The sequence below is a fragment of the Vigna unguiculata genome, chromosome 1, assembly GCF_037176805.1.
Source record: "Vigna unguiculata cultivar grain cowpea cultivar isolate G323 ecotype 2 chromosome 1, ASM3717680v1, whole genome shotgun sequence".
Classification (NCBI taxonomy): Eukaryota; Viridiplantae; Streptophyta; class Magnoliopsida; order Fabales; family Fabaceae; genus Vigna; species Vigna unguiculata.
Window position 1 is genome coordinate 40,508,542 of NC_140792.1, and position 72,089 is coordinate 40,580,630.

The 72,089-nt window shown below is 28.1% G+C and overlaps 6 protein-coding genes and 4 non-coding genes across 12 annotated transcripts; 6 read left to right on the plus strand and 4 right to left on the minus strand.

Annotated features, from left to right (window-relative positions):
• The first annotated feature begins 16,105 nt into the window (after nt 1–16,105).
• On the plus strand, nt 16,106–20,795 carry LOC114190850 (uncharacterized). Of its 2 annotated transcripts, XM_085665348.1 has the most exons (4): nt 16,112–16,747; nt 18,597–18,764; nt 18,857–19,535; nt 19,855–19,985. In XM_085665348.1, exons 1-4 carry the CDS (start codon nt 16,133–16,135, stop codon nt 19,905–19,907), a joined length of 1,515 nt encoding a protein of 504 aa, XP_085521474.1. In that variant the 5' UTR covers nt 16,112–16,132; the 3' UTR covers nt 19,908–19,985. The 2 variants fall into 2 exon arrangements, with proteins under 2 accessions (XP_027935704.2, XP_085521474.1); XM_028079903.2 differs by having other exon boundaries at nt 16,106–16,747; nt 18,857–20,795.
• Nucleotides 20,796–26,802: 6,007 nt separating this feature from the next.
• LOC114175935 (histone H4) lies at nt 26,803–27,349 on the plus strand. Its single transcript, XM_028060790.2, has one exon. It carries the CDS (start codon nt 26,864–26,866, stop codon nt 27,173–27,175), a length of 312 nt encoding a protein of 103 aa, XP_027916591.1. The 5' UTR covers nt 26,803–26,863; the 3' UTR covers nt 27,176–27,349.
• Nucleotides 27,350–29,422: 2,073 nt separating this feature from the next.
• TRNAV-AAC (transfer RNA valine (anticodon AAC)) lies at nt 29,423–29,496 on the plus strand. Its single transcript has one exon. It is a non-coding gene; the product is annotated as a tRNA-Val (tRNA).
• Nucleotides 29,497–41,621: 12,125 nt separating this feature from the next.
• CHX20 (cation/H+ exchanger 20) lies at nt 41,622–45,974 on the plus strand. Its single transcript, XM_028085938.2, has 4 exons — nt 41,622–41,906; nt 42,017–43,033; nt 44,455–45,408; nt 45,507–45,974. The coding sequence occupies exons 1-4, from the start codon at nt 41,727–41,729 to the stop codon at nt 45,903–45,905; spliced, it is 2,550 nt and encodes an 849-aa protein (XP_027941739.2). The 5' UTR covers nt 41,622–41,726; the 3' UTR covers nt 45,906–45,974.
• A 4,784-nt stretch (nt 45,975–50,758) lies between these two features.
• Nucleotides 50,759–55,669, minus strand: LOC114184864 (putative ADP-ribosylation factor GTPase-activating protein AGD6). Of its 2 annotated transcripts, none has more exons than XM_028072235.2 (4): nt 54,643–55,669; nt 54,440–54,529; nt 51,628–52,231; nt 50,759–51,210 (listed from the first exon to the last, which is right to left on the minus strand). In XM_028072235.2, exons 1-3 carry the CDS (start codon nt 55,414–55,416, stop codon nt 51,629–51,631), a joined length of 1,467 nt encoding a protein of 488 aa, XP_027928036.1. In that variant the 5' UTR covers nt 55,417–55,669; the 3' UTR covers nt 50,759–51,210; nt 51,628. The 2 variants fall into 2 exon arrangements, with proteins under 2 accessions (XP_027928036.1, XP_027928030.1); XM_028072229.2 differs by having other exon boundaries at nt 51,594–52,231; nt 54,643–55,667.
• Nucleotides 55,670–60,049: 4,380 nt separating this feature from the next.
• Nucleotides 60,050–65,810, plus strand: LOC146888981 (uncharacterized). The gene is made up of 6 exons (XM_028063303.2): nt 60,050–60,121; nt 61,056–61,097; nt 61,322–61,888; nt 63,634–63,748; nt 65,394–65,462; nt 65,542–65,810. Exons 1-3 carry the CDS (start codon nt 60,050–60,052, stop codon nt 61,724–61,726), a joined length of 519 nt encoding a protein of 172 aa, XP_027919104.2. The 3' UTR covers nt 61,727–61,888; nt 63,634–63,748; nt 65,394–65,462; nt 65,542–65,810.
• On the minus strand, nt 60,161–60,232 carry TRNAC-GCA (transfer RNA cysteine (anticodon GCA)). Its single transcript has one exon. It is a non-coding gene; the product is annotated as a tRNA-Cys (tRNA).
• Nucleotides 60,317–60,388, minus strand: TRNAC-GCA (transfer RNA cysteine (anticodon GCA)). The gene has a single exon. It is a non-coding gene; the product is annotated as a tRNA-Cys (tRNA).
• Nucleotides 60,480–60,551, minus strand: TRNAC-GCA (transfer RNA cysteine (anticodon GCA)). The gene has a single exon. It is a non-coding gene; the product is annotated as a tRNA-Cys (tRNA).
• On the plus strand, nt 61,765–65,901 carry LOC114177768 (organelle RRM domain-containing protein 2, mitochondrial-like). The gene is made up of 5 exons (XM_028063294.2): nt 61,765–61,888; nt 62,091–62,132; nt 63,634–63,748; nt 65,394–65,462; nt 65,536–65,901. The coding sequence occupies exons 3-5, from the start codon at nt 63,634–63,636 to the stop codon at nt 65,769–65,771; spliced, it is 420 nt and encodes a 139-aa protein (XP_027919095.1). The 5' UTR covers nt 61,765–61,888; nt 62,091–62,132; the 3' UTR covers nt 65,772–65,901.
• The last annotated feature ends 6,188 nt before the right edge of the window (nt 65,902–72,089 follow it).

A 72,089-nucleotide genomic window follows, 5' to 3' on the forward strand; every position in this document is an offset into this window, starting at 1 on the left:
CATGAACCACAAAATATTGTCGTTGGAAAACCTCCACTGTCACCGAACACGTGTCATCGGAGAACTCACAACACACAAACCCAAATTCATAAGCTACATTACGCGAACACATGAGTTGATTTTTAAACCGTATACCACTTCCTCCACACACAGACCGCAAATCGTGAGTCATACAAATCATATCTCCATTGTGCATCACTCACTAAGACATGTAATCACCAACTATGACCTCCTTTGCAGATCCAATGCGACTCATAGTCCTTGAACCTCCACAAATCCGATTGTAGATTCACCATGCTAACATGGCGTTGACAATCATTCATCCATTAAATTTTTCATTGCAACTTCAACAAATAATGGTGATTCTTCAATGACAAAGAATTAATCTTTTATGATGTAATAAGCTGCAACCACAAAACATGCTAAAAAAAATCATACCAAACCATAACTCTTGATAACACTTGTTGGGGAAAACATATCATCAATGAAGATCATTATCGTCTTTACCCTCAGTAATTACCCTATTAATAGAGAAATAAGATCAACTCAAGGAACACAAAAACATAATATGGAAACACCAAAATTAGAAAAAAAAAATCACAACCTCGTTGCCTAAAGACAATTAGAGAATAACACTATATGAAAAATTGTACAACACATGGACTACCCAGTCATGTTCTTCGACTCCAAGTAGAATCACACTCTCTAAATCAATAATTACACTCAAATCTCACAACACTATCTTACAATAGTATATAAAAAGTCAAATACAAGCTTAAAATGTGTTTGACTGGAGCGCTAAAACCATGAACTTAGAGTTCATTATATAGTCATTAACACATATGTCATTGTATATTTTAGGTAATGTGAAACTTTCCAATAAGTATTATTTTCATCAACTCAACAATTGTTTAAATGAACAATGCTTTGTGCATAGAGAGAACCACGTGTCATGATCTAAGTGACTCATATATATATATATATATATATATATATATATATATATATATATATATATATATATATATATATATATATATATATTACTTCCTATTTTTAGCAAACTATGTTTTTTTTTTTATTTTTTTTCAATTTTTTTAGGTGTGACGTATGGCAAAATAATAATTTTACTTTTCAAATTATATTATTTATAGAGCAATATTTATAACAAAATAATGAAAAAAAAGAGAGTTGAGCTAGATGTACAATCTATTTTGTACAAAAATGGACTAATGGAATAAATACAATATAAATTTTTGGTTAAATTACTTTTTTAGTCTTTCTATTTGTCAAGTAATATCAGTTTGGACCTCAAGTTTTTTTTTTGTCTCAATTTGGTCCCTAGTTTTTTAAAAATGATTCAATTTAGTCATTACTATTAATTTTGACCAAACGATATTAAAGTCAACACCACGTGTCATATTATGGTTTTTTTTGAATTTTTTTTATTTTTTACGCGTGTCACTCCATAGTTGTGTCACTTGTCAAAATGATTCAATTTGGTCCCTATATTTGTTTTTAGTTTCAATTTAGTCTCATTTTTTTGTAAAAGTGAAGCAATATTGTCCCTCATTAAATTGACACTCAATTTAGTTTTTGTATAAATCTTATGATGATATTCTTACTAAAATAGAAATTTTTATTAAATATTTGTAGAAATATTTTTAAACAAGCTTTTTTTTTCTAGTTTTATTATTAAACAGAGTTAAACCCCAAACTTAATTTCAACAATTAACAATTTTGTCATCATATATAAATACATTAAGTGTATCATATTATACAAACTTAGTGAAGATTAAAAATCAAACAACTTGTCACACATAAGTTTAGGAACTAAATTTCAAGTTTAAAACAAAACCAAAGTTTAATGTTTTGTACAAAATTTAAAGTTAATTTAAAATATTTATAGAAATATTTAATAAAAATGTTAATTTTAGTAAGAATATCACCATAAGATTTATAAATAAGTAAATTGAGTGTCGATATAAGGAGGGATAATATTGCTTCATTTTTAAAAAAATTATTACTAAATTGAAACTAAAAACAAATATAGGGACCAAATTGAATTATTTTGACACGTGGCATTAGGGATGGCAACGGGGCGGGGCGGGGACGGGTTTCGCTATCCCATACCCATCCCCGCATAAAAAATTCATCCCATCCCCATACCCAAATCCAACGGGTATCAAACTTTTTTCCCATCCCCATCCCCACCGGGTAACGGGTATAATCTCGTACCCATACCCATACCCGTGTTCTAACTACTTCAATATTAATTTTTATAAAAGAAAAAAAATTACGGTAAAGAAAACATAATATTATGAAATATTCAATATTAGGAGGATTTTCTTCGATGCCAAATACCTTAAAATAAATTATAATTGTTTACATTTTATATTAGAATACCATATAAAATTTCATGTGAACCAAAACATTTATTAAATTTGCAAACTACAACATTGATGAACTTAGTTGATAAAATTAAAAAATATTTCAAAAAAAATATAAAAGGAAAACAAATATTCAAATTAAAATATATTTTAAATGTTTGTTTACTTCAATTTTTTTAAATTCTAATGAATCTCTTTTTTATACACTAATAAAAGTTATAATATATTACTTGATCAAAATGACACAAAGAACAAATAATAAACATAATAATAAAAGAAAAACAAATATTCAAATTAAAATATATTTTAAATGTTTGTTTACTTCAATTTTTTTAAATTATAATAAATCTCTTTTTTATACATTAATAAAAGTTATAATACATCACTTGATCAAAATGACACAAAGAACAAATAATAAACATAATAATAAAATTTTGACATAGATTTTGTATCTTTTGAACTTCAATATATGTTGGATAGTGACGAAAAAATATTCATAGCAATTACATTAAATTTTTATATTGTAGTAAATAAAAGTTATTTATACAATTAAAGTGAAAAAAATTACAGTATGATTAATAGTGAGTTATAAAATAACAAATAATTAGATAGAATATATTGAAATATTATTCTACATGATGAAAATAAACAATAAATAAAAATATTAAAAAACTAACAAATGTGTGTTTTAGAAATAATTTGAGAGACTATCGAAAGAAATCGCACAAAGAAAATCAAATGTATAATTAAGGTATGATAAAATGAAAAATACCTTAGAGAACTAATTATTAAATTACGTTTGAAGTGGTTAAAATTAAATAGAAATATCATTAGTGACCAAAAAATTTGTCATTAAATTACAAATAAATTAGTAATTAAATTGGTCACTAAATCAAGTATCGATTCGATCATTGAATCAGTCACTAATTTAGTCATTGATTCAGACAATAAATCAACTACTACCACCAATGACGAAAAATAATGACTGATATGGGTTACTAACTAAATCAGTCACCATTTCATGTTTTTTTTGTAGTGAATTATCATATATTATTCCTAAATATCATTATATATATGTGTATATATATATATATATATATATATATATATATATATATATAATTTTAACTACTTCAAACAGAATTTAAAGTGAAAAAATTACATTATGATTAATAATGAGTTATAAAATAAAAAATAATTAGATAGAATATATCGAAATATTATTCTACATGATAAAAATAAAAACAATAAATAAAAATATTAAAAAACTAACAAATGTGTGTTTTAAAAATAATTTGAGAGACTATCGAAAAAAATCACACAAAGAAAATCAAATGTATAACTAAGGTATGATAAGACGAAAAATATCTTAGAGAACTAAGAAAACTTTTCAAATATCAACATGTATACTTAATGGTTGAAAAATAACAAAAATTATTTTAATGAAACAAAAGAGTTCTTCAAATTAAATAAAAATTAATAATAATAATAATAATAAGTAAAGAATTTTTTTTATATTACCTTAAATTGAGAGTATAAACATTCTCATGTGAAAGGAAAATTTATAATAAATAAAAATATTAAAAAATAATATAAATATTCAAATGTGAGGCATAATATATTTTTTTTTTATTAACATACATCATTTTAACATAATTACATAAAGGTTATTATAAGATAAAAAATATATTGGAGATGAGAATGACTTTCATGACAAATGAAATAATTAAAAGAAAAAAAAATAGAATATATATATATATATATATATATATATATATAGGAGTTACTTGATTAATTGTGAATATTTTAATAATTTAAACGAGAATGGAGATATGGCGGGGACAGGTATTATGGCGGGTATATGTACATCCCCATACCCATCCCCATACCCAACTGAAAAAGTCGGGGATTCCCCATACCCATACCCATACTCAGTCAATGCGGGGATTCCCCGTCAAAACGGGGACGGGTTCGGGCAATACGCACGGGGACGGGTTTATTTGCCATCTCTACGTGGCATAACTGTGAGGTGACACGTGTAAATTTTTTTAAAAGAATTCAAAAAAACCAGAAATTGACACGTGACGTTTACTTTAACACCGTCTGGTCAAACTAACGGTAAGGACTAAATTGAATCATTTTAAGAAAATGAAGACCAAATTGAGACGAAAAATAACTTGAAGACCAAACTGATATTATTTGATAAATAAAAGGACAAAAATAGTGATTTAACCTTTTTTTTTTTTGTTGATGATGACCTTTTATTTCATTAATCTATAACTATATATAAAGATGATTCCCTCTTTTGTGTTCACATTTCATAATTCTAACTTTACCCTTTACAATGTAATTATTTGTTAAATTTTTAAAAATTAACAGTTACTTTTACAAGTTTTTATAAAACTATTTACTTATTTCCTTCTTCTTTTTTCTCCTATTCATCAAAAATTATTTTTTTCATATTTACTTCATACATTTAACTTTATTTTAGATAAATATAATTTTATTTTTTTTATTAACTTAATAACGTTATAGTATCATCAACTACTAATATCATATCATATATATTTAAAAATGCGTACACATATGCGCTATCGCGCATGTGTATACGCTATTGTATATCAAAAATATGAACGGTTAGCTTCATTACGGAATTTTTCTTGTAACTTTTTTAATATTTAAAAAAAACTTAAATTCGAGACTTTATTTGTGTAGAAAGAGCATAGTATAACTTTTATGAACAATTAATTGATATTTTTGTTAGTTGCTATTATAACAAAGAGCAATTATTACAACTTTAGTTTCAGTTTTATTTTAATATATCACTTGTTATTTGGTTTCAATTTATGAAAAAAAATTATAATAAAACTCTTAAATATTAATCTCAGTGATAAAAAATTATTAATCACTGTAATAACGAATTTAAAAATTATCTTACAAAATAATAAATTATTGATTAAATAACTATAAACTTATAATTGGTCATTAATTAATTATAGACTAATTTAGAAACTAATTCTTTTACTAGTTAAAACCTACATATTTAATGTCTAGTAACAAATTTATAAACTAATTCTTTTGGTAGTCAAAACCTTAATAGCTATATTTTAGAAACCCCAATTTAATAATCAATTATAATTTTTTATTCATAATAACTATTATTTTAATAAAAAAAAATATTTTTCAAATTAGTATAAAAATGTCTCACTATATGATTAATGATTTTTATTATTAAAATTGGTTGTTAATAATAACATACTTTCTGGTGGTGAAATAATAATAAAAAAAAAGTTAAATATGTTCTTGGTCTTTAACTCTTAGTGAAACTTAGAAGTAGTCTCTCTTCAAAACTTTGAACCAATCTAGTTTTTCAACGTTTGAATTTAGTCTTATTTAACAAAAGTTACAAGTTACAAGTTACAAAAGTTTGTAAGTTTATTTGACGTTTCAATTATATTTCGTTGTAATATATTATTTTATTTATACCGTTTGACATATTTTCGTTTTAAAATTATCTGAAAAACACATTTAAAACGCTAAATAAACATAAAAAAATATATTTAAAAAACTAAATACACGCATTTTAATCCTAAAAAAATGTTGAAATCTACTTAGTATTGCTTTTCACATTTAGTTGTATACAAATGGTACTAGTGTTGATAAAATTACTCGGTTGTTCAATGGGAGTGGTCCAAGCTAGTAAAATTTTAAACATTCTTGACGATAGCTACTAGTATTTTTAGTTCATATAATTTTTTAGAAATTTTATCTAGAATAATATATTATAGAGATAGAATAGAATAATGATATTTCTTAACGTATAGACGCAGAACTATTTTTATTGTACTGTTTTTCTTATAATCAATGGTACTCAATTTTGTCATTATTAAGAATGTCTAAAATCAAACTGGTCCAAAAGAAAATGTAAACTAATGAAGAAAAAGTAATTAGGCCTGAAAAGTTTAAAATTGATCAAACAGTTTTTTCTTTGAATTTTTTATTTACCGTTTGCCTAACAACTATCACACATATATAATGTGTCTTAAATATTATTAAAGGCTAATTAGTCTATGTTAGAGATTAATTCATAATATAATAATATAAGTAGCAAAAATTAATCATAGAGAATAATTTAATTTTTGATTAACAAATTAATTATAAATTTTTATTACACATATCAATAATTTTATAAAATACTGTTTAAATAAGTTAATATAATAATTTTTTTCTAAATTAGTTGTTATTTAATGATTTTTTTAATGAAAATTTAATCAAAAATCAAACCATAATGAACCGTTAACACTTTAATTTTATGTTTTATAAATTCTTAAAATATTAATTTTCATATATATTATTGTGACTGGTTATCTTAAAAGTTGTCAAAATCCAACTTAATATATTTCTAAAAATAGGTAAGTATACCCATCAATGTGAATTATGATCATTAAATTCATTTTAAATGTATTTTATCTGTTTATATTTTTTCAAAAATAATTAATCATGTTTTCAATCTGCTTTTTGAATAAATACTAATTATATTAGTATTTAAAAATTAAATAAAATTTGCATATAACTTTATAAACTGCTTTGTCAAATGTAAAATTATTTTGAAATATATATAGTGGTGGATTAATTATTATTATTATTTTTAATTATATATATATATATATATATATATATATATATTTGAAAATTTTTAAATTTTTAAATATAGATAGTATATTTTAAAAATTGATGAAAATTAAATTGTATGTGTTTTTTATTTCTTTTACAAAAGCACAACATTTAATGTTAATAAATAATAAAACATAAAATCAAATATAATAAAAATAAAAATATTTAGACTTACTTATTTTTTTTTGTCTTTTTTTGTCCAAAAATGTCAAATTGTGACAAAAAGAACTAGAGGACCAAATTGACATTTTTAGAAACAGAAACAAAAAAAGTAATTAAACCAAATATTTATTAAAATATTTTTTATTTTCTTTCTCAATGTCCTTTTAGTTTTTTTTACAAAATTGTACTCATGTCTCAATCTTTATGTTTTCGCTTTGTTGTTTGAAGAAAAAAAAAAGTTAGACACAAACTCATTATTTTCATATCATTTGTTATTTATTCTCTATCTTTTTTGAAGAAAAAAAAAAGGAAACTTTCTCTTGTCTCGTTGGATAATAAAATATTAGTTTAATTGTTATTATTATTATTTTTTATCTCATAAGTCTTTGTATATTATTTTTTTATGAATATAAAATATAATATATTATGTATTTTTTCATAACCGATTTTTAATTGTGATTTGACTATAATATATTTTTCTTTTAATACTTACATTTCTCAAATTTTTATTAGATTATGATAAATTATTTTTTTAATATTTTGTATAAATAAAACGTATAATAATGAAGAATAAAATAATAGATTGATTATTTGGAAGTGATAGATAGAGGTGTCAATTTGACTCAGCCCACAGGGCTTGACCCTGACCCATGTGGGCTAGGGCCACACAGGGCTTGACCCTGACCCATGTGGGCTAGGGCCAAAAAAATCCACATTGAAAAAAAAAACCCATAAAAGAAGTCCACAGGGCCAAAAATCCTATAAAAGCCTTGTGAGCCAGGGCCAACCCATGGGCTATATTCCACATGAAAAATATATTATTTTTTAAAATTTATTATTATTTGTGGGACAAGTCGAACGAACCGGACAAGCACGACGTCCCGAAGAGGTCGAACAATCCAGACTTGCCCGATGATCTTGACAAGAACGACGACTCGAACGAGCCCGATGATCCAGACAAACTCAACGACCCGAACTGGCCCCAATGTAGTATTATTTGGGGGTGGGGCGCTAACCCACCTTAGTCCTAGCCCTAACCCACTAGAGAGGGGGGGCTGGGGCTGTTTTTGGCCCCCTCATTTGGGGGCCTCTAAAAAGAGGCTTTATGAATAGTGGATCAGGGTTGGCCCATGGGCTAGGGACCAAATTAAAACATCTAGATTCACATGAAATTTGTTATAACTTTTTAACAAATTAAATTTATTTGCAGACATTAATTTTGCCAAATTAGCTTGAAAGTTACCTATGAAATTAAAATTATAAGTGTTTAGTGTTTCACTTGGATTTAAATTTTGCGGGAATGTGTCTTACAGTTTTTTTTTTTTTTTACATAATTTTTTTAATTCTCTTCCAAGAATTTTTTGTGTTCGAATAGAGAATTTCACAACTTATAACATTAAAATGTATTAAATTTGATGATTCGATTTCTTTTCAAATTGTTTTACAATTTATAACACATTCAAATGTATTGAATTTGAAATTATATCATTTGAAAGTGTTTTATTTTTCAAATCTTTAGTCGTATAAGACAATTCAAATTTAGTAAATTTTAATTTTCTTATTTCTATAAATTATTTCAATTACCATTAAATTTAAACAATTACTTAAATATCAAATAATTGTTAAAAATAAAGTAAAAAACATAAATATTGGTAATCTTTTTATAGTTTGTATTGGTTGATTCTATTTTGTTGTCAAAATTCTTCAAGATTTTTTTTCACTATATTTGCAAAACTTTTTCTCAATTTAAGTTAAACAAAATTATTTTTAAGTTATGAAATGTTGCATCAGGTTAGGCAAATATCACCTCGTTAGACTCAAGCAAGGTTAGGCTAAGTTAGCATGAGTCAGAGTCAAGCCAAGTCAACTGGAACTATAGTCGAGTTGAGTTTGTTTAGGCCTGAGTTGAACCAAAAAGGCTCGAGCCCCAATTGAGCCAAAGGGTTCCAAGCCCAAATCAAGCCATGTTGGTCTAGGTCCAAGTCAAGCTAAGTTAGTCCAAGCTTAAGTCTAGCAAAGTTGGCCTAAATCTAAATCAAGTTGATTAGTCCAAACTCAGGTCATCCTAAGATGGTCCAGACTTAGATTGAGTTGAGTTATGGCAAGCCCACGTCTGGTCGAGTTAAGGCAAGTCCATGTTCATCTGGCTCGAAGTTGACTCATGTTTAGTCGAGTTAGACTAGGCCTAGATGGGTCCTAGTTCGATCAAGCCTTGGTCAAACCAAGTCACCCTAGACCCAGGTCAAGTTGGGTTGGCCTAGACCCCATGTCGAGTTATGTCGACTTGAACTTGATCAAGTCGATTTAGTCTGTGTTGGTCAAGTATAGTCAATTTGGCCTCAGGTATACCTGGGTTTAAGTCAAGTTGAGTTGTGACAAAATCACATTTAGGCGAGTTGGACTATACTCATATTGAGTTAAGTTTGGTACTGTCCACCCTGAGTTAGATTTGGGTAGCCCGTTGTGCCAACTCTAATCAGGATAGCAAGTTCCACCGTTACGAAAATCCATGCTAGCTTTGCCGAAAACCAACAAAGATCACACGCATGTCATAAAAAATCTTAGCTACCAAGCTCTCACTATCACCAGAGAGAATAACCGGTCATCGATAAAAATAACATCCATAACCAAAATAATAAGAATACTTTCATTTCTCCATTATGATACTCAAAACACTTCCCTCAATACACGTTCATGCGACTCCAAGTTATTTTGTGAAATTATGGTGATAATTTTCTAGGATAGAAAGTTATCACTTCTCAGTTATAATATTAAATCCTTAATATTGTTGGACAAAACATGTTAAGAACACAAAATTAAATTGTTTGAGACGTGATTGATCAATGTCATTAAGGATTTATTCGCTTTGTATGCACAAATCTCTCATGATACAATAGAAATATTTTGAGAATTTGAGGAATTCGAAACTTGCGAGCACAACTCTTTAAAGAGTGGTAGAAATAACTCAGGATTTTAGAAGAGGAAGAAAATAGAGTTTGAGAAAAGAATGATAAATGAGATTGTGTTCTCTCTCATGGAAGGAGAGGGAGCATCATTTATAGGAAGATACCCATGGGGTGAAAACCACACCATAACGTGAAAATACTTGTATGTTCAAGAAACCATCCAATATTGAAGGAATTGTCCAATAAAGTCACACTACAAGACGGAAGACACGATTGATTTCAATCCCAGTTTGTTGCGACTTTTGCAATACACATTTCACAACAATATATGGTATCAAATTGATTACGAGATTATGCTTAATGAATTGTGAACTGAATAAAATGTCATTTCACTATTAGTATTGATTTCACTTTGTAATGCTTGATGCATTGTGACAGTGATGTTATGTTAATGTATCAATCACTCTTGTTCATGTATCCATACCTTAACTTTCTCGGCATGGATTCTGAATCCCACCCAATAAGAGAGGAAGGTTCCCTTATTTTTTTTCATCAAGGATCAAAGAGTGAAGCTATATACCTACCCATAAAAGGATTATGAAAATGAATGCGTAGAAAATTTTCAATCTTTTATTATTGTGATGGAATGACACTACTAAGACAGAAGTTCATGCAATGAGAGAAGTGCCTACTTTTTTTTTTAAATGTAGAAATTATATTAAAATAAAAAATATTAAAGAAAAATAAACGCGTTGCAAAAGGATCAACATGCAATTAGAGTGATAGAGTATGATATTAAAGACCAGTCCAGATCTTTTACTAATTTTTTAGATATTGTTCTCTATTAAACATTAATAATACACTGTATTAATATTTTAAATATTTTTTTAATATATTTTAAAATATTTAAATTGGTGGTAATTAATATATTATAGAGATATAATAGACTAACCACACAACAACAAAAAAACATAAGAGAATCCAAATTGGATTAAAGAGACTTCAATTTGATGATTCCATTCTTTTTTTTTAATCATATTAATGTCCCTTACTCTGTAGCGTCTTTTGATGAATTCTTATATATTATATATTATATAATGTTTTCATATTACACCTTGTACATTATATTTTTCGCAAGTTGAGAGGATTGTCCCTATTTAAAATAATCATGAGTTATTTTCAACAACTGATGAGTTCTTTACTAATAGAATACCTATTAGTCATTGTTAGATAACATCTTATTAGAATAAACATTGAATGTTGACAGTACATTAGTTGACTTGAAAATTGTAAAATTACATTATTTCCAAATAGATATTGATGGCCTAATTGAGCCATGATGAAATAAAAATAGGTGGAGTTATCCTACATTTTTATGATAGTTGAATAATTTTGTTTTTTTTATTCAAGAAAATATTTTTAGTTGGAGAAATAAAGTTATGATATCGAATAATTTTCATATTATTCGTGATGATATATAATATTAACTTATCTGTAATATTGTTCATATTAATCTTTCTAATATTATTAAGTACAATACAAGAAAATTAATTCTCGACGTTATTTTTATAAAATAAATATTCAAAGAATATACTTGTCCATAACAACACCAAGTTATTCATAAAGATACTTATATTGTTGTGAATCGGTTTAAAAACTTAAAATGTTAATGATAAATTAATAATAAACATTACTTTATCCCTCACACGAGATGAAAAACATTGTTTTTTTAATTTTAAATTTAGTTATGAAAATTTTTTAACACACTATTTTATTGTCTTTATTATTTTTTATATCAGGTAGAGTAAAGGATTTTTCTGCTCTTATCGACACAAAAGTTGGCAAGAAATATTTACAAGAAACATAATTTTGATTAAAACTAAACCATTAGAGTCTCGTCCATTCCTAAGATCCTAAGGAACAAGATTAGATTAGCAAATGCCTCATTACAGTTACAAAAATCACTCTAATAATGATCTCATCTATTATCTTTATGCATTTTATATCTACTTACAGTGACAAACCTATATATAATTAAATGTTGGTAATGTTTTCTCATTTTATTAAAATCATTATTAAATATTTAGAAAAAAAATATTTTGACTCTCCTAATTTTACTCGTTTATTTCTTTAAAAGATTGATTGATACTTTTATAAAATTGCATGATAATAACTATTATTAATTTATATTATTTGAAAACTAAATTATTACACTGACTTAGATTCTTAAGTTCTCTACTCACTATAGAAGAATGATAGGTCCCAAAAATACCAAGTTGGAAATACTTGTTGGAGATGGTCACTGATTAAGATAGCCACCAATTAATTTTGCCATACACTTGATCATTAAAAACAAATTTATATTAAATGCATTTTAAACATATTTACAAAAAAATAAGAATAAAATTTAAAAAATCACCAAAACATTTTCATATATATTTAAAGTTAACAATACTTATATATACTAATTTTGTTATTTTAAATATATATTATTAATTTAATATTAAAAATGTTGTATGTTCATAATATCTAGAAGATCAAATTTACATAATTGGATATTGTAAGAAAAAAAATTATACAGTACATATGATACCTAGAATGAAATTATATTATGAAAACATATTTTATAGAATATATATACACGAACATCATTAATTATATTAAATATTTAAAAGCTTAAGTTTACTTCAGGTCTTACTATATTTGTTAGTTAATGTAAATTAATAGATTTTGATCCTGGTTCTAAGATTCTTTTAAATTTTTTTATAAAATTTAAAATAATGTTCTAAATTTTACAAAATATGTGATTTTGGTTTTACTTTTTAAAATTTTGATATTCTCTTAAAATTTTAAATAAATAATTTTGATTCGTAATATTTATATTAAGATGTGTGTTTGGTTGTGCGTTAATATATAATTGATTTTTCAATACAAAATCATATATATTCTGTTTTAAAATCAATTTAAAATTAAAAAATTTCCTTACATTGGGAAGCAAATTATATCAGTTCCTGTATTCATGAAATCAATTCAACGTATAATCGATTTTTGAACATGTTAGTTACCATACCAGTATGTATAACTCGGAATGGTTGTTTAAATTTTTTAATAAATATATATAAGTGGCTAATTACTATTTTACGATACTAAGAATAACCTAAATATGTTTTTTTAGCTTATATAAAATTAATAGATTTTGATTCTGTTTTTTTCTTACATGTTCATTTATATCAATATATAAAAAAAAAAAAAACTTTTTGGTGTTTATTTTCTTTTTTCATCTTTATCTTTCAAATCACCATTTCATCTAAATTTAATTGATTTTTAAATTTAACTATTTAAAAAAAACTTTTTTCCTAAATAAAATAAATAAAAATATATATAAATAAATAAAAATTATCTATAACTAAATTGTAAAATGATTTATATTAACTTCTAAATTATAATTTTATTTTATTTTTTATCATAAAAAAGTGGGAAAAAAATGAACACAATGCGTGTCAACGTATTTTCACTAATTTTGTTTTTTATATCTTGTAAAGTGTGTGATTTTTAGTTTAGTCTTTTTTTTATTCCTTTAAATTTTAAATAAATGTTTTTAATTCATAATGTTAATATTAAGATAGATGAATAATATAATCTCAGATGTATTCTTTTAATTAATTATATTATTTACTATATTAGTATGTATCACTTGAAACGTATTGGTTAATTTATTTTGGCTTAAATACATTTTTGTTCTCATTTTCGTAATGTTTGTTGCGGATGGTCCTCATCTTGACAGAATGTTTAAAATGGTCATCTTTTTACTGAATATTTAAAATGGTCATCATTTTCGCAATCCGTGTTTTATTTGGTCATTTTCTGTAACGTCGTTTAAATCATTAACGCAACATTGTACAGGTGGCACAATATGTATTAGGGTGTTTTATTTAACGGCGTTACAGAAAAAGACCAAATAAAACATGAATTGCGAAAATGATGATCATTTTAAATATTCGGTAAGAATGAAGACCATTTTAAACATTCTGTCAACATGAGGACCATCCGCAACCAACACTACGAAAATGAGGATCAATAAGGTATTTAAGCCATTTATTTTTTATTGAGAAAATAAGTAGTTAATTACTACCACATAATTACTACCAATACTGCAAATATATCTAACTCATTAATATTATAACGAAATGTTAGGTAGCTTACATTTAAAAAATAAAGTCAACTGCATTTAATTTTTTAGTTAGTAACTAAGATTACTTTACGTTTAAATCAAGTTGTATAATCTAACTATGTCATCACAAGGGTATCGTACTTGTTAAAATTTATTGTTTTGAAAATTATATAATGTTAACTTCCATATTTAAAAAAAAAATTAAAGTGTTTTCATCAATTATAATAAATATGAACCATAAATATAAACCTACTTTTAGGTGTACTTATTTTGTTAAGTCTCTTATATACATAGTCTATTTGGACATTTAATTTTATTAGGATAGTTCAATTTTTTTAGAAAATACAAAATGTTTTATAACATGTATTTTTTAATAAGAATTTTCGAAAGAAATTAAATTTGTATAACTTCATCGAAAGAAATTGAAATTTTTAATAATTTTATTAAGGTAATTGTATTGTTTAAAATTATAACATTTCATTTGAAAACTAAAATTTTAAAATTCTCTATGTTTCCAAATTCATTTTTTTTCTCAACTCAATTTTGATTTTGAACGTCCACAATTTAACCAATGATTATTTTTTGCTTCACGTCGACTCATGATTTTAACAGAAATTATTTTTGTGGTTCAAGTTGTTTGAATATATTTTTTAGATATTTTTACTTCTTGATCAATATGAACCAGATATGTTTCCAACATTTTTATCACTTTCCCTTGTCTTAATGTTTTAAAAGATTGTCTCAATGTTTTAAAAGATTAGTGTGATTTGTTGTTTGTCACGTTAAAAAATACTTAATATTATTGAATGAGGAGTTGTGCACTCATGCATTTCTCAAATATGAGAACCTAACAGAAACAAAATTTAAAATAGGAATGAAAATCAGAATAACATTATAATTTAGGAACATAAAACATAATTAACCATTTTTTTTATCATCAAAACAAAGATGTTATTTTTGGTCAATAGTTGAGGAACATATTTTTCCTAGTGTTAACTTAAAAACTTTTACCATAATGGACATCCTCGAATTACATCTTTCATTTGTCACCACATAAAAATAATTATTAGAAAATATAAAAAATTAAAGAATATTAAACATGGGTGAGCACACCAAACCTATAATAAAGTAATATCACAATAACAAAAAACATATTTTTCATGACATACCTATTATAAAATAAATTCAAACTAATATATGTAGTGATATTACTCTGTTCCAAAATTCGCTAACTTACACTAATTTAAATGTTGTTGCATGTATGCAAACATCTATATTATCTTCCCTTAAGGAACCAATGAATTGTCCTCTCACAACAAAAAAAAAATAAAAATCACAAACTAAAGAAAAGTCATATTCCAGGCAAAATCTCCTTGAATTAAAACTCAATCAAGCCTTACTTGATAACAAATTTAAAATATTATGTGAAAAAATGTTTGAATAAATAATTAAAAAAATAGAAATTTAAAAAAGTCATTCGTTTTTTTTTAACAATTTAGAAATAATTCAAACTAATATAAATAATGATATTAACAATTTAAATTATATTGTAATTTTTTTAATTTGTCTTATTTTTTATATTTTCCTTTTAGGTTAGTTTTAAGTAGTTGGTTATATTTCAATCGAGTTCCATCGGTTGAAATTTCTTTTACTAATGTTGACTAGGTTAGTTACTAAAATTTTCTTTTTCATCATATAGGTAGTGTGATGAAATAGATGTAATGTGAGAATGAAGAAGGTGATTTTTTTTTTTACTGCTATGTTTGATGTTGAATTATAAGACTATAACATTTATTACAATAGAAAGCTATATATTTAGGAATGCATATATGCACTCACAAATCAACATTCCCATTCATTGGTCAAAAAAACTTGAGTGTGTGTTAGCCATGTCAGAAACATCTTCAATCACTAAGACAAGGTCAGAGGTGTGGAGAACACGTGTAGGGTCTGCACTACGAACCACCTTGGCATGCACCATAGCAGGTTGCACATACCTTTATGGTCCTGCACCACTCCGACGCTACCTTACATACCCAGCTTTCACATATTCAACCACGCTCCTCATAGTGTCTGATGCTACGCTCGGTGACACGCTACGAGGTTGCTGGCACGTGCTTTGCGCCAGCATCCAGGTCATGATACTCTCCCTCCTCGCTCTGCACCTGGTTGGACCCCAAAACTTCACCAGTCTAGTGGCGGCACTCGCCATGGCAGTTTCTGCATTTCTCGTTGCGTTGCCCGTTGAATCCACGCACTTGGTGACGAAGCAGATAGCGTTTGGACAACTGGTGAATGTTTATGTTAGGACTGTCATAGATGGTGCAGAAGAAAAAGTGGCCATGCACACAATTCATGTGGTGTGTTCCACCGCCCTCGGAGCTGTCGCTGCTGTTCTCGCCATGTTGCTTCCTTGCCCTTCCCCTCGCCTAGCCATCTCTCAGGTATTAACATTTCCACCAAGTTTGTATTTTCCCATGTGTTTTCTAATTTTCAAAGGTTATTAATTAGCGCTAAATTTAAATATATAACTTTTTTTATCTAATTCCTTAAAATTACAAGTACGGTCATCATTCCTTATTTTCAAGGAGTAATGTGCTTCATTAGCAAGGGACCAAGATAACTATATATGTAATTCTTAACATTAACTATATTTAATTTTTAACTAAGTTATCATTACAACATATTTTACAGTTTAACATAGTAAGTAAAAATCAGTTAACTAATTAATTGGAGGTTGAAAATCTTGAAAGAAGGAATTAATGTTCCCCGTGTACTTGAGGGCCTCTTTAAGCATTTATTGATACTTTTATTAACATATATACCACAAGTTAGCAAAACTAGAGATGACAATGAGATTTTTATTTACTTTTAAAGAAAAAAAAAATCATTTTTGTCTTTATACTCGTATCCAACTTGGTATAACAATGTTTTATTACTAAAAAAATAAATTAAATAGTAACAAATTTTAGAGAGAAAAAAACTAGTCCCTATAATTAATGTCTAAAATTTGTCATTTTTTTTGGTATCGACATATATAACAAACACCCTTCTTTTTTAATTTCATCATTTAAATGTGACGTTATATATATGTATTTTACTTTTATTGGGACATCTAAAGTTACAAAGTCTGTGACATGATATGGAATTTGCTAGTTAAAAAATAAAATTATTTTATTGTATAATATATAATTTGTTATATTATACTGATTTAATTTTTGAATGACTTCTTTTAAGAATATTAACATAGATAATAGATTCTCCTTGTTGATTGATCAGAAAGAGTATTGAGGAGAAGTTGGATTAGCACCCAAAAAGTCAAACTTGTAATAAATTAAAGAAATCCATATACCAAACTAATCTTAATAGTGAGAATTCTCCAAAAATCTGGCATGGTAAGACTGAGCAATTACCCTACTTGAAAGTAAAAAGGGGAGTGAAAGAACAATGGACCCAACACTCCCCAAACTCATTAAAAATGTTGACAATCCTACAACATAGGAGCATTATTGGTTGTGTGTGCATGTTTCTACATGATATTTATGATTGGAAGAGAAAAATGTAATTTTCTATGAATAATAATAAACCCTCCACATATACAAGTTTAACCACATTATATACATCTAAACGAACAAGAAATAAGTCAACTTTTGTTTTATATAACTTCCTTTTCCCATTTCCATTTGTTTGTTATATATATATATATATATATATATATATATATATATATATATATATATATATATATATATATATATATATATATATATATATATATATATATATATATATATATATATATATATATATATATATATATATATATATATATATATATATATATATATATATATATTACATATTTATTTAGAACAATCTTAATACCACACGCAAAATTTACGATATTTTTGTAAATCATTATTATTATTTTTATTCTTTTAACTTCTCATCAACATTGTCTTGCAACAAATTTGATATAATTTATGAACACAAATATTACTAAGGTCATAAGGTAATCGAACAAAGTATCTTGTTTTCTTGTTTAGATATATTGCACTAACATAGTCACAAATAAGAAACAAAACAAACTCATAAGAGAACACTATTTGTTGGATGAAAACTATTTGGAAGGTAGAGCACATTAAAAAATTAAAAATGAATACTCACAATGCCTAGATAATCCATTTTTCTACATGTATTATATTGACAAATTATAATGTTTTATTCAAGGTGATGTTCTATTTTGTTATAAAACTAAAATAAATAAACAGTTGCAATGGATCTTATTTTCAGAAAAGGAAGTTGTGTAAACTATATATCCATAATATATGTGAGAGGTTAAATTGCAACATGAAGGTGATCTCTTCTTCAAACAACTCAGTTGTTGTTGGTTACGTTACTTTAGCCAAATCTCTCTCTACTACTGGAGTCAAGCTTCTTCACAATATTAGGAGTAAACTAGTGAGTTAACCTAAATCTATCTAAATCATTTCGGACCAAAGAACTAATTTCCTTAGAGTTAAATATTTGGTTTTGATGTTTTTATGAAACAGGACACAATGGATTGGGAACAACCACTAACAAGAATTTTCAACTCTGATAAGATTGATGTACAAGATAAACTACAATACTTCGAGTTACCAATAAGAGCTATGGGCATTGCTCTATCAACATGTACCTTTCCTATAAGAGTCATCGATGAGGATCTCAAAGGTATACTGCTCAAATATAGAGGAGAATTCAACAAAAAATTAAGCCAACAATCCAACTTCTTCGCTCATTTTGATGCAGCTGCAATATCAGAGTTGAAAAAAGACATTTTTACTAAAAATGTGTTGGCCTATAAAGATCTCCCAACCTCGTTCTTTTTATATTGCATGCATTTACTCCTAGACGACACACCCATTGTAAAAAAAATGGATCCCAGGCCGATGAAAACTTCAAAAAAGGGTAATTTTCATTGGAGCACCGACAATATTAAAGAGATAGTGATGAATTTATTTCCCTCAAAAATCAATTTGATTTTTCCACTTAAGGCCTCTCTTTCATTGGGCTTTGCCATGTTTCTGGGTTTAGTATATAACAAGGAAAATGGATATTGGTCAGGACTCATTGTTGCTATCTGCTTTGTGACCGGTCGACATTCAACCTTTTCACTTGCAAATGCACGTGGTCAAGGAACTGCAATGGGATCAATCTACGGAGTCCTTTGTTGCTTCATTTTTCAAAGATGTATGGATATAAGGTTCTTACCTCTTCTACCATGGATATTTTTCTCTTCTTTTCTTATGTATAGTAGAATGTATGGTAAAGCTGGTGGGATTTCAACAGTTACAGGAGCTTTATTAGTTATTGGTATAAACCATGATGAAAATCCTAGTAAATTTGCATTTGTTAGAATTGTTGAGGCCACAATTGGACTTATTTGCTTTGTTATTGTAGAGATACTTTTCAATCCTTTTAGAGCATCAACTTTAGCAAAAGGCAAACTTTCTCAATGCTTGAGATCTCTTCAACATTGCATTGACCAAATTTCTATCATTGTTCCTAGTGAAAAAGAGAAGTCGTCTTCTTACTATCAAACATCACAAGATGGGAATTTGAAGCTGAAATTTGTAGTGGATCAATTAGAAGAGGTCACAATGGAAGCTGAATTAGAGCCTAATTTTTGGTTCATTCCATTTCATAATGGCTGCTATAGAAAGATGTTGGAATCATTATCAACAATGGTGGATCTCTTACTTTTTGTGGCATACTCAATGGAAAAAGTTAAGCTATTGCTGCAGAAAGATGAAACATTTTTTATGGATCTCTGTGATCGAGTTAACGAGAATGTGGAAAATGTCAAGAATAAAGTAGGACTCATATTGAATTGCCTTGATAAGATAACAAGGATACAATCTTCTATGGAACTTGAAAAAGAGTTAAAGAATATAAATCTTTCTATTGATGTTGATATAGAAGAAAACCTCAGGAATGATGCATTTTGGATTTGGAATGGAGATGAAGAGGTCAATAATATTACTTACTCTTTTCTCCACTATTTAGAGAAGATAGCTAATAAGGCTTGCACTAATACAGATGAGGAGATGCTTAAAGGACAAATGCTTTTTCATTATGGTTGTTTGGGATTTTGTTCTACTAGCTTGATGAGAGAAACAATAAAGATTCACAATGAAGTAAAAGAGTTACTTGTATGGGAGAATCCCTCAAGTCAAATAAACCTTAAAGAAATCTTTCTATAAAAACCAAGCTTTGTGGTTCCAAAAAATCTAGCAACATAATAGAAGGTATTGACATGACAGCAAAAAAATATATTTTATGTTGTACTTTAGTATGCTTTTTTCATTAGTTTTTCCATCAAACTTACTTAACTACAAAAAGAAAGGTATTATTTGTGTATAAAAAAAACTATAACCACCGATATTAAAACTAATGGTGAAAAATAAATTGGGGGATGAATCTCTTTGAGAAGAATTAGGAAGGTAAGTAGAGTCGAAATTGAAAAGAATGAGATTATTTTTGGACTTAATGATAATTATTAGTGTCACTTTTTTCTTAGACTAGTGCTATTGCTTCTGTACAATTCCTTTATTCCAAAACAAGACAAGAAACATACATTAGTGTTGATTAACAATTTTGTCCACCACTATTTTCCAAATCCACAAAAATAAATTACAATAATAACATAAAATAAGAATAAAATAAATAATGATTCATTTATATTATATTATTTTTTCAGTTTTTTTAACTATCCATCACTGATAATTTTATAACATTTGAATTAATCATAAAAGGAAAAGACAAATGATAAAAAAAGATAAAAAAAAAGTATCAATTTTTTTCATAAAAAAACTCCTAAAAATGCACTAGTCAAATATTATGTTCGAAAATGTCTAAAATAGATAATATTAAATGTCAACACCCAAATTTGTCCGGATTATTAAAAAATTATTTCTAAAATATTCAAAAAAATAAGTGGTAATAAATTGTCTTAAAAAAATAATAAAATTGATTAAAAAGTTTTTCTTTAAATTTTTATTTTATTTTATTAAATTTTTATTTTTTTATTTTATTTTTAAATAATAATAATAAAAAAAATCAAATTAAAGATTGAATTAAAATAAATTCATTTGTTTTTACGTTTTCTTTATTTAATTAATTGAAATTTAAAAATTAAAAAAAAAAAGGGAAAACGGTTTTGATTAATGAGAGGGAATAATTGATGTTTTGATAGCAGTATAACTTCCATCAGTTTTTAAAGAGCAAGTTAATATAGAGGGAGGACTGCCATTTTGAGGGGGGAGAAAAGTAGAAGATTCACTGTAATAGGATCTTCTCACAATTTTCGTCCAAAAAAGTTCATCATCATATCAACATTAATTTACTCATCTCCATTTCAATTCAATTGAGAGCCATAACCCAGAAAAAAGATTCAAAGGTGTATATCAGACAATTCAGCAGCAACGATAATTAAAGAACAAACACAAGGGAACGAAAAAGATTTGTGCATAGCAGGTTACACAATTTTTGCTCAGTTTCGTTTATTTTGGTAATATTATTTTCATCTCCAACTTTTAAGTTAATAAACCACAATCAAAATTGAAATTGGACCAGAAAGGAAGGGGTTTGAATAGAGAGAAAAAGGGGTCACGGTGATATGTGGTGTTATGGAGTTGATGGTCTTTGGCGGCATGTTCTGATGGTGGATGTCTACGGCAATGGCTTGATAACATCGGAGTAGCACGATGTTGACCAGGCGGAGGAGAGACGCAAACATGGAGGCCATGCTGTGGTGCTCCGCGCATTTGAGAGAGGCGAAGCCGCCGTCACTGGAAGAACGATGATGGAGGTCGGCGCCGTTGTTAGCCGAGTCACCGGCGACTTGGCAGTGAGTAGCGTCTATGGTTGGTGCAGCGTGAGGTAGAAGATGAAGTTGGGGAAGAAGAGTTTTAGGTGATGTGCTTTTTCTGGAAGAATAATTTGATTTAGGTTTAGGGTATCGGGCAGATTCTTTAATTCTTCGTGCACCCCGATAACTTAATTCACACACCTATGCAAATTTGTTTTATAATTGGACCATTTGTTTTTGTTTACTCCAAAATGTAATATTCCCACACCCCGTACATTTAGTTTTATTTCACCTTATGTATTCGCATTTTTACTAAGCACACACCTCACTTCTTTAATTTCCTTGTTTAGATTAGGATGTGTTTACTTTATGCACCATGTATTTCTTCTATGTGCACCTCATTCCTATGTGTGTAGTTTTTCTCATTGCACCCGCATATTTACTTATGCACTTTCATTTTCTATTTCCAATTTTACCCTTTTATTTTATTAAATATCACATCTCAATCATATCATTTTCAAAAATAATAAAAAATATTTTAAATTGAAATAAAAATTAAAATAATATTCAAAATTAATAAAAATAAGAACAAATAAAATTTAAAATTATTTTATTTATTTTTTCTTTTAGTGTCTAATCCACCGCTTGCGTCGCACAACACTCCTTTTTCAAATACAAAATTATTAAGATGATTTTGCTGTCTACTCGACAGCTCGCATCGCACGACACTTCTTTTCAAAATATAAAAATCATAGAAATATTTTGGTGTCAACCTGGCCGCACACGTCGCATGACACTTATTTTCAAAAATGTCAAAAGACAACTTTAAGAATTAAATATTTTAATCAAGTTTTATCAAGAACTACATGATCCTTGATTCTCCATTGTGAATGGAGATACGTAGGAGCAGGGCAAGTCCTTGTCAGGTTCACTTTCCAAAAATCAAAAGGTTTTCCAAATCATTTTCAAATAGTTTTATAAAGAACTAGTAGCCCTTATTTCTCATTTTTAATGAGAATAAGTAGGACCAAGGTTTTAACCCTTGTCGGATCCCTTTCACTCAAAAAATGATTTTGTTCAATATTTTCTTATTTATGGGAAAAATAAATATTTAAATAAACACATATCTTTTGCAAAATTAATTAAAGGTAACGCCTTTGGGTGAGCGTTGTAGGGTGCTAATACCTTCCATACGTGTAACCGACTACCGGACCCTAAATTTGGTTTTCATAGACTTTATTTTATTCTTATGGTTTTTCATAATTTTTCAGAATAAACTATGGTGACGACTTCTAATCTCTTTTTCCAAATCCTTTCTTTTTTTTAGTTCGTCATCCCGTCGCAATTTAGATTGCGACATTAAGAAAGTAATGACTTAACTGCATGTTTAAGGCATGAACGATAATATTTCGGAATAAGACCTTTAATCAAAACAACTAAAACAAAAGTTTTTCATATAGTAACATAATTTTGACAACCTGAAAACAAAATTATCTCAAAATTGAGAAATTAAAAACATTTTATGTGATCGTTGGTACAGGCTATTTATAACTACAAATAATAAATAATATCATTGAAAAACCTTAATCACATACAAAGTGATTTTTTTTCCTTTCAATATAGTTTATCTAAAAACTATCGGAAATTTTAGGAGTTTTTGGAAATATAAGAAATGTTACAGGAGCTTGTGATTTTATATTTTCTTAATTTGTAGCCAATTCTTCCTTTGTCAAATACTAAGCAATTTTTTTTCTTCTCATAAACTCTTAATACTTTTAACTTGTTTGTATCTTAATCACACAAAATTTGTTTTTAAAATGACACTTTGATACATTGTAATTTTTTTTAAACAAGTGAGCAACACTTTTCTCAAAGTAATGGTTCTTTTGTATTTTCTAACGAAAGAATAAATGTTTTGTATTTCTTTAGCATAGTTATAAGAATTTTTTCAATGAGTATTCTTTAGTTGTTTTATATTCTTTCATCATTTGCGATTTAAATTTCCTTATCAAATTTGTAACTTTTATGCATTAACTCTTCTTATTTCCTCATTTTCTCCTTTCAAATAATCCTAAATTCTTTTAGGTGACTTTAGGATCATGATCTTGGTTAAGATCATTTATGAAACACCTATGAGTAAACATAACTTTTTCTTTCTCTTCTTTTTTTTATTTCTATTTTATCTGGATATTGGTGGGATTTTGAGGCAACAAATCATGGATGCCATCTTTGTCCATAACTTCTCATAAATTTAACCCATATGTAGATAAGTTTGCATTCCTACAACCCATATACTACAAGAAAATCTCTTATTAGAAACCAATTTTAGTGACAAAAAATAATTAGTCACTATAATGACCAATTTAGATATCAATTTATAAACTAAATTTTTTTTGTAGATAAAATAGTTCCTAAATTGGTCACTGTAGTGAATTGATATCTAAAATTGGTTACTAACATTAACTATCAAGGTTTTAACTAACAGAAAAATTGATCTTTAATCTTGTATCTAAATCGGTCAATAATGGGGCAAATTTAGAGACAATTTTTTTTGGTAGATAAAATATTGATAACTAATGTTAGTTACTAATTTAGAGACAAATTCAATATATTGACCAATTTAGAAACTATTTAGTTATCAATATTTTTTAGTTTATAAATTGATAACTGAATTAGTCACTATAGTGACTAATTATTTTTATCCCTAAAATTGGTCACTAATAAGAGATTTTCTTGTAATTATATATAATAACTTTGACCATTAAAGAGTGAAATACTTGTGACAAATGTCCTTCCATTGAATAGGTTATCTAGGAACAATAGCTAGGTTCCATAAGAACAATGACTTTTGATATCATTGAAATTCTAAGATTTTTGAAAGAGATACAAGAGATATATTATATGAAGGATCTTATTATTTTATTTTATTCAGATACTTTATATTCAGAGCATGATGTGACAATTAAATATTTACAATATCTCAATCTTGATTTTTTAAATCTAATTAACAACTAAATATATTTTTATCTTTCTATGAAGGATATTTCTAAATACAAAAGAGTTTTGAAAAATTAATTTAAAGAAAAAAGATATCAAATAAATAAATATTTTTAAGAAAAAAATATTCTAACTATATAATATCAACAACAACGATAATTTAAAAGATCAAATATACAATAACAATTCTCTCTAAATACATTGTAAATACAAATATGAAAATAATTATATTTCATATTTTGATTAAGTGCAAATCAATGGTTATTTAATTTATCTAAAGAAAATCTTATCGATATGTAGTTTTTTTTTGTTCGGTTAAATGTGTTTTTAGTCTTTGAATGTTGACATGAAATTAAATTTCGTCTATGTTCGAAATTTTGATACATTGTGGTCACAAACTTAAAAAATAAATAGATATAGTATTTTTAATATAATTACTCTAAAAATTATTTGATGCGTCAAATGTGTTTTCTAACTGATATTAAAGTTGGGACGTCTCAAATGTATTTTTTAATTAATATTAAAGCAAAAACATGTCGAACGGTGTAAATATTTCAAATGTTAGTATATATTTTTCAACTAACATTAAAGTGTGAGAACATGTGAAATAGGTTAAACAACTAAAATGCTTACTTTAAAATTTGTTTGATGCGTCAAACGTGTTTCTTAACTAATATTAAAGTTAGAACGTCTCAAATGTGTTTTTTAACTAATATTTAAATGGAAATATATCAAACAGTGTAAATATTTTAAATGCTAGTATATATTTTTTAACTGACATTAAAGTACAATAACGTGTGGAATAAGTTAAACAAAAATTAAATGTTAGTATGAAACTCGTTTAATACATAAAATTATAATTGGATTAAAATAACTATATTTTTTTTTTTAAATTTAAAATAAAAATAAATTAAAGTTTTAAATATGTACAAATTTTAATTTTACTTCAAAATTTAGAACTAAAAACGTACTTAATTTTTTCTTGGAAAAAGCCATTTCATGCATGAGTTTTGTAACGTTTACAAAAAGTGCTCATTTACGTTTATTTTACATATAATTTTGTTATGATTTATTGGCAATTAAAAGTACAAATTACTTTTAATTATAGCTGCAACAATTATCTTCAAGAAGAATTACCTACGAAATAACAGCTATTTTGTTGAGACAAGTGTGTATATGAAGTTGACATATACAATAAGATTTTCTACTATAGCTTTTCAAGAGCTTAAAATTTATTCTGGATTATTGTTTTCAAAATATTTATAACTGTTTTCGGAATGAACAAATTAAAATAAAATTTATATGACAAGATAAAATTTTGGAAAACTTTTAGAGTAGTTTTGTGATTTTATTTAGACTTGTCGAGAGTGGATAGTTCAGTGAGTTTCCAGTTATAAATTAGTATAGTATATTAACTTTTGCAATTTACTCTAGAGCGAGTCATTAATGGTTAAATAGTTAGCGAATCGAATCCACCCTCGATCTCCCACGATAAACGGTTTGTGGCGAACAAATGGAAATGACACGGATCGCTGTTCCCAACCGTTGATTAGATGATAATGAACGGCCAGCGTGGATTTTCCCATCGCCCAGACGAAAAACACAAATCCCATCCATGGGAAGTTGGCTCTATATAACCCTTGCCTCGCGGCATCACATTTCAATTCGAAACAGTTAGAATCAGAAAAGAGAAGAAAAAAGAAGTGCGAAAATGTCTGGTCGTGGAAAAGGAGGGAAAGGTTTGGGAAAGGGAGGAGCTAAGAGACACAGGAAAGTTCTCCGTGATAACATTCAGGGAATTACCAAACCTGCTATTCGTCGATTGGCTCGCAGAGGTGGTGTGAAGAGAATCAGTGGTCTCATCTACGAGGAAACTCGTGGAGTCCTCAAGATCTTCCTTGAGAATGTTATTCGTGATGCTGTTACCTACACTGAGCATGCTAGGAGGAAGACTGTTACTGCCATGGATGTTGTTTATGCACTCAAGAGGCAGGGCAGAACTCTCTACGGTTTTGGTGGTTAATTTTTTTCTCCTAAATTAGGGTTTTCATGAGAATCAATGTAAATTGTGTTTCTTATGGATTGTTGATTATGTGATATGCTCTTAGGTGTAACTTATGTTTGATTTGTTTCATTAAAACAGAACTGTTGTTCCAGTAAGATTGATGAATGAAATTGCAGTTGATTATGATCTCTATTTTGATGTTTTAAACATGAGATGTAACTCTAACACAGTAGAAGGTGTGGTAATTAGTATTGCGGGACTGGATATTGATTTTCTACAGTAAGTTTCATTTTTGTAGTGATTGCATTGGGATTAAGTCATTTAGTACTAAATAACTTTTATTCTGTGATGACAAGTGAGTTGAAATTAGCTTAAATTAATTAATTATTATATGAAATAATTTGTGTAAATGTTTTCATACGATTTTATCTTTTCATATTTTATTTTGTTTGTAATTTAGTTTTAAATCTTTTATTGAGTATTTAGGCAAAATACGAATCTTGTCTTTTTATTAATTTTGTATTTACAAATTGTTGTCTTTCCTATGGGCTTTTGGGCCCTAATTCTGCGTTCGTGGTCGATTTCTCCGGGCTTTAACTATTTAGGATAGACTTCAAATTCAGCTGACATTCTATTGGGAGCTTCTTCATGCATCCCCAATGATTTTGGCCGTAATTCCCAAAAGTATTTTAATTTGTAGTTTGCCCTCCACGGTAAAAGTAAATAAAAGTAAATAGTAAAGTTTTTCTCTCCTTTTTCCTTTATTTAATACATCAGCCAGCCCTTCATTCTTAATTTTAAATTTGACCTAGTTCCTTTTGTACAATAGCATTCCTCTTGTCTCTACATCCACTATTTTATCTATGTTCTCTTTGCATTTTATCATTTATCCATATCAGCCCACTAAAGCGCCTTAGTGCACGTCCTTTATACTGTTGGGGTAATTTCGGCCCAAGAACTCGGTATGGATTTGAGTTTCTAAGATACATGTAAGCAAAAAAAAAAATGAAAATGACTTGGACTTGATGTAGCCAGTGAAATAATGATGCACTTAATGATAGGAATTATAATATGTTAGTTTAATTTTAGCAACAGAAAAATGCTTTTTAAAGAGTGTTTATGTATGTTTGTATGTATTTTCCCGTTAAATTAACATAATTATTGAAATCTAAATATTTAAAAAGGCTTTGCCCTTTTCAAACGTAATTTAACCATGCAAAAAATATTGTAGATCATCGTTATATTTCATACGTTTAAATACGATTTTATTCATACTTCGACTCAATTTAATTTCTGTTAAACTACTTATTTAAGTAATATAATATTCAATTGTAGTCGTTTTCAATAATAATAGATAATTTACAGCTAAATGAGAATATTAAGTAATATAATAATGTAAGTTTATACGACAACTTTATTTTTATCATTCAATAATTTGCTTTAACATTATACTTTAATTGAAAATAATTACTAATTTTATAGACTTTATAATATATATTTTTATATATTTATTTTCATATTATAGTATTAAAAATATTATAAACTAGCACTTTAATATATTATACACAAGTATTTATTTATTTTAAATAAAAAATAGTTTAAATATTTTAATTTTTATAATTAATAATTATAATACATCATTAAAAGCATAGGTACTGTCACTACACTTTTGTCAAAGACTTTAAAGTTAAGATAAATGAATTATTTAAATATGTTTAAATTCCAAATAATTTTTATTTTAAAAATGCTATAATTTTTTTTAATTACTCTTTTTTTCTTGTCTATCTCATGTTAGTCATGAATGTTTTTCTGTTTTAACATAGTTTTAATTTTTTAAATTGATATAATTTGGTAATTTTTTCGATAAACTTATAAAGATTTTTCTAACACTAAAATAATGTTAATTACATTAACTAAGTGAACCATTTTTATTAATAACTTTAATTTTGAGAATTTTTTTTATCCGTTTCAAAAAAAAAAACAAAAAACTAAATTATATTTAACTTTTAAAAATTGAAACTAATTAGACGAAAGTAAGAATAAAAAAGTAATTAAATCATTTTTTTCAAAAACATACATGTAATAATTATTACAACTTTAATAAATTTTGTCATGTTAAATTTATTTATTCTATCTAAATTGGAATCATTATGGATTCGTAATTTAAACTCTAGCTAATTGAGAGCCTTGAAATAAGAAATGATAAAGGCAGAGACTGTTGTCAAAAATATAAATAATAAATCTTATTTAATCGTTTTCAAGCATGGTGTCGTGGTGTAGTTGGTTATCACGTCAGTCTAACACACTGAAGGTCTCCGGTTCAAGTCCGGGCGACGCCAGTGTATTAATATTTTTATCTGGTTAGCTTTTAACCAAAATAATAATAACAACAATGGCCACATATATAATTACTATGAAATTTAAACAAAAAAGTATATTTTTAACGGAAAAATTACCACTAAATTGTAATATTAAAATGTGTGATTACTGATAAAAAGAATAGAACAAAAAAGTTATTTTGTTATTGTTTTCGTATAACACATCACCATTTTCATGTATTCCATGTTTATATTTTTTATTCGTTGAAGATTTGCACCTTGATCTTTCATAACTGGCTTATCAATTTTTCAATGTATATACTTTTTTAATTTTATTTGTTTAATAATCCTTGTTAGTTAATCGTGCCATATTCTAAAATTTGAGTGAAACATTGAACTTGTAATCGCAGAAATTAATTTAGATAGTCACCATATTTTTATTCTTATACTTTTTGAATATTCATGAAGTAATTGTACTTATTCTAGTTCCCTTATTAAATGCTTTTTTTGAAAATTTATTTTCATTGGATCCCAATTATATGTTAAATCAGGAGTCAAAGTTGGAAACCAAATAGAAAATTATTTGTACAGTGAATTAGGGAAATACCTAATATTTAAATATGTATTTATAGCTGTATTTGAACACTCAATTTGATACATATGTTCAAAAAGTCAATTCTTACAATTCACCATTAAAATTAATGAATTTGGGACCGTACAACGGCTTTGTAATTTAGTTCCTAACACAAAACTAAGAGAGATAGAAAATACCCATCTCTAATTCTTATTTGTTTAATATTTTTTCTAACATTTGGTTTGAATGAAAATTATTTTTATTAAGAAACATTTTATTCTTTCTTTGATCATTGTTCATTTTGTATCAATCCTACAATATTTCTTATTTTTTTCTAAAACTTTATCAACATTTTGTTTTTTCTTTATTAAGTATAGATTTTTTTCTCTACGATAAGATTATTATTGTTAATATCACTAACGAGGGACTCTTGATCAAAACTTTCATATTGAGGATGGGTAAGATCTCTTCTTATAGCAATTTGATTTGTTTAGAATAAAAAATTACTATTCATGATTTAAACTACTAGATTTAATACGAAAAAAATTGAGCGCTTTACCATTACAATAAAAAAAAAAAAATACTTTTTGCTTCAAGTAATCTACCTTAGATTCCTATTTTAAGAGACAAATGTTCTATAGGGTTTTCCCAACCCCATGAAACACTAACTTTGATGGAGGTTTTATATTTTCTGAAATTTTACTATGTTTTCAAAACCTTTTATCTTAGGCGGGTTTAAAATTTTCCTTTAAAGGAGATTTTAAAACCCCATTATCTTATTATTTTATGTGGATTTAAAACTTCTTGAATTGTATATAGAGAATTTAAATAATAAGATTCTTGCGTGATTGCACACTTTTCCAAAGATCCCTTTCAATATATTTTTTAAATGTAATTTTAGTTTGTGAGAGTTTGAATATTATTTTGGATGATAGTAATAGAAGTGATGGTAAAGAATATTGTAGTCACGGGTTTGGTTCCTCCGGAAGATGCAAAGAAAGTTTGAGGAACATGCAAAGCATCTCTCCAAAATCATCACATTTGCATGAAAACATATCTCTCTCTCTCTCTCTCTCTATATATATATATATATATATATATATATATATATATATATATATATATATTATTTAGTTTAAACTATCACCATCGAAACATTATTATCCATTTTTCAATTCTCACTTTATTTTAAGTAATATACGTCTATCAAAACACTTAAGAAAGTTAAAATACGTATATTTATACAAGATAAGATAAAAAAAAAATCAGATCATTTGCAAGTTCTGTAACATTCTTCTCTGATCATTTAATATATATATAAAAATAAAAACAAATTTTAACTAATTTTTTTTTCATTAGTTCATAAAAAAATATATTACTTGTAATTAAAACATTATTATGATAAATTATTAAAAACTGTTACAAAAAGAAAAAAAAGGATAATTTGTAATAAATATTAATATATTTAATTTTTGGTATACTTAAAAAGATTATAATCTTTATGAAAAAAAAATTAGTTTCATTAATTTTATTTGATATTTATTAATGGTTGAAATAATTGAATGAATATTTGATCTTTAATTATTTTCATGTATGTTTATTAAAGAAAATATTGATTGCTTTTATTTTTTGCATTCAATTATTTTAAGATGTTGAATAAAATTAATACTTTATATTAAGATTGTAACTTTTTTATTATATTAAAACTGAAATACATCACTACTAATATTATTTTAAAAATATATAATGTTTTTTGATAAAAAAGAATCTTTATATATTTTTTTAAGTACTACTTATTGAAGAACGTGGAATGTGGTTTTTAACCGATAAAACCTACACTAATATATTTTTAATTCTCTATCATATTTTTTCTATTTTTATTGGATTGAAAACTAACCCTTAGTGCTCTTGATTGACTAACATCAGTTTGACAATTCATATAGGATACAGTGAGGTTCAAAAAATATAATAGTTGACTATATTAAAATATTAATTTACTTAGAGCTCAATAACTTATTCAACATAGATTTATCAAATTGTGCATATTTTCATATACTTACGGTCATAATGAAGACATAACTATGCTTAGATGTAAAGTTTGTATTTTAAGGAATAAGAGTGAAAGGGTGATAAAATATTGCTTATAATATTTAGATATAGTTATTGATTTAGCTTTTTAATTATTTGGTTCGGTTATTATTATTATTTTTAATTATTTAACAAAAAGTTTAATTTGGTCTCTTTTCTTAAGTTGATGTTATGTGTAGGGATGTCAATAATATCTATGTCTGTGGGTATCCGCGAATAAAATCGGTGACGTATAGTTGGTATTCACAAATATTTGTTACCTGCAGGTAGTGGGTATTTTTATACCCGCTTATATACGAGTCGGGTGCAGATATCATACTATCCGTAGCCAAGGATATCTGTTACCCGTACAAAATTAAAATTAAAATTATATTTATATTTATATTTTATTAGATTAAATTTAAATTTAATTTAAATGTAATATAATTTATATTTTATTTTACATATTTTTTGTAATTTTATTTAAATTTAAAGTTAAATATTTATATAATATATATTTTTTAAATATTTGCGAGTGTCCACGGATATCCGCAGATTTTAAAATACCCGCGAGTATTTTTTAAACGGGTACCCGCGCAGGTAGCACATGTGAATTTTTTTTGCTGCGGATCGGGTTGTTGGTAGGCACTATCCGTGCTCGACCCGACCCGTTGCCATCCGTAGTTCCATGTCAGGGTCAAGTTGTTAAATTTTCAATTTTTTTATTTTAAATTTTTTTAAATATTTAAATTGACATGTGTCAGGTTACAATTGTGCCACGTGTCAGGTTATAATCGTGTCACATGACAATGGTGGTGGTTGTTTTCAATTAAGTTCTCTATTTAAATTTTTTATTCAATTTAGTCTCTCTGTTCTTTAAAACGATCTAATTTTGTCCTCTTCAATTTGAGAACAAATTAGTAATTAAGCTTAATTACAACTTATCTATACTTGTTAAATAATTTTTTATAATTTATACATCAAATCACTCCACCTAAATACTCAAATTATTTTATTTTTTTTACATTTTATACCCTTGTAATTTTTTACACTTGTAAAAAGTAAAATAATTTGAATATTTAGGTGTAGTGATTTAACGTTTAAATTCAATAAAATTATTTTAACATGTATATATAAGTTGAAATTAAACTTATTTACTATTTTATTCTCAACTTAGAGAGGATAAAATTCAATCATTTTAAATAATAGGGGACCAAATTGAATAAACAATTTAAATAGAAGACTAAATTGAAAACAACCACTACTAATGTCACGTGACACAACAGTAACCTGACACGTGGTAGTTTATATATTTAAAAAAAATAAAAAAAATAAAAAGTTTCACAAATTGACACATGGCATGTACGAACACGGTGTTAATGTCAACTTAACGAAAATGATCAAATATAACCTTTTTAAATAATTGGAGGACTAAATTGAACAAAAAAGGATCAAAATGAACCAAACAAAAAAATTAGATGACTAAATCAATAATTCATTTGTAGATTTGAGATATGGATGAAAAAGAGTATTTGCTCATATGCTCTGTGATTTATTAACCTACTTATTATCACTGATATGTTTGGGGATGACTGGTGTGGTTATGATAAAACCAATGTTCAACTAAAATTTATGAGAATTTTTCGCTTGATTCAGATTGACCTAGAGATTTAAGCATGCACCACTATTAGATCATACATCTTAATCGATTAAAATGAATAATTAACAAGTTAAAAATATGATAGAATATCTAAATATTTATCACACAACAAGCCTTTGATAGATCCAAGTGATTTGTTATCAAAGATCAATCAAGATGTTATAGCTAGATTAGTTGAATGATTATTTGACCATAATGAATTTACTCACAAAGATACCATTTATCAACTTTCTCGATGAATTGCTTTAAAAATGTAACTTTGAAGAAAAGATAAAATTAGTGCACCAAGAGTTTTTATACCGGTTTACTCACAAGGAGCTATATCCTGTTAGAAAACAACCTGAGCTTGACTTTCCACTATCACAAGAAATTAAAAGATCCTTATAAACAATTTCTTGAAGAAAAATATACCTGAATACAACCTTTTCGACTCACACAAGAAGAACACACAACATAACAAGAACACCTTCTTGCAAACCTGAAACCACACCAGAAACACTAAACAACACAATGAATACATGGATGACAAAACTTGAATGATTAACTCTCCCTATTTAATCAAAGATTTTCTAAGATCAAGATGGAGACAATCACAACTCCAAAACCTCATGAACAATTACACATTTTGCAACATCTTTGATTCTGTTTGAAAAAGTGTGTTGAATAAATTTTCTCAAAGTGTTTTTCTCAATTTCAAAAGTCACACTCCTTAAAGACAAAAAGAGAACATATAGCCTATGTTGACTAACATATTAAGTTGATTAAAAATAATTGTCAATCGATTGATTTTACTTCAAAAGTCACACTCCTTAAAGACAAAAAGAGAACATATAGCCTATGTTGACTGATATATTAAGTTGATTAAAAATAATTGTCAATCGATTGATTTCACTTAAATAAGTGAAATCAGCTGAATCCTTGTCATTTTAGTAGATTTGATATATTGATCACATATCTATATGCAAAAGCATTCAACCTATTTTAATATCCTTTTTTAAAATACTAAAAGACTCCTAAATACAAGCTAGTTCTAGACTAAGCAAGAACATACAAATCTTAAGATTTTAGGATTCATCATATCATCAAGCCCTTTAGAACAACAAATATGAGCTTTTAGGAATGCTTTATATAAATGACGTTCAATATGATTATACAATGGAATGTTTGGATTGGAAGGTTACTATAATTGTGTATTGTATGAATATAGTGTTCCTAAGGATGAATGCTATACTGGTTAATATAATATTATGCATTGAGTATAGATTCATATTGTGAAGTTATCCCATCTCTAACTTAAAGACTCATATACAAAATGAAGTTTAGGTGGTGAGAGTTTATGTAGGTTCATATAACAGAATTTGGAGCGTAGGATCACTGTTTTGACAAGGGATTAATACCTGATAAATTTGAACGAGATGTAATATTTTCTTTCATAATTATATAACATGTGCATGAGTATCCGATTTGATGCTTAAATAATTCAGAATCAAGTCTAAAATAAGTATGTTTGAAGTCTATATGTATTTGATTTGAAATCAGAATGCATGAACAACAGGAATGTTAGTAAATTATATAGTTCATAAATTATAGATTTTGGTTGTTTAGAAATTGTCGCTAGCTTACCCTTAGCAGATGAATGTGCAGGTGACACAGTAAAGCTAGACTTTAGGAAAGCTGGTTTGGAGTTGAAATTCAAGAACAATAGATACTTGTGTATAATGTATATCTTTATATCTTGTGTACAGAGAGTCTTTTATTTTGTAATAATATTCATATGGTCTTTTATTTAGAAAAAAATTAAATTCAAAGTAATGTAATTACACTTTATACTGTAATTCAGAGTCTTGTATTCTATTTTTGGGATTATTACTGTTACAGATAGGAAATAGTAAATTTAAATAATACATAATAAGTACCAAACGCTAAATAATAAGCAATAAATATTAATTAATAAATAATAAATGTGAAATATAAATAATATATGGTAAATATTAAATATTAAATTATAATTTTTAAATTATACACACTAAGTAATAAATAATAAACAATACAGTATTAATTATTAAGTAATAGGCAATAAGTGATAAACAGTGAATAATAAATTATGAGAAATAATTAAAATAGTAAATAAGAAAATTATAATATAAGTCTACTTGTTTTATCTTGCCGCTATTTCACGGGAAATGTTTCCTTTTTTTCTTTTTTTGAGAAAGAAGTCAATCTTTCTAAAAATGTTATTCAAATATGACAAAGTGATATGCAAATGTTTATTAGAAGCTAATTTGACTCAGCTACACTTCTTATTATTTTATGACAGGCATATTAAAATCACATACCTCACTCTCCTCCAACCATTTCATTTCATAGCCCAACCCAACCACATGTTATGGCTTAATTTATAGCAACATCACCAATGTCATCACTATAATTTAATCCCCTTTTTATGAAAAACCCTACTTTCACCTCTACACGTTACTATCTTACTTTAAAATAATGACTCCCTCAATAATTTAAAACTCTCTTCAATTCATACTACAAATATAATCATATTTTAGAAGGTTAATTATAACTATTTGTAAAATCCAAAAATTATATATATATATATATATATATATATATATATATTCATACTAAATAATTTATACGTAATATATATTAAATAGTTTTTCTTGTCAGCTCATTCCTACATAATATAATGTTACCTTTGGTGTACAATCTCTATCCCAAGATGGACTCAAAAACTTTAAGTAATTACTTAATAATATCAATACTTCGTACATATCTATATAGAATAAATTTAAAAATTATTACAATCTCTTAACATTGTATTTCAGAGTGACTTTTCTTAAGCATTCCAAAGTACTTCAAAATATAAGAAGTATGTTTGATACAATTTTTGAAAAGAAAGACAAATACTTCGTCTTTTAAATTAATTACTATTCTAAACTATCACTTACTAGCTCTTGCTCCTAAGCTAGTGACCTCATCTGTTCATACCTATGCTCACATATTTACATACACGATCATCGCATAAAAACATACAACACAAGGAAAGAAAAGAAAAAAGAGTAAGCTAATGCATTTAAAGGAAAAGTATTGGATAGAACAAAAAAACTTACAAGAATATTAAAAAAATCTTTAGTGGTGACAACCCACAAAAACAAACTCAATAATTTACTATTAGACTTTTACATAAATTACTACTAAAGTTTCACTCATCATTACAAAGCACTAGCACATTCAACTCCTATCATATACATTACTTTTGAAAGATTAAGGCATTGAACATACTCGTGAGATTTCTCACTTGTCATACTTACTCATTATCTCTAAGACCATCATTAGAAAGGAATTAAGATGAAACAAAATCTAACTTAATAAGTTATGACATGGTTAACTTCACTAGTTCTCTAAGTATAATCCTCTTTCATATCATACCGTGGTCTACCATGTGAAGCTCTCTTTCGACTCTCACCTCCTAGATATCATACTCATCATACTCTAGTGTGAGTTAGATACTAGTAGATAGTCTCACTCTTGGAATCCTCTTTCAATACACTTTGACATCCTAAATAGTGATATTTTTCCTTTAGAATACGAATTGAGAACCAAACTTTTCATTTCTAAGCCAAAGAGGACATAAACAATTCAAACAAAAATTTAAAGTTTTTCTAAAACTCCAGACCATTAACTTAGTACCTCTCTCTATTGCCTAACGGTGTTCGGAGCCGCCCAATGGTGGACACGCAACAGTAACAAAATTGCTTCTAAACAATTGAATTTTTCCTTCAGCCTATCAACATTATTATTTACAGTAATACCAATCTCTCAAATTTACTCTTTTTCAACAATGTCAACATTACATTTATATCACATTTGGTCGGTAGTGATACAAGAACCCATAACAAATTGACATATCAGTTTTTATCATCTTGATTCCTTTCATTCTATAACACAAAATTCACACACCTATCCCTTTCACCAAGAATCGTTTTCCTTTAGTACTCATCAATATAATTCTCATTCAGACCCAATTCATACCATCAAACAACTCAGTCATGTCATCACTCTACAATTCATCAACCATAAGAAAATATACACAACTCAAAACACCACAAATCATTAAAAACTCTAAAAAATTGTATAAAATCAAACTTCACAAAATGATTTAAAGGTTATGTAGTTATAAATTTTCATTTTAAAACAATTTAAATGATTAACTTCCCTCATCTTGGAAGACTCTTATGACTGTTCATCCTGTTGCACAACGTCTTCACTTACAATGGTCCTGTATTTACAACCCAAAAACTACAATCAGCAATTGAATGGTTTAAGAATCCCAATTAGATGAAGATGCATATAGAAAAATAGAAAAATCACATGTAGCGAGAGAAAACTGCATGCACTCAAAATAAAATTGCTCTATCACAGTATGAGAATTTGAACTTACCTAATATGAAATTGATTGACTTGTATGGTAAAACCCTTGAGACTAATTGCTTCTTTATCTTTGGGTCTTCAAGAGAAAATATAAAAGGGATTAATTTACTAAAAAAGAATGAAAGAGATCGAAAAGTGAGAATGAAATGAATTTCTATAAATAACCTCTATAATTTTAGAAAAAAAATCCCTTGAAAACTTTTTAACTTTTTATTATATATATATATATATATATATATATATATATATATATATATATATATATAATATTATTAATATAAAAAAATATTAATATAATAATATAATTCTTTTCTCTTTTAGAATTTATAATAGGTTCTCTCCACAACTTCAAACATAAATAATATTATGACAACAATTAAAAATAAAAACTTATATTGAGTTTTACACCTCCATCCATACTCAAATATAATTCATAAGAAGGCTAAAGTTACAAATTTTATGGAGATTTCCAAACCTAAAAAAAGCATTTACCTAGCTTGAAACTTCAAAATCTGCAATAACTTCAATTAAAATTAACAACTTCAATTATTCTAACTAAATTTCAGCTAATAGTCATATTCAATACAAAGAGCTCGAACATGCCAACAGAAAATTCTAAATATCAAATTGAAGATATCATTACGACTTTAGATTAGCAGATATTTATCTTTGTTCAGTAAACCGTACATGCAACACATATTTATAAGCATGTAATTCATTCGCATACGAACAAATCAAACAAAAAGGACAGATAAGATGAATGACATCTACTATTCTATGATAACTTCAATACAATAAATTTATATTTTAAAAATGATGGACGATCAACTAACAATTTTAAAGAAAAAGTAAAAAAAATAAGTTCATTTTTTTTTAAAGTTTTGTAAAATGAAATTAGAATAGTTAAACTCTTCTATTTCTGTGTTTTTAAACTTAATTGATAACTTCATCTTATTAAAACCACTTTTATTTTTAAACATTTACTTCATCTTTACATTACTTCTTAACTACTCTTCAACTCATTTTGTTAGAATTTTTTTTTTATTTCAATATTGTTAATAGGTATTTTTGAACTTTTAAAATTGTATTAAAAGTTAACTTTTGATGAAATGTCTTGCATTAGGCAAATATGTGTTTTAGTCAAGTAAATAATATAATTTATTTTTTCTTTTTTTTAATGAAAGGGTTAAATATGTTTTTAGTTCTGACGAAAATAAAATTTATCTATATTTTAAATTTTGGTTTCAAACTTAAAAAATGAATGTATATAGTCCTTATAATTCAAATATGTTAAATTTTTTTAATGTGTCAGCTGCGTTTTAGGCTAACATTTAACTTATTATATCTTTAGACATATTTTTACTTCAATATTAGAAAAAAAATGTGATTGGGTTGAAAGAATTATATGCATTTATTTCTAAAATTTAATAATTAAAAATATATCAAAGTTTGAAAAAAAAAAAAATTCGCTACAAAATATGAATAGTAAAATCATATTTAATTTTTAATTCTGTGTTAATTTAAACACATAACATGTTGCAATCTTATATTGGAAGTCAATTTAATTAAATAGAGCAATAATTCACTGCTACGTGTGTACATATTTGGTTTGGATAAGATATATGCATTCTTCATATTTGGTTTGGATAAGATATATGTATTCTTCACCTCTAGTTGAACTCAACTAATACAAAAGTTTTCAACTCAATTGAAGTTTGAACAATTCGAACTCATGTCATTACAATCACCAATAATGGAAACGAAACCTCACCACCGATAATGGAAAAAAAAATACGCACTTGTGTTTTACGTCACTTAGATTGATTTTTTTTATACAGCAATATAAAATAAAACGCAATAATAGTAATAATTGTTTTAGAATTACATTAATTCTAAACCTATATATATATATATATATATATATATATATAATATTAAAACATACGTTATTTTAAAAGATATTATTTTTTTAGAGATGACGTGTTATATCTCTTAAACAAATATTATTCATAAAAAAAATTATTTGAATATTTTGATTCTTCAACATAAAGTTTAAAATTCGGAAGATATTGTAATAAAAGAAGTTTAGTTGCCTGCCTCCTTTCAGTTTTTTTTTTCTTCTTAAGAACGAGATAAGTTAATGTTAATAACTTGAGTGACATTATTATTAATCAAAACACTTATTTGCAAAAGTATATGTTTAGTTTTGTTTCACCTTAAATAAATCTTTTTATATCTAGAACTATCATAAATATATACGCTTGTGTATATGCATTTTGTAGAGTAACTAAAAGGGTAAAATTGATAAAAAAAATGTGTATATATTTATATATATAGTTATAGATAAAATAATATTTAGATATTGAAACAAAAAATATTATAAATAATATTGTGTGTAAATATTTTTTTATTATGAATAATTATTTAAAATTTGAAAAAAGTAGTTATTAAAATGATAAAAGACTAAATAATTCTTTTACAATATGTATATTATAAATAGTTATAGATAAAATAAATTTTAGTTACTGAAATAAAAAAATATTATTAGTAATATTGTATAAATAATTCTTTTATTATGAGTAATTATTTAAATTTAAAAAATTAATTATTAAAATGACAAAAGAGTAGATAATTATTTTATAATGGGTAACTATTTGAATTCAAAAAACAATTATTATATTATGAAAAATAATTCTTTTATTATGAATAATTATTTAAATTTAAAAAACAGTAATTAAGATTATAAAACTGAAAAAAATAAAAAATACCAATTAAATATATTCTATATATATATATATATAGAGAGAGAGTAAATACATACATTACACGATTATGTGAATGCATTTTTTAAATATTTATAAATTATTTTTAAAAATAATAATTAAAAGAATAAAATTGAAAAAAAAATTATAATATATATATATATATATAGTATTATAGATAAAATAAAGTTTAAAAGTAATAATCTGGAAATAATTTTGTTTTATTGTGAATAATTATTTATATTTGTAAAAATAACTATTAAAATGATAAAAGAATAAATAATTATTTGAATTTATAAAAATAGTGATTAAAATGATAAAATTGAAAAATAAATTTTTTTATTAAGAATAATTGTTTAAGTTTAGAAAGTAATAATTGAAAGGATAAAAATAGGAAAAATAGGAAGAGATACTAAAATAGTTATAGATACAAATGTAGTTATAGATAAAAGATATTTTATTATAGATGTAAATTTAAAATTCAAAATGAAAATAAAAGACGTTGATTTTTCCGATTACCGCCACGCAAGAATAACAGCGGAAGGAAGAATCTGAACAGAGTGAGAGTAACGTAGCTACCTACGGCATCAGAAGTTTAATCCAAACGGAACAGAACCTGTCACCTTGTTCCTCCTCTATAAATACCCACACATGTCAAAGTGTTCTCATGGCAGTAGCACAAAGGCTCTGAATATACAACTAGCTTTGAAGGATAGTGTATATATAGAAACTTTGACGGTAATCAACCATGCCGTTGAACATAACATCCATCAAAACATCCTCTAATGGAGTGTGGCAAGGTGATAATCCTCTGGACTATGCCTTCCCACTCCTAATAGTTCAAATCACCTTAGTCCTCATCGTCACTCGCTCCCTCGCTTTACTTCTCAAACCTCTCCGACAACCCAAAGTCATAGCTGAGATTCTGGTATGTCCCACTCATTCCAATTTATAATATTAATTTCAAACAACTCTGCGTTGATTAAGCTTTTGTTTTGTCCGCATGATTAGTTTTAATATTAGTTTTAATCTGTGAAGGGTGGTGTTTTGCTGGGCCCATCGGTACTGGGAAGAAGCAAAAGTTATCTGCATCGTATATTCCCTTCATGGAGCACGCCAACGCTGGAATCTGTGGCAAGCATAGGTCTTCTTTATTTCCTATTCCTCGTAGGTTTGGAGCTCGATCTCCATTCCATTCGCCGGAGCGGCAAAAGAGCCTTCAGCATCGCCGCCGTGGGGATCTCTCTGCCTTTCGTCTGCGGCATCGGCGTCGCCGTCATCCTCCGGAAAACAGTTGAAGGCGCAGACGAACCCGGCTTCGCGCAGTTCCTCGTCTTCATGGGCGTGGCGCTTTCCATCACCGCATTCCCGGTGCTGGCCCGCATCCTGGCGGAGCTGAAGCTGCTCACCACGAGAGTGGGGGAGACCGCGATGGCGGCGGCGGCGTTCAATGACGTAGTCGCGTGGATTCTGCTCGCGTTGGCAGTGGCTTTGGCGGGGAACGGAAGTGGTTCCCACAAGAGTCCTCTGATATCGGTGTGGGTTCTTCTTTCGGGGCTGGCGTTCGTGGTTTTGATGATGGTGGCTGTCCGACCGGCGATGGAGGTTGTGGCCAGAAGGGGCGAGAACGACGCCGGTGACGAGGTTTATGTTTGTTTGACGCTGGCGGGGGTGTTGGTGTCGGGGTTTATGACGGACCTGATCGGGATTCACTCCATATTCGGGGCCTTCGTGTTCGGGCTAACGATTCCGAAGGAGGGAAACTTCGCGAAGAAGCTGACAGAGAGAATCGAGGATTTTGTTTTAGGTTTGTTGCTCCCACTCTACTTTGCTTCCAGCGGGTTGAAAACCGACGTAACTACCATACGTGGCGCTTCCGCATGGGGTCTTCTGGTTCTGGTCATAGCCACGGCTTGTGCTGGGAAGATTCTCGGTACCTTCGCGGTGGCCATGTTCTGCATGATCCCCGCCAGAGAATCGCTCACACTTGGCGTCCTCATGAACACCAAAGGCCTCGTTGAACTCATCGTACTCAACATTGGAAAGGAAAAAAAGGTCACTTTCTTTTTCTTACTTTTTTTACATATACTCATGTTCACATACACTAATCTTGCTCCATACACATGTTCTCCTATTAAATATTAACTCCTCTTTCAATCAGAATTTTCAATTTGTCACGTTAGGACAGATCTTTTACTCTTGTTAAACTTCCATTAAAATTATATCGCTTTAAAAGTATACCTTGTACATATAATATAAAATTTTCAACATCAATACTTCGTATACGTCAGGCTGCTAACTATATACCACGTGGCCAAATAAAATACCATTGCCCCCACAACACCATGCAATAACATTGTGAGCAAGAATGTTTAGCTTTTTCTTCCTTTTTTTTCATCACCTGTCTCTTTTAATCTAGAACGATGGGTGAATCTTTGGTTTATAGATAGAATCATGACTAAACATTATTTTAGTCCAATAGAAAGAAGATTAGTTACGCATGACATAAAACTACGAATACCTTGTAGGTATACCAAATTCTTTCACTTGAATAGCCACCCCCTCTATACAGGCAAGTTGTTTGACTTTTTCGCGTATGGGTTAATAGATGAGGAAAATGAATACGCACATGTAAAATATTTCAAAACATGAATCTTCAAACCCCAAATGTATTTTATTGCTGTCGTCACAGTTTTGTTGCAGAGTTGTTATGGTTGAGTGGCCAAGTCCAAGTCGTATCAGATGGGAAGTTTGATCAAAACTGTGACTGGTCCAAATTGGCATGTGTCGTTTACGTTTTAACTTATTTTCGTTGATTCCTGAAACCATAACCTGGTGAAGAAAGACTTTATATTGATTCCCCCGTGGACCCAAAAGTATACGGTATCTATAAATTTCGTGACATTTTATAACCTTAGAGTTCCTTGGGCACAACGAGCAACTAAAAACAAATACACCTTTCAAAAAGCAGACAAGATTCGGTGATAATTTAGGATGCTAAAGCCAGTTAATGTTTTACTATTTACTTCTCTGGAAGAGTAGGTGTAGAGTTATGGAAGTCAGAACTCTTATCAAGAAATGTGAAAGTGGTCTTGCAAATAAAGAAATGCACATGATGCATAACCGAAATAAGGAAAAAGACAATGAATCCACTGCCATCTATAAATAACACACGTCTATAAATAACACATATAGGACAGTACCAATTGAATGCTTTGATTAATATCTCTTAGATGTTACAGACATTGATCATGATCATACCTATATTAGGTCTCCATTTTGTTTGTTCAGGCCAAATTTTTGTACATGTTTAACTTATTTCTTTTATTCTTAATCACATCCCTTACTATGCTTAACTTTTACTTACAGTAGATATTGTTAAATTGATGTGAATTGTAGAATATAGTGTCGAGTTCTTCTTCATTAATTATCCAATTTAATGACAAGAACGACATGGTTTCATTTTGAGATTTCAGGTTTTAAACGATGAAATGTTTGCAATCTTAGTACTTATGGCTCTATTCACAACCTTCATCACAACACCAATAGTTATGGCAATCTATAAACCAGCACGAGGAAACTCAACGAAAACACGGCGGAAGCTGGGTGACAGCTTTCGGGGATCTGGGAAGGAAATGGTTGAGAAGTTCAGAGTCTTGGCCTGTCTCCATGGGCCAAGCAATATCCCTTCTATCATAAATTTAATTGAATCAACTCGAAGCACAAAAAAATCCTTGATAAAGTTGTTTATGATGCACCTTGTTGAGCTCACGGAGCGTTCATCCTCTATCATCATGGTTCATCGTGCTCGCAGGAATGGTTTCCCTTTCTTCAGCCGCTCCAATCGTGACCAGTGGCACGACCGAATTGCAGGAGCCTTTCAAGCCTACAGTCAACTGGGCCGAGTCATGGTTCGGTCCACAACCACCATCTCTTCTCTCTCCACCATGCACGAGGACATCTGCCACGTGGCGGAGGAGAAAATGGTGACCATGATTATTTTGCCCTTCCACAAACAGTGGAGAACAGAAGTGAATGAGGAGAACGAGAAATATCAAGTGGAAGAAAATGCAGGCCACGAATGGAGAGTGGTGAACCAGAAGGTACTTAAGAATGCACCTTGCTCAGTTGTGGTGGTTGTGGATCGTGGATATGGAAATTTGCCTCAGACTCAAACTCAAACTCCAACCCCAGATTCAATTGTTTCGCAACGAGTGTGCATAATCTTCTTCGGTGGCCCAGACGATCGTGAGGCTCTAGAGTTGGGGAATAAGATGCTTGAACACCCAACAGTTAAAGTAAGTGTTGTAAGGTTTATGGAAAAAGGTGTGTTGGATGATAATAACATTGTGTTAAGCTTCTCACCTGACAAAAACAATGACGATAGTTACAGCTTCTCCACTGCCAAAATGAATCGCCAGAAAGAAAAGGTAATTAACAGGCTCATGTCGAACATTCTTAAAATAACATCTGTGTTCTTTATTGGTTATGTGTTTGACATTATCGTACTTTGATTAATGAATTACAGGAGTTGGATGAGGAGGCAATTAAGAAGTTTCAAAGCAAGTTGAATGACATGGTGGAATACATTGAGAAGTTTAGTGAGGACGTTGTGGAAGACGTGCTGGTAATAGGGAAAAGTGGGGATTACGATCTCATAATTGTTGGAAAAGGTCGATTTCCATCGAACATGGTGGCTGGGTTGGCGGAAAGAAAACCAGAACATGCTGAGTTAGGTCCTATTGGGGATGTTTTATCTTCATCGGAACATGAAGTGTTGTCATCTATATTGGTTATTCAACAACATGATGTGACACTGGTAGATGATGCTCCAATATGCAAGGTTCATGATGAGTATGGCATGGTCAACCGTGGTGAATCTTCTCATGGAGTAGGAATTTCAATTGGCAATGACAATGCAGTGTAATATATATTTTCATTATTTGTACCAAAAAACTGGAAAAATCTCAAACAACACTTGAACGTTCTCTCTTAACTTTTGTTTGTATTTTAAGATGGTTTTTGGGGAATAGATTTGAGAAGAAAAAAAAAGAAAGTGAAATTATTTGGATTAAAATAACACAATCAAAAATAAAAAATAAAAAAATAAAAGGAAAGTGAGATTATTTCGACAATTCAACTCCCATTTCAAATATTCAGAAAATAATTTTTTTTATTCCACTAAGCATAGACTTCTCTTCTCAATTCTTTCAATTCCATGGGTAAATTGACTACATACTTGCATCTTATCTTTTTCTTTTTAGACAATAATGAAAACCTCCTTTGATGAAAGGATCTAAATACTAAGTTTTTCCATCAATCTTTTATCACAATTTATATTATAGGTCCTCAAATTTTAATTTTACTTTAAAACACCCTTTTTAATTTTCTCAAGGTCATATCTTATCTCTTTCAAATTATGATCACACCAATAACTAATATAAAGCATTTATTACTCCATCAAATTTTGAATGAGAGAAAGTTTCTATTTATTTTATAGATATTTTTTTCTCTTATTTTTCTTATGGTTTTATCATCTATTTTGGAATTAATCGAGAAAAATGATCCTTTCAACTTTATCGGTGGGAATGAACATTATAAGGAAAATAAAAAAATGATTTTGATACCTTTATGATCCGACTTGGATACGAAAATGACTTGACTACTAGATTTTGATTTTCATATAAGGTTGGTGGTTTTCAAGATTTGTTGGAATAATTTATGATTTTTATATAACTATTTTTTTTATAGATGATTTGGATATGAAAGTGACTTGTTCACTAAATTTTGATTATTAAGAACGGTAAAATAGCTTATATTTAATTTAAATTTTTGTACTACATGCTAAAGTATAAAAAAGGATAAAAGTTACATATAAAACTAATATATAAAAGAAATCCCAAATAGTAAATTATAAATAGTAAATAATTAATATTAAGCAATGAATGGGAGATAAATAAATTTAAATAATACATAATAAGTATTAAAAGATAAATAATAAATAATACAATAGTAATTAATAAGTAACAGCTACACAGTAAAGAAAAAGTTATAATTAGTAAATAAAAATAGTAAATAATAAATATTAGATGATGAAAAAAGTAAATTTTTTTATTGGAAATGAATGAAAAAAGTACTAATAGTACATATAAATTAAATGTTTTGAATAAAAAATATAAAAATAGAAATCTTTAATATTAAATAAGAAATAATAGATCTTAAAAAAATTTTATGAGGACAATTATAATATAAGTATACTTATTTTATCTTCCCGATATTCTACTGCAATTTTTTTTTTTTCATAAACAAGCCTTTATTTTTTATAGAAGTTATTCAAACACACGAAAAATAAGCAAATGTTTAATGGAAACTAATTTTACTAAGCTTTATACTTTATCACTTTGCTTCTTCCACTTCTTACTATTTTATCACATATCATGCAAAGCATGTGATGCATTACCATCACATACTTCACTCTTCTCCAACAATTTCAATACCCAATCTTCCATAAATTATGTCTTAATTTATTCTAGCAATGTCATCACTATAATTTAATCATTTTTCTATGCAAAACCCTAGTTTCAGCTCTACCCGTTACTATTTTACTTTAAGATAAGGATTCCCATTAAATAAATTAAAACCCTCTTCAATGATTAAACATTTTTCGTCTCACACTAGAAATATAATATATTTTGATCAAGTTGAATGAAGATTAACATTTTTAGGAGGTTATAAGTATTTTGCAAAATCCGTATTTATTTTATATATAACTAAACAAATTAATTTAGACATAATATATATAAAATATTTTTCTCATAGGGTATTCCTAGAATATAAACCACACAACAAAACATACTACTAATTCAAAAACATTTCATGATGAAAAATAAATAAATAATAATTTGTTTTCTTCCATCAAACTAATAAACATTTTATAGAGGAAGTTTTACTGGAAAAATATAATACCAATGAGACCTAAGTCTAATCACGCATTAAAACCAATCTCAACCTAAAACTCTAAGACAATGAATTTATGGATCTTTATCCTTATATAGTGCTCTACTTTCTCATTTTTAGTCAATGTGAGACTTAAACTCACACTTGAATTTTTAATGATACCTTGCATGACCAATTCAAGTGTTTTTCTATTTCATACCAAAACTTATTGACATCACATATTATATTACTCTCTCGTACCAACATCTACTAGCATTACATATATACACACATCTCATTCAACCCATTACGTGGATACTTGATTTTTGAAAGAAACCAAAATACATTGAATCTAGACTCCAATGATATTCCACTTCTCATATTTGTCCTTTCAACACTTAAACAGCAAAGGTAAGGAATATTATTTACTCAACTTGATATATTTTCTATTTGAGTATAGTAATAGAGTAGTCGGCATTGCATTCTACCACTACACAATATAGTATTACTTTTCTAGGTAAACACTATTCACATCATACCCTTAATCTCAATTCACATCGGTTACAAATTCCCAATGTAATTTCTCAAACAACTATCTAATTTTAAATATTAGAGTAAAACATACTTATTTAATTTAAGTATTTATTTCAATTTTTTTTTTTATCAATGTTCGCCAAACTAACACGAACTTGAATGAATATAAATATTAAAAATAAATGTTAATATCCACCGAGATGATGTTGATAGTCTCACACTTTCACCTTTATCAATATTTGAAAGTTAAATCTATATTTTATTCCATTACAACAACATAAAATATGAATAATCTATTTAAGTAAAATAATATTTAACACAATCTTCATATACCATGTTTCATATACTTTATTATATTGTCTAATAAAAATTCAAAAACCACTCATCAAACATAATAATTTTACAACTGTTGAAGATTCACTATAAAAAAGAAATATTATAGTGACCAGCAAACTTGATCTCTAAAAGGCTGAAATTACTCATAAGCATCTTTAGCGATTGAATTTTATTTTAGCATATTTTGTTATCACGAATTAATCTATTCAATCCATTTTTGAGAAGTTACTGACAAGGGCCAAAACAGGTCGAGTCGATCATTTTGCTATCCTTACAACCAAATATTCAAATATTTTATGAGAAATATTTAATAATTATTGTGAAATGGTAAAAAAATTATGATCAATAATAAAGATTGGATTGTTGTAGCACGAACAGTGGCCGTGAGGATTTAAATGAGGAGAATATAAACCAAAATTTGATTATAAATGTGCATGGTATTTGACCTTGTTTACTTTCTCCCTTTTATTTTTCATTTTCTTCTCCTCTACGAAACAAAATATTACTTTTGTATACTGGTTTTTTAAATTAAGGTATTCATGTTATTTTATACAAACACTTAACTTTTTTTTTCAATTTTTTAAATAAACTTATAAATCAACTAAATTCTTTTTCGTTTTCTTTTCCTTTTCTTCAATAGAAAATAGTCTGTGAAAGCTTAAGCAATTAGAATTCTTTTTGGATTCTTAATGAGAACAATGCATAAATGCACTTTTTTTTACGCTGAAATTTAGAATAACAATTGCGTGAATTTAAGTCCTAGAAACCTTGTTATAGATGAAGTAGCAATCTTAAAATTTTCAGTGAATACAAAAAAAAAAAAAAAAAAACTTATTATTTGATTCCTCTAAAATTATATAACGTGATAATATAGTTCATTTAAATTTATTAGGCAAATGAAATACCACAGTTTAAATAAATAGTACATATTTATAAAAGGAATCAAGTGTTCTCTTTAACATCCATCCAACAAGTTAAGATCTCTAAAAATCCATTCTTCAGTCACTTCCTGATTTAGAGATGAGAGAAACTTTTCTTTGTTTAAAACAGTTTGTTGATGTTCACTTTTTGTTTTCTTGATTGCAACCATTGAACTTCCAATTCAAGATCTTTGATGCTCATATGATCAAACCTTTGGGCAACTTCTAAAGATATATAAGTGTCTCGGTTATACATCATTTCAACATCAAACCTCAAACTTATTAAAATTATAAGTAATGTGATTTTGATTTATACAGCATTCCAATATCCTGTTTTAAATTTATTTATGGTAAGTGGCTTGATATAAATGTGTATTATTTCGACATCCAACTTTAAAATTCAATCTTATGTAAAATAAATTTAATATTTTTTTGACTTCAGAATATCAATGTATTCCTCCTTAACATTTTATCACTTCGTCTCTGATCTTATATACTCCTAAACAATATTTCATCAACTCATTTAGATTAGTGTATGTGGATTAGGTCACCTATTAACCTCATCGACTTAAGATAGAGAAATTTTATATAATTATAGATATTTTATTTTTTGTTATTGAACCATTCACATTGATACAAAATTGTATACTAATAATTTTGTCTCATCTCCTCGAGACTAAAGTAAAGAATATCATACCCTGGTATGAATTTGACTGATACATGAAATAATAGATTATTGGACGAAATGTGGATTTTCATTATATCAAAACAAATTCTTAATAAAGCAAAACTGATTTCATCATGCCAAAAAATAATTAGGAGAAATATAGAACCTAAAATTATTTTCTAATGATCAAAATTAATAAAAGAAACCTACAGAGATGAGAGACTGTAATAAATCTTCATAATACATATTTTGAATATCTGCTCCAAATTTTGGTAGAGACTTTTAACTGGAACAAAAAGGTTATCAAACATGTATACAGAATGAAGCATGCAATCAACACGGGGGATCATGACAAATACAAGAACCACGTCTTCAATGTAGAGCAAGTAAAACCACAAAAAGGCAAATTTAGTTGTTATAAACTCAAGAATTATGAAATTCTGGTGACACAATAATGTTTCATCACACTTCCAGGTAGAAGTAAATATAAATTTGGGCAATTTGCCCTTTTGTTTCTTTAGACACTTGTACATATATAACTACGTTTCCAACCGTACAGAAGTCCCCAAAAGAATGCATAAAAATTACACAAGTGAGGGTGGGAGAAAAATGAAAAGGAAAGACTTGCAAGACACTAGGCTAACCTCAAAAAATATCATTCTTCCAGCACAAATGGGGCATGAATTCAGTAGTGACCAACGAACTTATAATTGACAATCAGGTCACAACAATAGGTTAAACAGCATCCCTGCTCGGCTCGCATGCCATCATCCAATAGCCACTGTATTGTTGTCATTTACAACAAAACTTTGATCCTGATGATAGAGATAAGGTCAAACCTGGTTCAAGATATATACAACAAGTTGAAATCAGAGTTACAACAAAGATTTTAAACATTAAAAGTAATAACACATGATAAATAAAAAAACGAATTCAAATATAAAGATGCTGACCATATTACATACAAAACTTCATTTTCCAACACACAAATTGGGAAGTCAAAAAGTTCGGAAGTGATGCTGGCTAAAATTAAAAAGGGTAATTATTGATGCATTGGCCATGGGAGATAATGTTTCTAATGGCTCAGAAAGAAGATTCTGGGTTGTGTGGAGATTACTTTTCTAGTAAACAACCGTACTGCGGTAATAAAAATGTTTCTAAATGCAAGTCATTCAAACAAAATTGAAAATTTTGAGTGGATTCTTTTGTTTTATCTACCTACCTGTCCCCCTCGAGTAGAACCGTGTGATACAAACCTTAGTGAAAACCTCCTCCTGTCCAGGCAACACCCGCCTTCTCATTTTGACCAGCAGCTTTATTATTAGATGCATTCCCATAGAAATCATCAAATCCATCATCTTTGGCATTATCCCAACCAGCCCAACCATCATTGCTATGAGAAGCTGATCCTTTAGCTGCGTCTTTCTTCCTTGTATCTTCATGGTCCCAATCATCCCAAGAGCTAGAGTTATAAGCATCAGATTGCCCACCTGATGACTGATGAGGTGATCCTTTAGCCGGCTGTGGCTGTGGCTGTTCCTTCCTAGAATCTTTGTGGTCCCAATCATCCCAAGAGCTTGAATTATAAGAACTAGTTTGTCCACCTGTAGAGTGTTGCCCTTCTCTGGAAGATGAATTCCAGCCTTTGTTGTCTCGATTATTCTCCTGATAGAAACCGTTGTTTTTATCAGTTTCATTTGTCGAATTGGGGTTATCTCTAGTGTATTCTTCAACCTTTTGCGTAGCCATTGCCATGACCCCTCTCATTATACCCCATGTCCTATGTCCAATCTCTGATGTCTTCTGAGAGACGACATTTACAGTTTCATTGACCTTGTATTCGTAACCACCCTCTTTTACCTGAAACAAGAAATACAGTTAATACGGGAACTGAATAACCACCGACGCAAATAACAAAATTGCTGGGAGAAGTTTGAAAAGTAATCATATTCCCGCCTTTTTCCACCTTTCTTCGAACAGAATAAACCATAGAGATTCACAATATATAAAACTCCTTGGCCCAATGACACATGCCAAAAAGTCCAAACCTCATGACTCAATCCCCATACGAAAACAAATGATAGCAGTATGAAAGCCCAGAAAATAGGATTTAAGCAAACTTCAATAGCAATTCTGACACCCAATAAAAAACGTCAAATTCTACATGTTCTACTCACTAGGTCCCTCGGCACCTACAATCACTAGGTCACCTCAAGCAAAGCTCAATCATAATACTATTCTTACAAGAACGATTTGCAAAAGCAGGCATCAGAAAATTTTGCCAGAAGAATGAAAACAGTTACCAATCAATTACATTCATAATTTTTTTTCCAAAAGTGTGTTACCACCAATCAATTTTATTCATAAAATTTTGCCAAAAGAGTGAAAGCAGTTATCGATAAATTTTATTCATAAGGCATCCGCAATGTAGGTTGAAAGAAAAAATCAACTATATCTAAGACACGACAATTTTCTCTTCCCAAATAACTTAAACTTAAAATATAGATAATACCTTTAAAGAAAAGCTCCAGTGCAAAAGTGGGGAGAGAGGGGGAGGAGAGAATGTAATGAATTTGAAATGACATGTCTTTTGTCAATTTTAATTATAGTTTAAAGTAAAAGAATTGACAGATGGAAATGGAAAGGTTTTTTATTTTCTGATACATGATGGGTAATAATAAGGTTTAAGCTACATCACATTCTTAAATTTTAATCATCCAGTAGTAGTGTTGTATTAGGCATGTATAGAATGATTGTTTTTATCAGTAAGTATAACTTGAGTTTGGATTAGAGGATGAATTTGGAAGAGTGGAAATGAGTGGATTGGAAGGGAAAGAGAGGTGAAATTAAATCTGAAATGTATTAATTTTTCAGCAGTATGAAGCTGGGCCACGGCTGGGTGCTACTTAAATGTATCCCATAAAGTATGAAGGGTCACAATAACAACAATACTCTGTGAGTTACAATCGGCAGGGTCCAATATCCTTTATACATATATTTTAAATTATTTCAGTAATTAAAATTAATTTTAGCTTTAATTGATTACAGTGAGAATTAAACTTTATTTAGTAAAATATTTTAAATAGTGGTTTTAAGATCATTAATCTCGTTTAACAAAAGAAGAAAAAAACAGCTTTCATACAAGAAAAGAGAATTATTAAGCTGAGAGGGAAAAAGTAACCTTTGAAAAATAATCATAAGCTACAATGTTTTAAATTTATGAGAACAACTTTTTTCAAAAAAAAGGAAAAAGTTTTTACAAACTTAAGTTATTTTCCCATGCATATAACTGAAATTACAAACAATTTTATCCAAAAAACAACTGAATTCAGAAAATGTAATATTTCTGAAACAAGCTTAAGAATAAATATGAAGAGAAAGAAAAAAGGTCTTCGAATTTCAGAAGCATGTTGCACAGATCCTTTCACATGGAGGTACTAGCACATGTTAATTTCCATATTTGAAAATACTTTGTAAATGAGTATGAACAAAATACTGTCCTGCTGTTTCAAAATAATAGTCATTTTAACTTTTTCTTTCTGCTTCAAACTAATAATTTTTCAAAATTTTGAATTATTTTTTGCATAGTATTATATATAAATAATAGTATTTAATACCGTCTTACTTGCATTAAGAAAATGACACAAAAATAATTACACGGAAAAGTTAAAGAGTATTTTTATCCGATTGAGTATTTTTGTTATAAACTTCAAAGATTCTATACCCTGAACAAGATAACAGGATCCCATCCCCTATCTTACCATAAAAAACAGATGTATGATTTAAATAATAGTCAATTATTATGTTGTAAACATACTTGCATGAAACTAGCTAGAAAGAATTTGGAAATTGTCTTACGCTATGGGTTAAATCTCAGCATGTCGTAAATCAGTAACCCCTCGCTGCATATGGTTCTGTTCTGAATACCGTTTAATCTCACGGATTTCTTCATTATATCGTTTTTCAAATGGCTAACTAAGATAGCAAAAATGCCTATAATCTAATACATGAAATTATTATATCTAAGTTTTGTCCACGATCATTTAAGCAGAAAAACAAAACAATTACCTTAGCAGAGATCTCTTTTGTCCCGGCCTGAACAACATTGGCAGCAGACTGAGCCGCAGAAGCAGCAACCAACGATAATTTACCGAATCCCTAAACACACAGAAAATACATCAATTTAATAGAACATGTCTCAACCATATATATTAATATTAACAGACAATTTCCCCATTCAAAAAAGTAAAATAAACAGTTACGATGGTAACCTGAGAAACGACAGATAAATAATCGTTTTGCGGATTAGCCTTTTGGCTCGGGGCGGGGCCAGATCCGAACCCGACGTACTTGCCACCCTGCGATGGCGGAAGCCCCTCCGGTCGCGAGTCATTCTCCGCCCTCTTCCTCGCAAAGAAATCTTCCTTATTGGCAGCAGAGGCTTCCAGCTGTGCGCGCGTGTACATATCCTCCGTCGACTTCGACCTCGACACGCTCCCGCTTCCGCCGAAACCCCTGACATCGCCGGTGGACTGGTTCCGCCGCAGATCAGAGCCGCCCCGAGCCGATCCGAACCCGTCGTCCGTGTCCCAATTATCCCAGCCGCCGTTGTTGCTGGTGGAAAGGGGCGGCTTCCCCTTGGAGAAGGAGGCGGAGCGGACGGTCTCCTTGAGGACGGGGGGATCCCGCCAGGGGCGACCGTCGGCGATGGCCTGGATGCGGTCGCGGTAGACGGAGGCGGCGTTGGAATTGTACTTGACGACGATGTCGGTTTCCTTGGCGATGCCGTATTGCGCGAGGAAGGCGTTGAGTTTGTCGTTGCCTCCAGCTTCCATCTTCTTGATCTGGATTTCGGACCAGGAATCCATGGTGACGGATCGAACGAAGGAGATGTGAACCCCGAGGCCACGGTGCTTGCCGGAGCACTCCAAGCACATAAATACTCCGTACGACACCGACGCCCATTGCGGATTCTTCTGGGAACAGTCGACGCAGATCTTGTTCGCCGCTTGGGATTGGAGGTCCCGGAGCCGCCGCGAAGCCATCGGAATTTGTTTTCCTTTTAACCGGAGCGTGCACAGAAAAGAAACGGAGCGTGCACAGAAAAGAAACGGAATTTGAGAAAGAAAAGAAAGAGATTGGGAAGGAATGAATGAATGGGTATAATGGGTTGGGAATTGAGAAAGAGAGAGAACGGAAGAGGGATTTTGGTGAATCACCGACACCGTCAAATTGGGACGGGATTATTGGATGCTGACTCGGTGCGCTATAATTCTTTTGCAAACTCCTCTTTTACTAATTTTATATTTCTTACCATACTCTAATTCCTATTATATTTCTTTAGACCTTTCACCAAAAACAATTACCGAAGGAAAATAATTAAGCGCGTACGTGATACTTAATTTAAAAGGACCAAAATCATTTTAATAAATAAACTTTTCTGTTTCTAACTGGTAATACCGAAGAGAAAGCGAGGCACTCTGTCCTGCGTATGCTTCTGTGTTGTCGTCTGTATTGTGAACTGAAAACATGGATTTTGTGATGACGACAGCGTCAAGGAACTTTAAATAAAAGATTTCAATTATTATACTATATTAATCATTTAGATTTTGTAATTTAATTGTTTAAATTATAACCTATACTATTTCAAATTACATGTTAAATTTTTCCAAAATTGAATAACTCAAAAATATTTAATTAAGGAATGTGTGTATATATACTAAAAAATATATAATATGGAATTTAATATATATGCAATAGAATACTAAATCATTACTTATTTCTTTAATTGTCCATTTTGATATTTAAAGGTTGATGCTCAATCAAATTTATACTATGGTTCCATAATCAAACATAGTTGGGTTGGTCAAACCTTTTACCCTACTCTTTTTCAACTATTCTTTCAAACTAATTACTTCTTTTTCAATTTTTAGCTTGGTCGTAGTGTATTTTCCATAAGCACTTGTGCATAAGACCTTTCTCTAATATATTGTGTTTGTCTTCTACTCCAACCTTTCTTAGTGAAACATTACTTCCTCAAGTTATTTCCATGATTTAGAATATTAATGATCATATGATCTATTTTGAAGTAGAGTTGGATATACAATTTTGAATCCACGAACTTGTACTGAAGACCAACACAAATATATTTGCGTTTATGCAAAGTGTTAACGTGACTTGAGAAAAAATTTAAATACGTAAATTAAAAGTATTATGAAACAAACTTAATTGCAAATTTTCAAAATAATAATAATGTGTTTTATTAGATGTTGTAGTATTATTTTTTCTTTATTCAAATTAGACTCTGGTTTCGTAATTTATGTTATAAATGTTAGCCCCTCAGCATGTTTTACATAAACTATTATACTTTCTCACCCACAAGTATCATAAACAACTGAATTAAATCATTTAGGGGAGTTTTTGGGTGAATAAACCAAACTGTTCAATTTTTGAAACGCATCCCTTTCTTGTTCAAAAGTGATGTCACTTTAGCCTATTATGTTGAAATTTAATAGAAGTGTTTTAACCTCCATTTGAAATATTGTCCATTAAATAAAATATGGTTAGGATAAATTATTACATTTGAAATATTGTCTGTGTAGAGTCTTGAAGATTATTTGTTGTACATGAATGAATTCTCATTTGAAGGCTATGGGAGTTTTCGTTTTCACAAACGGTACCAATGTTTAAATCCTCAAGTTAGTTGAGATAACATTGTTAGGGTCAATTAGAATCACATTCGAGGTATTGACCGTTTTGAAGTCCAAAGTTTCATCATTGTTTGTCCTTAAAAGACATATTAAAGGATTAAATGTGTATTTAAATCTTTTAGGCAAATAACTCACAATCTTTCCTAGACTTTACTTCTAAATTCACTCACTTTCACATCTAAATATTTTAAAGTGAACAACACAAACTTCACTCACCCTCTAATCCACTCAAATTCATCATCTTCATTGCCCTCAAATCAATTTTCACACATGAACATACCCTAATGGAACAAGGGTTCTCTTAGCTCTCCTTTTGAGGATGAACCTTTGTCCCCTTAGACCTTGTATAGGGAGCTTGTTCAATAACAATTTAAATACATCTTCCTCCTTCAATCTTTCAATGCACTTTTTAAGAATAAAACTATGCCGGAACTTCAAAAAAAACAATACCTTGAATGTGATGATGAAACAAAAGATATATTTAAATTTTCATTTGCTTTTTCTATATGATCAATTTTTGTTGACATTTACTAATAATTTTTCAAAGTCATGCTCAATTGAAAAAATAATAATTAAAATCACACACAAGATTTTTTCTTACTAAAATAATAAGTTTTCGTTATTCTTTAAATATGTAATAATGCTCTTCAATATCAAAATGAAAGTTTTGTATTGATAATCAGTGTTAATCTATTTTGAAAGCTTTGATGTAATGAGTCTTAACGTATACATTGATTGAACTCTTAACACCAAACCACAACAACATAAAAAAAGGACCATAACATCAAAAGTGAAAATAACTTGGTTCAAACTTCAATCAAAATCTTTGATGTATAAATCAAGCAACTACCTTGAAATTATATACAATCTCATCCCATATGATACTAGAGAGATAAGTTCCACCTTACATCTCATAATGTTTTGCTAACTTCAAATCCAAGAAGTTGTTAATGTTGGCACATTGAGAACGTGTAGTAATTTCTTTATCATTCATAGTTCATAAAACTCTCATTGTTACTATTATGGATTCGTGGATGGAAAATGAGTAATCAATTCGTCCAATTTAGAAATTTCATCTTCCTCCAACTCCCTTATGTTTGAAATCATATTATAAACTTGTACAATTTCTTCTTCAGAATTTTTCAAGAGAGAAAAAATTATTATTTTTTAACTAAAATTACCACAAACTAATTTATAGAAATTACTTCGTATATGTTTAAAGAACATTACCAAAAATCTACTAAAAGAACAGAAAAATAAAAATAATTAAAATTAACTTTTTTTCATATAAGTTAAGTTAACTAATTTGTAAACGGGTTAAATGTACAAATTTATAGGAGTTATACGAGAGAGTTCTCATATGTCCGCCTAAATTAATTTTAATTTATATAAAATTAATTTACCTTTTTCTTCTTTTTTCTCTCCTTTTTTTTTATGAAGAAGTTAATTAAAGCATACCCATATTTTTTTAAAATTATTTTTAACTAACACCCTAAATTTAATTTTTTTATATATTTTTTTCTTCTAAAAATTATTATGAAGATGTTGTTCAAAGCCAATGAGATAATTGGTTTATAATAGAAAATGCTTTATTAGTTATTTAAAAAGTTGTTACAAACCCTAAGGTTTGGCATTGATAGAATTTTGGTAAGGGGTTGTTGATTTCACAAAGGGAAAATTTGGTATTACTAATGTGATGTTTTTACAAATTTGGAGGTGGTTTGGTGAATTTATAAGTGATGTTAGGTATCAACACGCATATGTTAAATAGAACAGTTACTTGTTTTTTAAGAATAAGAAAACATAACAAGATAGTATTAAACTAATTTAAAAAAGAAATAAAAATTCTCTCGAACCATTCTCATAAATATCCCATTCTATTTCGATTACCCTTTTTTTTTTGTTGCTTAAACTTTCATATCTGTTTTTCCTTAAATATTTTACAATTATTGTATATATACGTGCAGCCTTACTTCATATTTTGATCTTATTATTGCTTCACTTATTACTTTTCTATCATTTATACACATAAAATTTGGGATTGATTGATGATGTATTTAAATTTGACTTTACAAATATATATAATTACATGTAAAATAATTTTAATGACGAATAAACACTTTTCTTAATTGCCTTGTATATTATAATTACACATTTATAATCTAAAATAAATTTTGATTCCATGTAAATTTTATAAATATTAAATATGTTTTTTTAAAATAAACGTGTATCTTTTACCAGTTTAAAAATTGAAAGCATATTTTAAGCTCATGTTTGTAATAAAGTTAAATGAAAAACTGCTGTGAATAATAGTCTTAATGTGATACTAATTTTACCTATAACTAAAATTACATTTGATTGCAAAATTCGTGTTTTATCCAACACCAGTTTCCGTTAATTCTTATTGTCAACAAAAAATAAAAAAATATTTTAAATTTTAAAAGACAAAAATAATAAGAAAAAATTTCGCAACATACGTTTTAACCCCTTATTTCAAGAAAGTATAATAATAAATTTATATAGATTTAATTACATTTTTTATATTTATTTTTGTTTAAAAATGTCAAATTAGTCATTTAGTATTTTTTTTTGCTTCAATTTAGTTTTGATTTTTAAGATTGATACAATTTAGTCAATTTTGTTGAATTTATTAAAACTGATCAATGATTCTTCATCAAAATTAGCATTAAGATTATGTTAGATACACCAATAAAGCAAACAATGTTTATTAACCGCTTAATTTTGAAAAAAAATCTTTTATCCATTTCAAAAATTTTAACAAACAAAATCAAATTTTAAATAAAAAAATCAAAAATTCAATGTAACATTTTTTAACTAAAAAAAGTACAAAAAGAATAATTAAATCGTATATATATATATATATATATATTATTCCAAAGAAATTAACATATATATTATTCCAAAGAAATTAACAACTTCAATTAGCGGGTATTTGATAGAACCCGTGATGACGAAATTTCGGGCCAGTTTTGGGCTCCGTTTGCTTTACCATCTTGAATTGGGCTCGTTCTTATGGCCTGTGCAAGAAAATGAAAATATAACAAAAATATAACGATTAAGGGCCCAACCGGGTTCGAACCGGTGACCTCTTGATCTGCAGTCAAATGCTCTACCACTGAGCTATGGACCCTATATTTGAATAAGAATAGTTTTGGGCCTAGAATTTCTAGTTGGGTTTGTACTTATGACCTACTGAAAAAATAAAAAATGATTAAAGGCCCAACCGGGTTCGAACCGGTGACCTCTTGATCTGCAGTCAAATGCTCTAACACTGAGCTATGGACCCTATATTTGAACAAGAATAGTTTTGGGCCTAGAATTTCTAGTTGGGCTTGTACTTACGGCCTATTGAGAAAATAAAAAATACCACCCTTTAAAGGGCCCAACCGGGTTCGAACCGGTGACCTCTTGATCTGCAGTCAAATGCTCTACCACTGAGCTATGGACCCTTTATTGGATCAGGAATAGTTTTGGGCCTACAATTTCTAGTTGGGCTTGTACTTACGGCCTATTGAGAAAATAAAAAATACCACCCTTTATGCAGTATGAAACACATTTGAAAATTTATGAAGGATTGCACAGAGTGTTTCTTGTTATGAAACACATTTTGAAAATTTATTAAGTATTAAATGATGTTTATGCCTACCTTTCCCCTCTTTGTCATTTTTGTTTTGAACAATCAACAAGGAAGATTTTGTTCTGCATTTTCTAACTATATAGCCATCAATTTTTCATTGCAACTGAAGGATTGGTGCTTTATTGCGGTTACTTATTTAGATCAATCTGCAATTTTTATCTTTCCTATCTGAATATATTTCAACCCTTCAATCTTATTATGTTCATGCCCATGACAATGTCCATTTTAAGTTAGGAATCAGTTCATTAATTACATTGTTTTGAGAGTATCTTGAATTAGTTATATTTAGCATCTTGTGTTGTGGTTTTTTTGTTAGGTTTGCGTTTCTATTGATAATGGAGTAAATGTATCTCGTAAGGTTAGTATAACATTATCTTTCACATTTCCCTTCCCATCCAGAGAGAAGTGAGATTTGAAGAGATTAGAAAGTTTTCACCTTACTGTATATGCATTAAAGACAAGTTGATGGAGTCACATTATCTGAAGCATAGTTTTTTAACAGATATTGTGGACTGATATCTATCTTAGCATGTGGCATTTCTGGTTTACGGAGATTCAGTTTTTGTGTATTTTATACCACAGGTTCCTCTGAAGCTCGTATCTGCCATGAAAGGTAGCCGTGAGAAACATGGGGGATCACAGGTGAAACTAAATGTGAAATGGGCGCCTGATGTGTATGATCCGATACCTACATTGTTATCACACACTGTCAGAAGCAACAAGAAGCAGCAGAAATCTAGAAAGAAGAAGCCTGAAAAGAAGAATGGAAAGAAGGGTCAAAAGGGAAATTCGTCTAAAGGGGGCAACACCAAAGATAAGCAGTTTCGTAAGCTGAGTGGAACTTCTGGTTTGTGCTACAAATCGATGGATTCTTGTGATAAAGTTCTTGTAGCTTCTGCTGAATTAGATGCTCTTGATGTTCCTACCGCGGATTCCAACTGTGGAACTAGCTTCTTGAAAAAATACAGTAAGAGTGGACTGAGATAGGCCCAACCAAGTATTAAATATAGGCCCATATGTTCACAAATTGGAACAGACACTTGAAACAAAACTCTACTCTTTTGTGCTCCCATCGTTTTCTAGGGTAACCACGGCGCCACTTGAACAAGTGCGGCCATATCCAACCATTTTCTTCCCTTCTCTTCTCAGGTTTTCTTCTCTCTCCTTTCTTTCCTTTCCTTATCGCTATGTTTGCTTTTTACCTTTCCAAAGCTCTTTAAGCTACATAGTCTTCCAAAGCTCTTTGGAGTTTCTCTCATATTTCCTTCAATAATGGATGTTGACTCTTCAAGAATAACATTTATTGGAGAATAACATTACTGTTTCATTTGTTTAACATGGAATAACAAAGATTGCTGGTGTGGTGCTTTCCTTTAATCCTAAGCCAATTAAGGTTAACATTTACATTTTTCTCCCTCTCAGTTGATTTGCTAGATTAAACATGTAATTTGTTTTCCTAGTGGCTATTAGTTAAAATGTAATTTATGGACTAAAAAAGCTAATAAATGTACTTCTGCGAAGTAAACAGCCCAGAACATTGTGTAAATATGGAATTAATTGGCATAACAAGTGCTTGTTGACACTAGAATAAAAACAATGTTATTAATGATGAATGATGCTTTTTTATGTAGAGAGGACAAGAAACAAGAAAGGTAGAAAAGAACTGTTTGGGCCATATTCCCTTGTTTGGGCAAATTTTGCAAATCTATATTCAAGTAAATTTTCTGAAAGCAAGTATCAAAGTCAATTTGCCCATATTAATATATCAAAGTACTTTTATCAGTAAACATAAGAATTAGCACAGATTATATAGGTATAGAGGATTCAAGGTAGATTACCTCATCAACCACAACTTCATTCTCAATAGGATTGACTGAGCAGGTTAATAAACCATTCTTCCACCAATTTGGAGTAAAGATATACATGAGAATATGAATATTTTATTGAGATTTCCAAAAGTCATCCTAAATAAAGATCGGTATATCACAAATCATAGTTCATTTCTATTCGCTAAGACAATTAAGAGTAGGTTTTCTTACTCCAGTAATTTGTCTCTACAAGTTTAAAGTGATATGAGATTATTGCTTTGTGTAAAAATGTCTTTCTGAACATATCGAAGCCAACTTCAGGATAAAATTATTCTGATTCCTAAACGGGTCTAGTTAGACACATTTAAAAATAAACTTATTTTTATGCACTCAGTTATACTGAGTCCATATAATTTATGCATAGCTAATTTATGAAATATTTTTATAATTGTTTTATCTAATACTATAAGAAAATGAAATCATGGGTCATTATGGTGAAAAGTTCAGTTACCAATACACCTAGAGGTGTTAATATTGACTTCGTAAGCTATAATCAATGAAAAATTTTAGCATTTTCTAGAATGCGAGAAATGTTATCTATTGCAACTATGGGTCTTTTGTCCTTTCTACCAAACTTATTTCCCTTCCTTTTATAACTCATATCTCCGGCCTTAAAATGCTCCAAATATCATACATCATTGGTTCAAAAATACTATAGTTAAGTTCAGAAGTAGTATTATTAAGTTCAAAAATAGTGCAATTCAGTTTAGAAATAATACAATTCAATTCAAAAGTCGTGCAATTTAGTTTAAAAATAGTGTATTTCAGTTTAAAAATAGTGTAGTTTATAACAGTTTAATTCAATTCAATATTATAATGCGGTGCATTTAGATTTGTTAAAAAAAGAAAACAGTTTAAATAACTAAACTATTTTTTAGTTCAGTACATTTTGCTCAACCCTACTTAGAGTTTAAAGAAAGTAGACAAATTTACTTTGATTCCTTAGTTTACGGATGTTTTTCAGATGTCTGATTCCTTCAGCGCCTACTTAGTTTACTTCATTCCTTGGTTTACTTGATTCCTTAGATGGCTTTTATGCCTGGACTTCAGCGCCTACTTCGTCACACCCCACTTCTTCCTTCGCACCATGATTCCATTCGTTTAGCCTCAACTCTCACTTCACCCAAACTTTTCGTCAGCGGTGAGTTATTATCTCTTCTTTATTCCTTTTCATCTTCCAAATACCCCTCTCCTATTTGTCTTCAAAATGATTAAATTATTTGTATAGTTATTGATGTTAATCGGTCTTTTCTTACTCCATTATTACCATATATATAGTTGTAATGTGTTATGTTGTCCAATAAACTGTTGTCGGTAATCATTTGTTTTCCCTATTAGGTTTGTTTTCAAACTAGTGTTACAATTTCATCGCACCCATTTTAACATGCTTTTACATGACATAAAAATCGAACTTGTGGGTTTCACTTGTCCTAGATTTATGTTTAGTCGAATTGTTATCCATTCGTGGATTATTTTTCCCAAAGACTTTGTATGTTTAAACATAATGTTATGCCTAAGTAAAAAAGAAGAACACCCTCCTTAGAAAAACTTGTGGTCCCTCTAAAACTAGGGAAGTGCACATTGGAGATTGAGTAAGCTCGACTATTTGTTATACAATTTGGTTGATCTTAATGTGCACTTTTGAGTGGCTGGATCCCTTTGATAAATACATAATATGCTGATCATAATTCATTTAAGTGTTTTTTTCTCTTGGTTCTCTTATGGGAACCTAGATGTTAAATGGGGTTTATTGTGCAAGTACCCCTTTTCAGACTTTAGAAGCACCTCTAAGGTGGTGTGTATACGGATACAAATTTGTCGAGGTAGGAACACACAGAGCATATTTTAAACTTTGCAAAAATTAATCACATTTGGATTATTTATTCACTGTCACAAAGTGGGTCATTGGTGTGTCCACATACCTAGAAGTTTTCTTTTGATTAAGGAGGACAAGTTAAGATTTTATCTACAGTCTATTATTTTAAGGGAAACTTCTGGGCTAGTTGCTGTCACAATATCTATTTCATGTTGTCTCTTTGTTTTTCTATATACGTATCCTTTTTCTAGCTTCTTCTTGGTGAAAATTTTGTCCTAGAATTCTCGTGTGTTGTTTGTTTTTTTTTTGGCTTATTGTCTGACTAAAGACATTGTATATCTACCTCTGTCTTTCTTTTTTCCTTCCTACATGTTCCTCCTTTTATCCAAAAAAGCAGAGGTCTAGTAATGAATGCGGATTATAACATTATCCACATTTTTCTCTGTCTTCACTTTTCTTCTACATTAAAAGAAAAGAGAATCTATGGAACTCGATAGTTCACATCCAATATGCAGATCTAGTTTGGGTTAATTATATCTTCGTTGCATCCTAAATTTTTGTTCCAAGCAATGCTAGTTTAAGCAAAAGACAAATTATGGTTGTTATTTAGGATAATTTTCTTAGAAAACGCTGATGGATTCCAACAGTCAAGAATTTACTTGTAAAGGTTACACCTTTATTTCTGGCTCATAGACACTTCCGTGAAGTTTGAATGGACCAATTTTTTGTGCTACTTGGCATGAACTTCAATTAATTTATATTATACCTTTTGACCCCATTTGATGTATGATATCTCTAGGTGTATTGTATAATGTATGAAGACGTGTATTACAATAATCGGTGCATGTATGTAAATTATTTTTCGAATCCTTTTGTTTGTTACAAATTTTCATTATATTCATCTAACATGTTGTAGTTATATGATTATGCATTTATCATTTATTAATATGAATGTTGTGCATACGGATAGGTCTCTCTAGATTAACAACAGATGAAAAACTTAAGGAAGCATTTTCTTCATTTGGGCAACTGGTTGAAGGTAATCATGAGTTTTTTTCCCTCTTACTATGAAACATGTTTTGCTTGATCTTGAATTCATTTTGATTTTTTAGCTAAAGTGATAACTGATAGAGCCTCTGGAAGATCAAAGGGATTTGCCTTTGTTACCTATACAAGCATAGAAGAAGCTGAAAAGGCTAGAGAAGGAATGAATGCTAAATTTTTGGATGGATGGGTTATATTTGTTGATCCTGCTAAACCAAGAGAGCCCAGACCTCCTCAGCATTCACGGCCCCAACCCTCTGAATCAGGTTTCACTATTAACAAAACAGTTGGGTGGTGTGGTTGAGTACTAAACAAACTTTAACTATGGTTACCATATTTGGATGATATTTTAGAGACTTGTTCAATTATACTACAATTTGTTGAAAAATATTTGCATCAAATAGTTAAAATTTACTATTAAACTTTGGGCACCATCCAACTTGTTTTCCATGGTATTGTATTTCTTAGGAATTTCACTGAATTTTTGGAAGTTAATTACATCTCCTTATCTTAAAAGCTGAAACTTATCTTCTAACTAAACCTTAAAGAAACTCTTCATGGAGAGTTGTTGGATATTTACATTGTAATAGTAATTTTAAATATAAATGAGGATAAATTCTCTAATCTACTTGATCAGTGTTGCACAACACTGAAAATTTAAAATTTAAACTATTGTTAAGTTAATTGATTTGAGTTAAATTAGGTTTTAAAAAAAAGTCTCATTTTAAAGATTAGGTTTTAAAATAATTTTTAAAAAATGTAATATATTTTGAAATTGTGATTATTTTTATGTATATGAAAAAGAATGTATCTTTGAAGTTATTATTATCATTTCTTTGACAACGAATTTTGAAATCTATTATTTTATACACAATTAATTTTAAATATTTTTGTTCAGATCTTAAATATGTATTAGGAAGCATATTCACAGTTAAATTAGAATTAAATCTTTGAAAGAAACCATAATTGCAATTTGTAATAAAAATGTATGAAAGAATCAATGCATGGTTTTGATTAACGTAAATCCTAAACTTATCCTTCTCTATAATGCTGACAAAGTAACAATTATTAAAATTGAGATAAAGATAAAATAAAAGCATATTACAAAGGGTATGCTGAATTTGCAACATTGTTAGTTTGAAGAATCTCTTACAGCCGCATACGATTTTAGACTTATTTTCTTGTTTGATTTTACTTCTTTTATTTTACACTTGATCTTACTTTTTTTTTTTACAAGAATGGAAATGATTTTTTTTCTCTTTGAAAAAATGTATTTTCTCCCTCTAAGTTAATCCCTTGGTGACAACAAGATGCTGTTTCTTTTTATTTTGAAATATATTATTTATTAATGTATCTTATTATTTATCAAGTGAAAATGATATTTAAATATGCCATACAAATTGTTATTTTGAACATGCCACATATTTATATTTATCATTTGGTTGATAAATACTAACTAAAAAAGTTTTCAAAATTTTGATTTTTAAAAAAATCTAAAACTAATAAAATAGTCACATATTAACGGACAAATATATCAAACCTGTTTCTATTTATAAAATAAAGATATTATTTACAGTAAACTAGTAGAAACATGTGTTTGTGTTTCCAGTGGATGGTTTCACTCTTATCTTATTATTAGTATCATAAGAAAAATACATTATTAAATTTATAAAAGTAATTACAAAAATAAATAATTTGAAATTTTTTAGTATAGGTAATTTTTTAATTAAAAAAGATTAATAAGATTAAAAAAATAGTTATAAAATACAAAAAAAATAAAAATAAAAATATTATTATTATTCACATTAAAAAACGATGATTAGATAGTTATAAAATCAACCAATTATTTTGGGACAACAACAAATAGATCCAATAGAAAGTGGCATATAAGGACAAAAGATTCATAGTACTTGAAACATTTTTAATTTGATTTCACTTTCCCTTCGATATTTCAATATTGAAGAAATTTGCAAAGTATAATTAATTTGTTTTTAAATAGTTATTTTTTAATATAAATAATAGTAATAAAATAATAATATAATGTAACAATAATAGTTTTTATTTATTTTTTATTCAAATATTTTTATTACTTATTAATTTTAATAAATTTTCATCTCAAGTTTCTGCGTTTCTCACAATTTTTATATTAATCCAAATAATATCACATTCATCTCTTTTTTTTCCTATCAAATCTACCGAAATTCACTTTTTTCAAATCCGTTATCCCATAAAAACAAAGTTTTATAATTGTGGATAATATGCACTTTTCTTGATTCTATTCTAACAAGTATCTTCTTTTTGTATGTATAAGATATTTTTTAGGTGATTGATTTGTTTTTTTATTGTAAACACAACTTATATATATTTTCAATTGATAGCTTTTTTTAGTGTGTAGAGTTTTCAAAATTTTAAAAATTTTCAATTACTTGTTTTTTTATTAAATTTTATTACTAAATGTACGTTTTAGTTAGCTTATACCATTATTCTGTTTAAGTGTTGTCACATAATACCTTATCATTTTGCTTGTGTAGTGTTCTTTTTGAAGGAAAGATTAAAAGGAAAGGGAGAGAAAAAGATCAGAAAGATTATAGAGTTGATTAGAAAATGAATTTTATGAAAGTTTGTAACTGAATTAATTGATGTGACATATTAAAAAAAATTAATAAATAAAAAAGTTATATTACTAAAATGTTCCTAATGTTATACGTAATATAAAATTATATATAAATAATTATTATTTTTATAAATTTTATTGAATGATTGAAAATATAAAAAAATGAATAATACAATATATTTTGTATGAAAATAAATTAAATATATAAGGTGAAAAATAATTTATTTATATGGAGACTTTTCTTTCTTTTTAATAGTAATTCTAGAAGTAATAATTTTTTATTATAACTATAATAAATTATTATTTGCGTTACTAACTTTTATTATGTTGTCTTTTTATAATAAAGAGAATGAATATAAGTAAAGGGTTAATTTGATAAATCTGACAGTGTCACCTTCTGATCTCATTATGGGTAGTGAGATTGAATTTTCAGTGAATCTCCTAATCATCACCTCCCATCACCTTGTATCATTTTTAAAAAAATACATTACTCACTCGGTAATCATCACTTCATATCCCTTGTGAATAGTACATTTATCCAAGAGAACACAGTGTAAGTGTTAATAATACTCTATTGCAAGAGATTAGGAGATTTTAATGACCAAGATCTTCTTCAAAATTTATTGGATTTAGCGAAAATTATTGTTAAAGCAAATTAAATTATAAATTAAAAAATTTAGAAGTAAAAGATATAAAATGAAATAATGCAATATTAATAAAATTATTAAATTATTAAATATAAAATATAAAATGTAATTTTATAATTTTAGTTTCTTAACTTTTTAATTTTTTAATCATCTACTTTTAAAGTTAATATTTTTATATTTTATGGTTAAGTCATTATAAATTTATAAAATTATGTAATTATGAAATTATAAAATTAGAAAAATAATAAAATAATAAAATTATAAAATGATAATATTTGAAATTATGATATTGTGGAATTATAAAATTACCAAATTTTAGAATATAAAAGGCTTAATTATGATGAGTCCTCATAATTTTGAAAATTCTCAATTAAGTTCTTACTAAATTTTCGTGGATTATTGAGTATTCAAAATCTTAAAACTTTCCAATTAAGTGGATGTCATTAGATTTTAGTGTTAAATGTATAACATGATAGTACATTGATGACGAGAATCTCCTTTAAAAGGTTTATTGTAATTAACGAAAATTCTTCTTAAAATAAATTAAAATTAAAAAATATAAAAATAAAAGATAAAAAGTTTATAAAATTATAAAATATAAAATTATATAATTAGGTAATAAAAAATGATTAAATGATTAAATATAAAATAAAAATATAATTTGGTAATTTTAATTTTTAATTTTTTTAAATTATCTAATTATATAGTTAATATATTTATATTCTATAATTAAGTCATCATAAATTTATTAAATTATATAATTATGAAATTGTAAAATTATTATAAATTTATAAAAATATAAATTATATAATAATATAGTAATGTAATTGTAAAATTATTATAAGTTTATAAAAATTTAAATTATGTAATTATATAATTATGAAATTGTAAAATTATAAAAATATTAAAATTACAAAATTAAAAGGTTAAAAATTAAATTTTGAAATTATGATATCATGACATTATAAAATTACTAAATTATAAAATATATAAATATGAATGGTAAAATTACATAATTGAAATATTATGAAATTGTATTTTTTATTTTTTATTTAATAATTTAATAATTTTTCTATTATCTAAATTTTTATTTTATTTTTTTAATTTATATTTTATAAGTTTATAATTTAATTTATTTTAGAAATATTTTTCGTTAAATATAATAAATCTTTAAGAGATCTTATCATTAAAATATTTTAGTGCATTTGACAAATATAACACAATAAAGTGATAATCACTTTATATAGTTAAAAATGAAATCTAATTACAGGAACTCAATTAAAATATTTTAATATTTTGAAGATTCAATTAAAAAAATTTAATTTATCACAATTCAAAAAATATTACAGAATTATAATCTGAATTGATTAGATATATCATATGACCCGCCTTGTTATATTGTTATAATATATTCATTATCTTGATTTTACATGGTCTAAAGTAAATTATTTAATGAAAATTTAGCAAATTCATCCTTATCCAAATGCTTAAGATAAATAGATACAAAATATAATCATATACCATAGTTTTCTTCTTCTTTCTTTAGTGTTATTATTTTCAAATACCATTAACATATTCAGTAACAAAATATTCCGGTGAGTGTTCAATATAACATTGTTCTTAAAGCCTGAGAATGCTCTCAAAAGGGCCGAAGGTTAGTTAAAAAGAATACTTATATAACTAACAATGAGATGGTGTGTGTGAGAGCGAAGGCAAAGAAAATAGATGAGACGAGAGCATAATGGAAAAAGTTAGAAAAGAGATACAAAGATAAGGTAGGGTGAGAATGAGAGAAAAAGAGACAACGAGAGACAAGACCGTCTCCATTTATTTGTTGTTTGTTTGCATCTTGGTGTAATTATGAGTTTTGTAGTTCGTCATGTAAGACCAAGCATCAATCAATCATGAAATGCAACTATTTTAGATTTAATAGAAACAATTTTGTTACTTTAGAATCCATTTTGAGGCGTATTAAATGGTGAAGAAGTCAATTATGCTTTGAAGGGAACCAATTATTTTAGCTTGGAACTCATTCTAGACACACAACATGGAAGAAATCGATTCCATCTACTATATATCTAAGAAATTCTTAGTGCAGGTAATTTACTGAAATAGACATCCTAAATTATTGACAACTGTCTCAAATTGAGGGTAATATCGTCTTTTGGGTTTTCTTTTTTTTTTTCGCCGAAAGCATTAAATGGTGATTGACGTTTTGCTGACAGTTGGAGGCTTCTTCTTCTTCAAGGCATTGCATTTGGTGAAGGTATTTCATTTTTTCTTCTTCCGTTATCTTTCTTCAAACACATATTTGCTTTCTTTTTTCTTCTTCTTCGACTTCATTGCATCTTCTTTCTTCTTCTTCTTCTTCTTCATACCAACGTAAGTATTTTTTTTGGCTGTTTATTTTTCTTGGGTGATCGTTGTAATTTTTTTTAAAGCTCCTTCTTTTTGTTCTTCAAAGTAGCCTAAGTTTGAAATTTTTTTGTTCGTGTTTTTTTATTTTTTTGTCATTGTTGTTGTTGAAGGTTTGCAGAAGTTGTTTTCGGTGTAGTTTATTTTTTGTTGTATTTTTATCATTTTTTTGTTGTTGTTGTTCTTCTTCTTACTTTGTTCATTTATGTTTGTTTCTTTTTTTCGATGTTCTTCTTCTTTTTTTTGGTTGTTCTTCTTCTTACTCGGTACAAAACATCTTTTTTCTTATAAAGCTTAAAGATATAATTTTTCCGATGTTTTGGGTGTCGAAGAAAAGGTTGATATTTTTGTTTTTAGAAACTGTTGAACATTATTTGTTGTTTTAGATGTTGTTTTTGTGTTCAGTTTTTATAATTGGCATTTTTTATGCATGCTATACCTATTATGCTATTTTTTGGACTGTTGTTCATCTGTTTTGTTATTTGGACATGAAAGGTTTAATTTTTGCAATATTTTTTTTTGTTTTTAGAGGGTACTTTTGAAGAAATTCTTGAACATGTTTTGTTGTTGTTGATGCTATTGTTGTAATTTTTTTTATACTTCGTACACCTATTACCATGGGTTGAAGAAAAGGTTCAAGTTTTGCTTTTTAAAATGTATTTTTGAATAAAATCTTGAACATTTATTTGTCTGTGGATTTTTCTTTTCTATGGCTATTTGAAACGCTAGGGATATGGTGTTTGGGTGTTAAAATTGCACATAAAAGGTACATTTTATGATTTATTGTTTGATTTGATGAATGCAATTTTTGTTCTTTTTATTAAAGTTCTTAAAGTTCTTAACTTTTTAGTTGCTTCTTGGTTGTTCTTCTTTTTCAAAGTTGTAGAGGATGTGGTTTTCAAAGGTTACAAGATCAGTTGCTGAATCTACAAGCAGAAAGGATTCA

What these genes read in the sequence shown, in the direction of transcription:
- LOC114175935 (XM_028060790.2), top strand. Translation starts at nt 26,864, where the DNA reads ATGTCTGGTCGTGGAAAAGGAGGGAAAGGTTTGGGAAAGGGAGGAGCT.
- LOC146888981 (XM_028063303.2), top strand. Translation starts at nt 60,050, where the DNA reads ATGACGAAATTTCGGGCCAGTTTTGGGCTCCGTTTGCTTTACCATCTT. An exon ending in TGGGCTCGTTCTTATGGCCT is followed by an intron (nt 60,122 to 61,055) that starts GTGCAAGAAAAT and finishes TTTTTTTGTTAG; the next exon opens with GTTTGCGTTTCTATTGATAA. An exon ending in GAGTAAATGTATCTCGTAAG is followed by an intron (nt 61,098 to 61,321) that starts GTTAGTATAACA and finishes TTTATACCACAG; the next exon opens with GTTCCTCTGAAGCTCGTATC.
- LOC114184864 (XM_028072235.2), bottom strand. Translation starts at nt 55,416, where the DNA reads ATGGCTTCGCGGCGGCTCCGGGACCTCCAATCCCAAGCGGCGAACAAG. An exon ending in ATTTATCTGTCGTTTCTCAG is followed by an intron (nt 54,530 to 54,642) that starts GTTACCATCGTA and finishes CTGTGTGTTTAG; the next exon opens with GGATTCGGTAAATTATCGTT. An exon ending in CAAAAGAGATCTCTGCTAAG is followed by an intron (nt 52,232 to 54,439) that starts GTAATTGTTTTG and finishes TTCTTGTTTCAG; the next exon opens with GTAAAAGAGGGTGGTTACGA.
- LOC114177768 (XM_028063294.2), top strand. Translation starts at nt 63,634, where the DNA reads ATGGCTTTTATGCCTGGACTTCAGCGCCTACTTCGTCACACCCCACTT. An exon ending in ACCCAAACTTTTCGTCAGCG is followed by an intron (nt 63,749 to 65,393) that starts GTGAGTTATTAT and finishes GCATACGGATAG; the next exon opens with GTCTCTCTAGATTAACAACA. An exon ending in ATTTGGGCAACTGGTTGAAG is followed by an intron (nt 65,463 to 65,535) that starts GTAATCATGAGT and finishes TTGATTTTTTAG; the next exon opens with CTAAAGTGATAACTGATAGA.
- CHX20 (XM_028085938.2), top strand. Translation starts at nt 41,727, where the DNA reads ATGCCGTTGAACATAACATCCATCAAAACATCCTCTAATGGAGTGTGG. An exon ending in AAGTCATAGCTGAGATTCTG is followed by an intron (nt 41,907 to 42,016) that starts GTATGTCCCACT and finishes TAATCTGTGAAG; the next exon opens with GGTGGTGTTTTGCTGGGCCC. An exon ending in ACATTGGAAAGGAAAAAAAG is followed by an intron (nt 43,034 to 44,454) that starts GTCACTTTCTTT and finishes TTGAGATTTCAG; the next exon opens with GTTTTAAACGATGAAATGTT.
- LOC114190850 (XM_028079903.2), top strand. Translation starts at nt 16,133, where the DNA reads ATGCACTCACAAATCAACATTCCCATTCATTGGTCAAAAAAACTTGAG. An exon ending in CTCGCCTAGCCATCTCTCAG is followed by an intron (nt 16,748 to 18,596) that starts GTATTAACATTT and finishes TCTTATTTTCAG; the next exon opens with AAAAGGAAGTTGTGTAAACT. An exon ending in ACAATATTAGGAGTAAACTA is followed by an intron (nt 18,765 to 18,856) that starts GTGAGTTAACCT and finishes TTTATGAAACAG; the next exon opens with GACACAATGGATTGGGAACA.